At 49.7% G+C, this 71,479-nt stretch overlaps 3 protein-coding genes across 3 annotated transcripts; 2 read left to right on the forward strand and 1 right to left on the reverse strand.

Moving 5' to 3' along the window:
- The first annotated feature begins 17,640 nt into the window (after window positions 1-17,640).
- LOC144158936 (uncharacterized) lies at window positions 17,641-24,251 on the forward strand. Its single transcript, XM_077690173.1, has 2 exons — window positions 17,641-17,995; window positions 23,559-24,251. Exon 2 carries the CDS (start codon window positions 23,568-23,570, stop codon window positions 24,249-24,251), a length of 684 nt encoding a protein of 227 aa, XP_077546299.1. The 5' UTR covers window positions 17,641-17,995; window positions 23,559-23,567.
- LOC144163398 (uncharacterized) lies at window positions 18,776-20,032 on the forward strand. The gene has a single exon (XM_077694379.1). The coding sequence runs from the start codon at window positions 18,875-18,877 to the stop codon at window positions 19,694-19,696; it is 822 nt and encodes a 273-aa protein (XP_077550505.1). The 5' UTR covers window positions 18,776-18,874; the 3' UTR covers window positions 19,697-20,032.
- Window positions 24,252-24,794: 543 nt separating the features above from the next.
- LOC144175615 (uncharacterized) lies at window positions 24,795-29,553 on the reverse strand. The gene is made up of 4 exons (XM_077704671.1): window positions 29,295-29,553; window positions 28,138-28,414; window positions 25,124-25,343; window positions 24,795-24,895 (listed from the first exon to the last, which is right to left on the reverse strand). The coding sequence occupies exons 1-4, from the start codon at window positions 29,384-29,386 to the stop codon at window positions 24,810-24,812; spliced, it is 675 nt and encodes a 224-aa protein (XP_077560797.1). The 5' UTR covers window positions 29,387-29,553; the 3' UTR covers window positions 24,795-24,809.
- Between the last annotated feature and the right edge of the window lie 41,926 nt (window positions 29,554-71,479).

The following is a 71,479-nucleotide window of genomic DNA, read 5'->3' on the forward strand; positions in this document are numbered from 1 at the left end:
GGAAGCGTGCGCGCCGTGAGGCAAAACGAGAGAGTTGGCGCGCTTTTCTTACATCAATAAACTTCTACACAGACACACGTAAAGTATGGACAAGGATACGTAAACTGAAAAGACAAAATACACATAGCCTGCCCCTGGTCAGCACAACAGGGGACACACTAGAAGACCAGGCTAATGCACTTGCACAACACTTCGAACACGTCTCCAGTTCATCACACTACACAGACACTTTCATGAAACACAAAACATCTGCCGAAAAGAACTCTCTACGTGACAAGAACAGATAAACTACGTCTTACAACTCTGAGTTCTCACTTTTTGAGCTGAGGGCCGCTCTCAACACTTGTAAGCCTTCAGCTCCAGGCGCAGACAACATCACATACACAATGATACAACACTTACACCGAGACACTTTAGAAACACTTTTACACCTATACAATAGAATATGGATTTCGGGGCGGTTACCTAGGTCTTGGAGGGAGGCCATAGTAGTGGCCTTCCTCAAGGAGGGGAAGGATCCCACCTCCCCTGCAAGTTATCGTCCCATAGCCCTGACAAGCTGCCTCTGCAAGCTTCTCGAGAAGATGATAAACAAGAGACTTGTATATTTCCTGGAATACAACGGTCTTCTCGAGAGCTGCCAGGCAGGCTTCCGGGCAGGGCGATCTACAAATGATCAACTCGTTGGCTTAGAATCATATATAAAGGATGCATTCGTTCATAAGCAGTACTGCATTACACTGTTCTTTGATCTTGAAAAAGCCTACGACACCGCTTGGCGCTACGGCATCCTCAGCGATCTGAAGTCGTTAGGTTTGTCGGGCAACATGCTAAACACACTTGGCAGTTACATGTCCAAGCGAACCTTTCGTGTGAGAGTTGGGTCTGCACTCTCTAGGGTTCATGTCCAGGAAAATGGCGTGCCTCAGGGTGGAGTTTTGAGCTGCACATTGTTTATAGTGAAGATGAACTCGCTTGGAAAGGCATTGCCACCAAAAATATCCTGTTTTATGTATGTAGATGATGTTCAAATATCTTTTAAATCATGTAACATGTCTATCTGTGAACGGCAAATTCAGCTTGGTGCCAATAAACTAGCTAGCTGGGCAGACCGAAATGGGTTTAAACTTAATCCAGCTAAAAGCACCTGTGTTGTGTTTTCTAAATTGCGCGCGATCCGGCCCGATCCTGAGATCAAGCTGAACGGCCTATCAATTCCTGTTAAAAAGGAACACAAGTTTTTAGGAGTAGTGTTTGACGAAAAACTAACATTTATATCTCACATTAAACAACTTAAACATAAATGCCTAAAAACAATGAACATTTTAAAGGTCCTCTCACACCAAGCATAGGGTTCAGACAAACAACTCCTGCTGCGTGTATTTACCAGCTTAATAGGTTCACGATTGGACTACGGGAGTGTGGTGTATGGGTCAGCAACAAAAACCACTTTGAAAATGCTGGACCCATTGCTGCACTTGGGGCTTCGGCTCGCGTCAGGTGCGTTTCGCACTAGCCCGGTCCAGAGCCTGTACGCTGAGTGTTATAAATGGTGCCTAGAACATCAGCGAATCTACATAGACCTATTATATGCTTTTAAAATTTCATCAATTAGTAACCATCCTTTTAAACCAGTATTTAACGATACTTCCTCATTGCAACTGTTTTTAAATCGTCCATCTGTTTCTGTACCTTTCTCCCTTAGAGCTAGGAAGGAAGCTTCTGACTTTGACTTCTCGTTTTTAGACTTATACAATTCATCGTTTACGGACCTTTTACCACCGTGGCATCTCCGCCCAGTTTCTTGTGATACATCTTTTACACAAATCCAGAAGAACCGGGTTCCACAAAGTGCGATTCTGCAGCACTTTTTGTCCCTACAGCAAAAGTATCAGTGTTTAGAATTTTATAGCGATGCCTCAAAGACTGCTTCCGCTGTGTCCTCTGCGGCACACGGACCAAACTTAAGCATCTCTAAGACTATGAATTTACTTAGTAGTATCTTCACGGCAGAGGCGTATGGCGTGCTCCTCATTCTGAATCACATCCTTCAACATAAAATACCCAAATCCATCGTTTACACAGATTCTTTGAGTGTTGTGCGCGCGCTATCATCTGGAAAGTCGTCTAAAAATTATGTGATCAATCTTCTTTTTAAGACCATTATGTCCGCGTACGCCTCAAATCTCGAAGTGATTGTGTGCTGGGTTCCGGGCCACTGTGGGATACGCGGAAATGAGCTGGCGGATGAAAGTGCCGCCGCTGCTGCACTGACGAACACAGTGGACATAACAACACTACCGTACACAGACCTCAAGCCACACATCAGAGAACAACTTCGTAAAACATGGCAAACACAGTGGAGCGAACTGACAGACCACAAACTACACCTAATAAAACCACACTTGGGACGATACACAACAGACACACACAACAGATTCAATGAAGCTACACTAGCCAGATTACGGATAGGCCACACACATGCTACACACTCCCACCTGCTCACTGGATCCCCAAGACCTCTGTGTAGCAGGTGTGGAGAACACCTATCCGTAATCCACATCCTAATTCAATGTAACGCACTCACCACAACTCGACGCAAACATTTTCCACAACTATACAGACAACACATCCCACTCCACCCCTCACATTTTTTAGCCGACAATGCTACAATTCCTTTTAAGTATGTTTCGAAGTTTTTAAAAGAGATTAATTTTTTACAGCTCATTTCATACTGCATGTAATTACAACCTGGCCCTCTACACCAGCCATCTCATTTGTTTTTAAACAGCTTCTGCTTCACTTTAGTTTACAATTGTAATTTTAATTCTCATCGCTTTTATTAAATCACAATTGTTTCTGGCGCTCTTTGCCCTCGTCGGCCTTGCGCCATAAAAAGACAATCATCATCATCAATCCTTACTGACCTATTTAAACAACTACAGTCAACAGGCCCAATAATATGAGTATGAGCATCACATCTATAGTTGATGACAGGGTAAGAGTGCAGCTCCGCCCACAAGCGTTGTTTGGCCGCTAGCTGACTTTCCGCGGTTAGAAAAAAATAGTTCGTTATATTGCAGCTGTTTATACCCATGATTACTAATATGAGCAGCTGATAGTATAACCATCTGATTATGATGTCGTTTATATATGTTTCATTCGAAGAATTAATGATTTTCACTGGAAAAAGAAAAAGTCATCCTGATTGAAAACGGGCTCAGGAGAAAAAAAAATACTCACTAAAACAAAGGTTATTCTTGATGGAAACTATTCCCGGTGTATTTTATGCTTAAATCAAAGCTATCTGTGATTGTTTTACTGTTAGACAACAGAAATAAACATATAACAACGCGCACACGATTTTTTGGGTCTGAATAGTTCGAATTTCGACCGCTGCACGTCGCTTAGCCGGCGTCTGCTTGGAGAAACGTAATCAACATAATAGTCGTCGTTATATTTTGTCGGGCTCGTCGCAGTTCGACTATTTCTTCACTTCGCGTGTGCAATCATTGTCAAGAAATGTAGTCGGTACAATATCTTCCACAGCCATCATCACCGCTAAATCAAGCGTCGTAAACGCAGAGTGGAAGAAAGGGGCGGTTCGTCGCCGCAATGGCTGGATGCAGTGCACGGACTGTGTAAGCCCAGGGTGAAAAGGAAACCAGCGGCGAAAATTCATCGGTGTCTTTCAGAAATCGGCCGCGATATCAACGGGCCACGCATTGTTCTATGCGACTGTTTCGAACGTAGTGACGCACTGCAAACACCTATCACGGCGACGCACGCAACCGTGGAGGTCGCGATGCCGCATAAGGTGTCCTGCGTTGCGAAATCAGCTGTAGGTGCGAAGAAACAAGCGCTATTTTATTCCGCTTGAACGAGACGACAACACCGTATGGCGCGAGCAGAGAACTGCGGGATGTGAAATGTTACAAGACTAAGCATTTCTACATCACGAGACACGCGAGTGGCAAGACGCTCTACGTCAGTTGGTTAGATTGACAGTATACAGTGTCATGCTTTCAATCCAGGCGACCATTTCGGAGGTGTTTCCCGGCGATGTAATAAAAGAGCTGCCGGCGTTTCTTTAGTGTCATATCACCACCGCGCAGTTTACAGTGGAATGATAACGCAGAGAACCCCAACTGACGGTGAAAATTGATAGAAAAACACCCTTAAGCACTGGCAACGAGCAACTAGCAACGTGCAAACGAGCTTTTATGAAAAAAAAAAAACGAATAGTGACCTACAAACGCATCCGTCCGAAGTTCGTTTACAAGTTGTGCTACATTCAGCTTTCATTGGCTTTACACTGATGCGCAGCAGCCTACCGTGAAGATATTTTTATTGTTGATGAGGCTTTTGAAATAGGATACATAAAGAAAATATTCGGTTCAAAATGTAGTTGCTTTGCAGCCATGTCATGTCAAGCTTTTGTGGAAGCATTTTAATTTCTGATAATCTTCCCGAAGCCAATAATCTTCCCCTATGTACAGTGGGGTCCACTGTTAAAGGGAAACGGCGAGCGCGTGGCCACTGCGCTCCGCGAAGCGCCGGCGCCGAGAAGTGGCGAAAATCGGAGACAGCCGGCACATGCGCACTGGCCGCATGAGGCGGGAGAAGCCGCGGTGTCGTCTGCTACGGCGCTCCACTGAGCCGCTCAGCTTGCGATAGCAGGGGAATTTCGCATTCGAAGGATGTCAGCGGCCGGGCGAAGCGCCGTAGCAGACGACACAGCGGCTTCTCCCGCAACGTGCGGCCAGTGCGCATGTGCCGGCTGTCTCCGATTCTCGCCACTTCTCGGCGCCGGCGCTTCGCGGAGAGCAGTGGTCACGCGCTCACCGTTTCCCTTTAACAGTGGACCCCACTGCACACCAAACAGTGACGCCGAACACTGACTGCCCCATGCGAAACTTGAACGAACAGCTATACAAGTGCACTCAATCCTTACTGCACCTATTTAGACAACCACACTCAACAGGCCCAATGATATGAGTATGAACGTGAGATCTAAGTGAATTATTTAAAAATGTGCCGACATCTCCATGCATGCATTTCCATTTTATTCACTTCTGCAACCAATCAGAGCACCAAACTGGAACAGGGAGAAGAAATATTTAATTCTCACTGCCCCTTGTCAAGGTGTCATGGGCTACTGCGCAAGTATTTTCTATTCTTACCACACTTTCCAGCCAGCAGCAGCAAAGTGGCACCCTGAAAGCCTGACATTGGATCCATTTTGATTTGCTGCATCAGTGTTTTCAATGCCTAATGCAGCTTTAAAGCCAAAAGCAACAGTGTGTACGTGAAAAGCAGTGACTTCACAGCGTGAAGGTGTGGCATGAATTCATTCGAACGTACTACATAAGCATCGTCAACTCTGACCACAACTTTATGGCCAGAAACTACAATGTGTGTGCGAGAGAAGCAGCGATTTCATAGCCTGAAAGTGTGGCATGAATTTATTCTAACGTACTATGTAAGTATCTTCAACCCTCACCACAACTTCATGGCTAGAAGCTACAATGTGTGCATAAAAAGCAGCGACATCACAGCTTGAAGGCCTGGCATAAACACATTCCAACGTATTTTATTAGAGCTTTCACTTCTTAACACAGCTTTCAAGTCAGAAGGAACAGTTTAACCTTGCAAAGGAGTTACATAGCATCTTGAAGAAGTGACGTAAAATTGTTGTGACCTGCTGAGTACGTTTTTCCAATTTTTACTGCGTCTGAACCAGCTGGAAGCAACAGTGCGCACAGAAAGCAGCGACATGACACTCTGGAGGCCTGAAGTTGAACCAATTTGATATGCTGCATCACTGCTTTCTATTATTCTTGCAGCTGTATACCCAGGCAGCACAGGACTGTTCGGCCTAAAACAGGCCGGTGTACTTTGGCCGGTGATTTTCTCTCCGGCCGTTTTCCGACAGCCATGTTCGGCCCGTGTCCAAATGTGGGCCTTTCGGCCGTATACGGCCGTACTCCCATGGCTGTCCAACGGCCAGTGTCCGTCGGCCAGTCGACCGGCTTACGTTCATACGGCCAGATTCCAGCCGTAGCACTCCGGCCATTCCAAAGCCACCTGTGTACGGCCGGAGTACGGCCGCCGGAGCACAGCCGAGATGCGGTCGTCGGACTCCAGCCGGACTAAAGCTGCCGGAAATACGGCCGTGCTACGGGCATTGGAGTTCAGCCACAGTACGTTAACTGTACTGAGGCCGGTCACTGCATGTTGTGCAAGCAGATGACTCATTCGCTCAGTGCAGCAGCAGCACAAACCCAGCATTTTGGGTCGAATGCAGCCACATCAAAGTGAGCTCGCACGCAACCACCAGCCGTCAAGCTTTCAGCACAGCATTGCCTAATTACCAGCCTCAGTTGAGAGCAAAATTCATTTATTAAACAGTGCTCACAAATTGTCGTTCCTTTAATTGCTGTGCCTCTTTTACGGCCGAACACAGAAAATATTCAGTTCTTTGTAGAGCTTGAATAGATGTATTGTCCAGGTCCTGATGTCTTCTGTGGGGCGGCTTACCTGTAATAAACGGGGAAAGAGGTGGGGGGGGGGGGGCGGAGACCGCATACTTTAATGGTTTGATTTTCAGAGAGATAAATTGCGCCACTTTTAGCCAATTTCTTTTAGGGCAATATTCTGGAACACTTTCAAGCTATGACTACATAAACTATTTTTATAACAGTTGCTTGACCAATTTTGATGTATATATATATAAAACCGGCGTGAATGCCTTTACGAAGCGTTTGGGTTCTCAACAAAACACTCAGGAGCATTTATTATAACTCCTTCACAAAAAAGTATGTCCAGTTTTTGCCCATTTTTCTTGCTAAGACATTTTCTACTCGATCAACTTTTTTGATGATCTTTCGCAGGGCTGATCCTAAGAAGGAGCGAACAGGTGCTTTCATTTTCAATCTATTTTAATGTTGTTTTCATGAGTTACGTCCACACCACTTATTAGTCCAAAAGAACTTCATTTTCTTCTAATGTCATACTACGTTCAAAAAGTTCTAGACGCGTTGCGAATGACGCCCTGCTTCAGGTGGCTGCAGTTGTATCCCTCTGTGTTCACGCAAGGAAAGGCGTAAAATTAGGGTTACATAATTTGTTTCAAACCAATAACATAGAAATGGTAGTATGCATACAGGAAACCTTGCATACTGCAACGAATAAGGCAATAAATATTTTATTGGTCAAGGTTGAATGCGTAGGGTTCTCAACCCGTCGGAGAAAAAATTGCGCCTCTGGAAGTTTTTTATTTATTTATTTATTTAATTATTTATTTTTATTCATTTATTTATTCATTGTTTTATTTATTTATTTATTTATTTATTTGATGCCTGCTTGCCTTTGCATGCATTACAAAAGGGAGATACATAACACTAAGCATTAAATATGAGACAAAATAACAAAATAATTCTACAAAGCACGCTGAAAATCGTCAATATAAAGAGTTAATGCAATCATACGTGGAAGATAATTACACTGCAGTATTGATGTAAAATAAAATGAATCGCGCAAGGCGTCACCTTTAACGGAAAGTTAATAATTTGCTTTAAGCTAGCGGTCCGATTTTGCGATACGTAGAATGGCGAATGGACATACTTCTCCCCTTCTACTTCAGTTTTCGAATGGTAGATATTACGAAAAAAGTTCAACCTCTGGTTTCGTCTGTGATCTTTCACGTGCTGCCATTTCAGTCTTTCTCTCATGCTAAGTTGAGCGCGCCAATTACCTAATACGAATCGCACTGACATATTCTGTATGTTTTCGAGCGTATCAACCAGCTCTTTGGTGTAGGGATCCACGAAAACACATGCGTACTCCAAGATTGAGCGCACATGAGTGAAATACGGTTGTTCTTTTCAGTTAGATGGAGGTTCACTGAAATTTCGTCTCAGAAAGCCAAAAACATACGCAGCTGTAACTTTTATGGTGTGAACCTGCCTATTTAACCTCTAACCACTCCCTAAATAAACTCCTAGGTATTTATATAACTCGGCGGTTGTGACAGCAGCATAATTTACGGTATACGTATTCAATTGGAATGAAGGTTTTCTTGTAAAGGTGCCGTTAACACACTGTTTAACATCCAAAAACTTCTGAATCAGCACACCAGGATGTTATTAAATTCGAATAAAGCTGCAGGTATACGGAATCACGTTCATTCGCTATAGTCCGGTAAACTACACAGTACTTTTGAACAAAGCAATAGGGTCAATAGTAATAACAATGCAAAAACCAATTCATTCAGTTCATAGGATGAAATGTACTACGCAGAAGGTGATATGGAACACCATCATTTGCTTTTTTGCAGTCCAAGAATATACAGTCAACCACTTTAAGCTTATCTATTGCAAGAGCCAAATCGTGCGTGAAGTCAACAATCTGCGTTGAGAAAGAAAATCCTGACAAAATCCGGGTATGCTAGGAGGCTGGCGATTATGTTTAACCAAATGAGTCATATCCCAAGAGTAGCTAAGCTCACCTTCAAACATAGGAACTAAATTAACAGCTAGGCTTCGTCAGTGACAAGGCTCTGTTGTTTCGCAAATTTAAATTTTTTTTCTAAATAGGAGAGAGAGAGAGAGATGAAACTTTATTAGGCAGCTCAAGTCCGAGCCGCGGAGTCAACCACTAAATAGGCAATCGTAAAATCCCATGCAGTAACATAGTGCAGGGCATGAAGTTGATCCTACCAATGCATGAGCGAGTCTCTTCTACGTTTATCACCAACAACATAGTGCAACATTGCTTGTCGCAGTTTAATTGTAAGCAGAATAACTTGCGCTTTTGCTCGCACTTGCCTTTCTTTGGTGGGGAGTCCTTGACATGGTGGCGGTTTAGCTCCTGCGTGGTGGCCGCTTGCTCGACGCCCTTGAAGGCCAGTTATTTTGGTGAACAATCTCCATCTCGGATCGGACATCTCTGCCGGGTCGATGTCTCCAGTGCTCTCCATTTCTTGAGGGGGCGAATAGCCTCGAGCTGATGCGTCGACGAAGCCGGCGGCCGAGGCGTGGAAGCGGCGATGACTGGCGCGGCTTAGCTCACCCGTCGGTGTGGTACAGTCTTCTTGTGGCAACAAATGACATTTCGATGGCCTAAAAGGTTCCCTGCTAATGTCCAGTGAGTCCTTGCACCTTGCCCGTTCACCGAGAACACTCATTACTGTTTGACAAACGATGTTCGTTCATTTAAAACGTAGAAACACGGAGCGGATGAAAAACGCGTACCCATCGTTCGGCTCCCTAACGGCTTTTTCTGCCCCCAGGAAAAAACCGGTCGGTCTCCTTCCAAACACGTCTGTGCATGAATTCTCGGCGCCCAGGCGCGTGCCGTTGTTCGGCTGTATGCCGTTTGCCGAAAAAATGACGTATAACCAGATACCTTACGTTGGCCGGTCTCCTCTTGAACACCGGTTGCCAAATATTCTGTTGCCATTCGCTTGCCGTAATTCGGCCGAGGACAGCTAACCGAATGAAAAACGTATATTCTGGGGCCGTACGTCGGCCGGTATCCTTCATAACACTGGTTGCCCGAAGAAAACGAATATTCTACCGCCGGACGCGCGGTCCACCGTTGAAACAACGAATGCACGGCAGCCGCGCTCCGGCCGGTCTCCCTTCGAACACCAACTGCCGCAAGAGTACGCATATTCTGTGGCCGGTCGCTTGCCGTGCTTCGGCCGATTACCGCTTCCCGAAGAAAAAACAGATGCCCTAAGGCCGTACTTCGGCCGTTCTCTTTTTCAGCATCGGCAGCCGTAAGAGAACTGAATATCTGGCAGCCGGTTCGCTGCCGTTGTGCGTCCGGACACGGGCGGACGGAAAAATACCGAAGCGCTGGTTGCCGAATGTTGGCCGTTCAATGCATGATCAGTGGCTGCCAGAACCTGGATGCTGGCCGGACATGCCAGAAAGCGGCCATAGACGGGCCGGTCTTGGGGCACACTTTCTGTGCCGCCTGGGTAACCAGAATCAACAGTGCATGCTTGAAAAGTATGAACATAGCATTCTGAAGGGGTGACATACCTCATTTCTACCTGATACACAAGTGCTAGCATATATTACTGCAGCTCTTCAACCTGAACCACCTTCAGTCACTGTTTGAAGGCTCTCCACAGTTGCTGGAACAATAAAAACATCTAAAAGGGGAAAGCGGTGTTGAATCTAAATTAAAGTATGCTCCATGATAAGACGCTCAAACATGTCTTCCACTCTGTATAATAAGTCCATCATGACAGAGACACTGGAAATCTTAATGTCTGCCAATACACTGTAACCCCTTTGTTGAAACTTAAACTGCACAAGCACCAAAATGCAATCATTAAACTACAGCCATCACTATGAAACACAGCTGCAATAGACAAATTTTTATAACTCATAAAGCCCATAACACAAACTACATGAAAATAAAGGGAAGATAAACTATTGGTTCATTCCTACTAAACGCATTCAGCTATTTCCAAACAACTTTAACAGCTCACGGCACTTATGAGAAATTCCACACTGCACACAAAATACACAGCCTCAGTACATGCATAGTCAGTTTCTCTGATGCCACTTAGTGTAGCGATGGGAACATACACACTATAAGCTTAGCAGGCATAATAAAAAGCTGCGCGCGTGTGTATTTTTGGCAATCTATAAAAAACTACGTGGTCATGTTGCGGGGCCACACATTTCCGGCTTCAATCAACGACGTGGTTCAAAATCCACCAAACATGCAGTTTCGATGTTTATTTAGCCCTCTTATACGTTTCAAAAATGCTACTGATGATTACGACCAATGAAAGACAAGAAACGAAACGCAACCACATTTGATTACCTCAACAATACTCGCACTCGTTCATACTTTTGTATGTTCGATAATGTGCCCATTGGCACAAACAGAACGCCATAGGCACCCGTCTCTCGCAGGAAGGCAGGTTCATACCAATTTTCTTTAAAGCTACCCAACCCAGTCTCGGATAATTGTGCACGAACGTTTACTTCTTCGCGAGTCTCTGCAATAATGGTTTAATCATACCTGTTTACGCCAGGGGGTATAAACGCCACACCGCTGCTCCGTTCGTACCCCGGCAGGCTAAAGCAATGCGCGAATCGGCAAGGAAAGATACCTTACATTGTAAGATTTGGCAATCGTCGTAATAACGTGTTCGGCTGTACGAGCGGCCGTATCCGGCCAAAAAACACGCCGCACACGTTTGCACGATCCGCGTCGGGCCGGACGGACACCACGTAGGCCTGCGCTCAACATCGGGCGCAGCCTACGCTCACAGCAACAAACGAAAACGCTTGCAACTTGTCACCGCTACTGCCGTAGACGAAAGCAAATCGCATTATTTCTTCACAAAGGTTGCGTTACACCGACACAATTTCCACAATCACACCAGCAACAGATGCAGCTTCGACGCTTTGCCGTTCTCAGATCGAGTTCGTTGACGACGTTCCGAGTACGTAAAACACCCCACCAGTGCCGCCACGATTTCCTCACGTACGTACAAACCACGACGCGGCAAGACACACACGGGACAGGGGACGATAAGCGGCTTCTTGATGCACTACAGCACATTCGTACCACAAATCGCCTACAGAGCTGTTGGTTCTTGGCAACCTCGTTGTCGCTCGACAGCGCAGCAGCGGTGGGGAAGCGAGCGCGGCCATATTGGAAGTAGTTCTCCTTTCAAACGTACGTCCATGGTACGTCGCAGGCGTCACACAAACGGCGAGACGCCATTGGTTGCGGATGAACACAAAATCCCTTTGATCTTGAAAAGCCGCTGCAGAGTTAAGCTGTCACCAGTTATAAGTGACCTATTTAAAAATAGGCCGACATCTCCATGCAAGCATTTTCATTTTGCCAACTTCTGCAACCAATCAGAGAACCGAACTGGAACAGGGAGAAAAATATTTAATTCTTACTGCCACTTTTCAAGGTGTCATGGGCTGCTGCACAAGCATTTCCTTATTCTTACCGCACTTTCAGCCAGCAGCAGCAAAGTGGCACCCTGAAAGCCTGACGTTGAATCCATTTTGATTTGCTGCACCAGAGTTTTCAATGCCTAATGCAGCTTTAAAACCAAAAGCAATACTGTGTGCTTGAAAAGCAGTTACTTAACAGCATGATGGTGTGGCATGCCTACATTTTAACGTTCTACATACGCATCTTCAACTCTCACCACAACTTCATGGCCAGAACGTACAATGTGTATATGAGAGAATCAGCGACTTCGTATTCTGAAAGTGTGGCATGAATTTATTCGAACGTATACTATGTAAGTGTCTTCAATTTCGATTTTTTCGTTGAGGCCACTGGTCTCCACTTAGGGGGGGAAATCTTACTGCCGGCCTGCACGTGGCCCCCCCTTGCCGGCGGACTGGGCTGTGTCGGTCGGTTTCGGCTGTCCTGCTTTGGTCCGTCGCAATGGCAGGAGTCAGTGGTGTGCCAGGCCCACTGTATTGGGTATTCAACGCCCATGGGAGCTTAAGCAACTCCCAGGCACTCTGAGGGCAAGTGCCTTCCAAGAACACCGATGCGTGATGCGGACGCAGGCCCGGACAACCTGGGTGGCTACCGAGGTTGGTGCTTGGAATGGTAATTCGAACAAAATTTGCGGTCGCAAATTTCTGTGGATCAACTATGATTCTCTTTGGCCGGGGGCGGTAACGCGCCCCTGTACTCCAGTGTGGTGGAGGCCGGGGGGGTCAATGTTGCGAAGTGCAACTGCACCAAGCGGTACAGTTTGTGTTATAGTGGCGCACGGTTGCTGAAGCAATGTGAGCGCTACTATGAGGCCGGGGGAGTGGCGAGCCCCTGTAACCGCAGCTAGGAAGGGGCCTATAAACACCGACCGATCTGCTCGCCGAGGGAGGTGACGAGCCCTTGTAACCCAAGTCATAGGGGTACATGCGGTACAGTTCGTTTTATCGTGCCATGCTGAAGCATGGGTACACACAATGAGGCCTGGTGTGTAGCGAACCTCTGTAACCGGAGCATGGAAGGGGCCTTTAATGCGAACTGGTCTGCTGACCGAGGGAACTTGATGAGCCCTTGTAACCTTCAGTCTTGGGGGCGAGTGTGCAGAGCCACCGGGAGTTCCTCAGAGGATCCCTTGTATCCCGAAAGATGGTATTTGTGGAGCAACTATGACTCTCTTGGCTAGGGGAAGTAGCGAGCCCCCGTAATCCAGTGTGGGAGGAGGCCAAAGGCTGGGGGTGGTAACGCGCCCATGTAATCCAGCGTGAGAGGAAGCCAGCGGGTAAATGTTGCAACGTAATCACTGCGCTCAAGCGGTACAGTTCGCACGTAGTGTTGGCGTACCATTGCTGAAGCAATGGGTAGACCACTACCGAGCCGGGGGCGTGCACACCCCTGTAACCATAGCTTGGGGCTCGTTCTGTTGAACTTGCGAACTGGTCTGCAGGCCGGGGGTTGTGACAAACCCTTGTAACCTAATGTCATAGGGGCCAGAGCGTGGAAGTACGGTAATTCCACGACACCTCCTCGAGGAATCGGGGAGGCCGCACAATCCCTGCCCTGGGAGCGTGCAAAACGGCCGCCACTGCGGAGGTTCCTGGTACAACTGGAATCAGGTCCTACGCGGAGGTCGGGCGGTCGGGTGTCGACCCGGCACTTGGCGATGCGATTTAAGCAGGAAAGCGTGTCGAGATCGATCAACTATGACTTTCTTTGGCTGGGGGAAGTAACACACCCCTGTAATCCAGCGTGGGATAAGGCCGGCGAGTCAAGTTGCGAAAGTAGCAAGTGCCGCAAGCGTACAGTCGTTGTATTGGGAATACCGATTAAATTCGGGAAACCATTACGGGCCGGGGGACTGGCGACCCTTGTAACCGCAAGCTTTGGCGGGGCCAGTGACCTGATCGCTATAAGTCGGGGGTAGTGACATACCCCTGTAACCAAATGTCATTGGGGCTAGATGTTGTACAGTCCGTATGAGGCCGGGGGGGGGGGGGTCGCGCCCCCCTGTAACCTTGCTGCGATGGCCTATAGACTGATCTTCTCTGGCTGCCACGGGACGTGCTACCACGAGCTACTGGGTGTTCCGCACGGGGAAAACGAGAAAACGTGAGGTTAGTACACTGACCGGGGAAACTCTCCTGGCTTAGTAACGGCTGGTAGGCCCGGACCGATCTCCTCTGCCGAGCCGCCCGACCCAGCGGCAATGCCACAAGACTCTTGTTCCACTGAGCGATAGAGTAGGCACAGAGGAGGACATAAGAAAAGGGCTCGCAGAACAGCTTCCCCTCTGTGGGAGCCTTGCGAACGTGGTTGGCTTGCCAACGTGGATTTCAGTTAACGTTCGCATACAAACTTCCGGTGTCCGGAGACCGTGAAAAGCAGGTGTTGCAAGTACCCGTGTATAGTGGAAAGCTTCACTGGTGATTCATGAGTACCTTGTGCGGGACAGTTGATCGAGGACGTTAGTACGCATCGGCCGCAGAGCTGGGGGTCGGGAAGGACCGTGCCGTCGCCACTAAATAGGGTACTTCCTGTCTCCGACAGTTGGGGCCCTGTTATCGGAGCATATGGGTGAGCGGTAACCCGTGGCAGGGACCGCATATTTGGCAATTGGCACTGTCTGATGCCCTCGCTGAGCAATCAGTCTTGGAAGAGAGTCAGACAAAAGGATCGGAGCAAAATTGCTTCCCTCATTCCCACCCTCATTCCCACCCTTCCCTCATAACCCATCCCGATGTCCAAGTTCCCGTTCCCAACAACCCACCCTATCCGGCTTTTTCCTAGGGGGGACAAGAGGGGTCCCCCCGGGCTCGTCCCCCTGGCGGTGGGTCGCAAGAAAGTCTTTCCCGTTAATTTCTCTCCACCGTCGTGTGGACAAAATTCTCTTTGCCGGTTGGCCCTATTTTTGTTTTGTTGCAATTGGGTATAACCGGTTGTACTTCGTGTGGTACCGGGGAGAACGCTCCATTTACTCATGATCTCCACTTAGTTGCTGGATGGCGCTTCGCTGCTGTCGCAGCCGGGCGCGCGCACGGCCACCCGAAGATCAACGGCTCGTCCCGGAAGTCGGGCGTCTGCTACGCTTATCAACCGCTGATAAGCGTCCCCATTGGCGCATTTTGGCATTTTGTTCTCACTTTATTGCATTTTGGCTATACAGATCGCGTTCAGGTCGCAACCTATGCTCATGCGGCGTTAATAAGAAGCAGAATTTAATTGCGAAGGAGAACGAAAATGTCACCTGGGTCTTGGTTTGAGAGGAGACAACGCAACTCGAACGGTATTTATGGTAGAAATTTATGCTAGAAAGAAAACAACGTGGGCATGGCGTCAGGCTGTACCCGAGTTCGTGCGCCCGTTCTGTCAAAAAAGTTGTCAGTAAAGTGGTCACTGCAGAGCCTGCTGCCTGGGGATGGAGCCCATTTGTCCCTTCTCAATACCCTAGTTACACGGGCACAGTTAAGCACGGTTAAGCGAACGGTGGTTAGAAAAAACCGGAGTTTGGTGCGTTACACGACAGACGAAAGTGCGGTCACGTTGCTAACCATGGTTAACGCAAACTGGGCTTGGCCACCTCACTTCGGTCACGCTACCGCAGTTTCCGCAGCCGCAGTGCTCAAAATCGCACAAGACAGTTCGGACGCAAGTTGCGGCGCATAACAAAAATCACGGGGCGTTGGGAAGAGACGAAGCTTCTCAAATAGCGGGCGCCCCAAAGCTGTCCCCAAAACGCGCTTGCGTTCTTTGCATCGCTCTCGCAGAGCGCGACTGCCCGTCAGCACCGGCTCGTTTCCCGATACGCCCGATCGACTACGACAAAAGCCGTGCTAAATTTGTAAACTCCGCGCGTCGTTCGCCAAAAATGGATATAGCAGGCAATGCTGAAGCGTTTTCAGCACTTGGAAATGATCGGCGCGCGCGTCGGCCGTGCCTGCAAGCACGCCAGCGCACCTTCCCGCACGGCACTGCTAGCGGCCCGAATCGGCGCAGACCACGGTAGCAACAGTTTATTGCCGTTCTTCGAAATCAATCTGATCGCGGAAAAGAACTTCCACTTGCGAGAAAACGGATGTTAGTGCGGTGAAAAAGTGTGCTATGGATTGTAATTCGCAGTTGTAGAGATAGTGACGGTCAAATATCTACCGCGATGCTAAGCCGAAAGTTCCCAACACCGAACAGACCTAAGCAAACCAAGCCGGTTGCGATCTGTTGGGGAAGCCCCTCCTCGCCGCGCGCAAGTGCGTTGCGTCGGGTCAGAAGCGACTGCTTTAACGATATTTTTTGTCTACACTGCTTCTGTTTTGTTTTTTATCCTGAAGTTAAAAGTGTGGTAATTTATTATTGTTACGCTCACAATCAAGTGACCGCGGTCACCAAAGTTGCCATTTCGCGCGTAACAGCCAAAACCGCAGTTTGCGCTAACCGCGGTTAAAGTACAGTAACCACGCTTAAACGTAACTGCGGTTACTTTCGCCATGTAACGTATAATTTGCCACCCAACGCCGGGATAAATCTAGCTTCGAGCGAGGGAATCTGCGTAACAAGAGCCGCAGCTTAAAAACGACACTGATATGACATTTGCGTTTCGCTGAGTATCACGCACTTCGTACATAATATTGTAATACTTCCAAGTGGAACGTCTTCCCAGACGACTTCTCTGGTCTGCTTGTGCAGTTTACGGCGCAACAAGCAGGCCTTTTTGGCGGAATGCGCGCGGAACCAGCCCATACGTAGCATGCGCTGGCATACACTATGCTGGAACGGCGGCCATTTGCCCGACTTCCGGGACGAGCGCTCGAACTTCCGTCGGCCGCGCGTCGGTTAGGGTCATAGAGATAATATACTGACTCTAGAGGGAAAGCGCGCCGCTGAGCCAATGCATTGGAACCGTACGACACACAGAGGCAGACATGATACAACGATTTGAAGGTTGCCAGCTGAACTTTTGCTTACTAAAAACGGCGAAAGCGATGGGTTGTAATCTGGCAACGTGCTACTGTGTCGTTTCCGCGTCCGGCTAGCGAAGCATGCCGGGATTAATTGTAACATGGCGGACCGCTGGCAGGCGGATTTTGTGCAGGTGGCGTCGACAGCATTGCGTAGTTTTATCTCCTGTGGGTAGGTAACCGACGTGTTCTCGGTTCAGCGTGTGACTTATATGTACTGAGACTATTTGAGCAAGATGTGGCAACGCTCACACAACACTTGCGCGCAAGCTCGAATGCGACTGATCGCATGCGCGAGGACGCCAAAGAATCAGCTGATCCGTACTGGGGCAACTGGGGCGCACAGAAAAATGAATCTCCGTCACGATCTCCAAGCATTCTTGCGCTGTGCCGCTTTATTTGTAATTGTGTGACATTTTGCGCGTCGCTCAAAGCTTTTCAAATGAATTAAAGTGAACTGTGACTTTAGCTGAATGGGGAGCCTTTATTGACACCAAGAAAAAAAAAAACGTTATCGCATGGGCCAATGCTGATATTGCCGTTGAGTCGCGGCCCTTTGAAGCACAGGAACGAAAGAGCACGGTCGATCGCAGGCCAACGGAGTGGCAGAATGCATGCCAAAGGAGTATGCGAAATACAGTCAGCGGCGTGTCACGTTTTCCTTTCTGTCTGTGTTCGTCAAGTTTGTGGGGAGCGCACTCGCGCCCTGCCCCCTCTCCCCACTTCGAGCGCACGCCGGCGGCTATGGCCAAGCCGGCTGACGCGGCCGGCACGGGGGCAACCTTCTCGCAGCAATGCGCTGCGCGGTACATTGCCAACCACCCCGGTAACAACCCGTTTCGGGTCTCGGTTCCCGTTTCCTCCGCGACGCCTCGGAGGGCGCGCTCGTAGCTCTGGGAGGAGGTTGGGGAAGAACCGGTCCTCGGCAAGAGCCGAGGTCGGAGGTTGCGAGCGAGGGCCTGCTCTCTTTCGACTCATCGACCTCTGGGAGGAAGGACCTCCCTGCCCCGACCTCGGAGACCACCCGCCCCCGCGACCTTCACTGGGTAAGCCAAACCCTTTGTCTTCCCTTGCGAGAACGCTGCAGTAGGACAGGACTATCCTCCCTGCTGTGGCTGCTGGTCTGTTTGCACGCGCAACGATATTAGCTATAATAAACCTGTTGATTGTTTGTTGCGAGTCCGTGGTGTCCTTTTTCGCCCGAACCCTGAGCCACGCGCGACTTTGCGCACGGCGGGTTGGGAGTCGCGTGAGAGCCGCCAAGTTATACGGCGGGACGATTGCGTAAACGCTAGCAGGTGAAGTTCGCTTCACAGGTTAGCCTTACGTAGGCGACCCCACATCTTGGCGCCCAACGTGGGGCGAAATCGGAAATCCGGACTTTGACTTTTGGCGGGGAACGACTGTCGGGACCCGAACAAAGGATGGCAGACGGCGAGTCGTGTGAGGCTCTACGCGTCTTGTCAGAACTAGCAGCAGAGCGTCGGGAGTTTATGGCCGGGGTCGCAAATTTGCGACATTCAGCTGCTGACGCCGGCGGTTTGCATCCTCCCATTTCCGTTCCGAGTCAGGGTATGCCCGCCGCCAACGCGACGGCGGAGAACGGGCCCGACGCGGGGAGCGCTGACCGCAGCGCTATACCAGAATTAGCGGTATCCACGGGGTCACCGCTGCCCCCGAACGGACCAGCGACAGCTGCACCTCCGGTTTCGGCTAACGCTAGTCGGCCGACGAGCGAGGCGCTTTTGCAGGATGCGATGCGCCTCATTCAGAGTATGGCGGTCGTGATGCAGACAACACTGCAGGCACCCCCCGCGCGAGCGGAGAGACCGCGCGTGAAGGTAGACGTTCCTACCTACACAGGCTACCACGATCGCGTCAGCGCGAACGAGTATCTCGACCGCCTGCAGCAGTATCAGCAGGCGATGGGATTAGGGGACGCCGAAATACTCGAGCGCATTGTTCCCGTGTCGCTGACGGACAAAGCGGCGCGGTGGTTCCGGTTGGTGGGAGAGCGCTCGCGCTCTATGGAGGATTTCCGCGCGAAATTCCGCGACGAATTCCTCCCCGCTAACTATGAGTACCGCCTGCGGCGAGAGTTGGAGCAACGCACCCAGCATCCGGACGAATCGCTGCTGGAGTACGTAAGGGCCATGGACGAACTTTATCGTCTCGCGGAACCACTCGCCACGAACGCGGAGAAGGTAGAGCGCGTCACGCGACAAGCTCACCCGACTTTCGCGGCTTACCTGAGAGGCGGCGGTTTCAGAAATTTGGATGAACTTGCCTCCGAAGCTAAGCGTATCCAGGGGGACATCCTCGCTGCGCGAGCTTATCGGCCACCACCGCCCGCGGCTCACTCACTCGAGCCTCGTTGTGCGTGGACAGGCGCGCATTCGGCGCGGTCGAACAGGACAGACGGGTCGGTAGCGGTCGTGGATGAACAATTTCGAGACAACTGGGAATTGTCAGATCGCGCCCTAGACCCCTACTCGTACGCGTTACGGTCAGCACATGCTACCGCGGAGCGCAACCAGCCGCGCCGAGGCCAGCACGCGGATCCGAGGCCGAGCGTGCAACCTCCGCTCGCCCCCGAGCGCGATGCTCCGCGTGATCGGGGCAACCAGCGGCAAGGCCGTAGCAACCGCTGCTACCGCTGCGATGAGCCTGGTCATTTTGTCCGCGACTGTAGGCACCCGCCGCCCCGAGACCACGGGCGTTCGGGAAACGGAAGGGGCCGCCGGTAAATCACATTGGGCAGCCGGCGGTCGTCACGAGTATGAATGCTTCACTCGCGCCGTTGGCTTGTCGTGTTGGAAGTTCCGCCGACGGGCCGGCGCCGTACATAGAGTTAACCATAGCTCGCAAGAAGTTCGCCGCTTTGTTAGACACTGGGGCAAGTGCTTCTTTGTTCGGTGACGAAGTGTTAGCGCATCTCCAAGAGAACAAAGTTCATCTCCGAGCGTGCGGCACAACATTTCGGCTTGCGAGCGGCACAGCACAATCGAGCGGTGCCGCGAGGCTTGTTGTTCGGTGGGAGAGACGTGTAAGGCGACAACGCCTAGTTCATCTTCCCGGCCTGACGGTGCCCATTATTTTGGGTCGAGACTTTTTGACCAAAACGGGCATCGTACTGGATATTGCTAACGGAGGGTACCGGGAGCGAGCCACCGGTGCGCTCAAAGCTTTTGTTAGGCCGCCAGCAGACTCGGAGGCACCGCGCCCCGCGAAAATGACTCAGGCAGGCGACGAGCACGACAGGCCACTAAGCCGCAAAGAGCCCCCAGCGACTGCAGCCGCGCGGACAATGGGTGCGGCTGCTGCTGAGACGGGGCAGGCAGTTCAACGCACTGACGCGGGGGAGACCTGCGCTGCAGCGAGCCAAGAGGGGACGCACCCGCTTTTATCTGCAGCGACTAGCCTAACAAAGAGGGAGCATGCGCGCCTGTCGTCGTTGTTGTATGAGTACGACGCGATGTTTACCGATCGTCCTGGCTGCACCAAGCTGGTCAAGCATAGGATAGATACGGGGGATGCACAGCCCTGGAAATGTAATCCACGGCCAATCAGCCAGACTAAGCGGAGAGGTCTAGACAGTGCCCTAGACGAACTCCTGCAGACAGGTGTTGTTCGGCGATCTGACAGCCCATGGGGTTTTCCGGTAGTGCTTGTTGAAAAGAAAGACGGAACTTTCCGCCTTTGTGTCGACTACCGACGGTTGAATGAGTTTACGCGCAAGGATGCGTATCCTCTACCGGACATTTCCTCCCTAGTTTCCAACCTCGGCGGAGCGAAGTACTTTACGACGCTCGATGCCAGCCGCGGGTACTTTCAGGTGGAAATGGACGAGCGGGACATGGAAAAGACAGCCTTTACTTGTCACCGAGGGCTTTTTGAGTTCACCCGCATGTCGTTCGGCTTGGTGGGAGCGCCCGCAACCTATCAGCGCCTGATGGACCGCGTTCTGGGGGACGCAAAGTGGCAGCATGCCCTAGCGTACCTGGACGACGTTGTGGTGTACTCGAAAACGTTCGAGGAGCATTTGGAGCATTTGAGGGACATCCTTGAGAGGCTCAGGTCGGCGGGTATCACTCTGAACCCGGCCAAGGCGCAGATCGCAAAAACCCGAATAGAGTTATTAGGGTTTACAATCGACCGCGGCCGCATTTTGCCAAGCGCGGATAAGCTCCGGGTACTTCTGGAGTTCCCGTCGCCGACAGATGTGAGCGGCCTGCGACGCTTTCTGGGAATGGCGAACTTTTATCGCCAGTTCATTCCAGATTGCGCCGCGCTACAAGCCCCTTTAACGAAGTTGTTAAAGAAAGGGGAACCTTGGAGTTGGGGTCCGGAGCAGGAGTCTGCACTTCGCAAACTCGTCAGAGTGCTCGCGGTCACGGCCGAGCTACAGCTGCCTGACTTAAACAGGGAGTTCGTAATCCAAACGGATGCATGCGACTTGGGCTTGGGAGCAGTTTTGCTTCAGGAACACGAGGGCGCGCTTCGTCCCGTAGCGTTCGCAAGTCGTTCGTTAACGCCGGCAGAGAGGAACTATTCGGTGACAGAGAAAGAGTGTCTTGCGATAGTTTTTGCTCTGCGGAAGTTCGACTATTATGTCGACGGAGTGCCTTTTGTGATCGAAACGGATCACATGGCGCTCACTTGGCTGCGGCGCCTGAACGAGCCAAGTGGCCGTTTAGCGCGTTGGGCGTTGTTGTTGCAGCGTTATGACTTCACCGTGCGCTACCGAAAGGGAAAGAACAACGTCGTGGCTGACGCTCTTTCGCGAGCGCCCATTCAAAGCGAGGCGGGCACACACGCCCGCTCCGCGAAACCAAGCAGCCAGGCCGAGAGCGGTAACGAACTTCGTGCCGTAGGCGATGAAAGGAAGGCGGACTCTCCGTCGATTCCAGGCGACAGCGTTAACCACGTAGACTTCGTCAGTCCCGTTGGTATCGCGTTCAGCAGAAGGGAGCTGTTAGAAGCTCAGCAGAGGGATTCTTTTTGTCGAAAGGTGTTCGACGGGCTCCGGGAGCCGGGCGGCCGGGCCGCCGCGCACAAGGGGGCAGCTGGTATTGCTGTCAGTGCGGAGCGCTGTGATACAGCTAGTAATGCTGTAGGCGCGTTAGATTCCTATCTGCTGGATTCAGACGGCGTCCTGCTGAGGTACATTCCATCAGAGAGCGACACAAGCGAGTCGTTCAAGGTGGTAATCCCGAGCACGTTGCAAGGAGCGCTGCTGCGCTACTTTCACGACACGTGCATCTCTGGTCACGCGAGCGGCCCCAAGACTTATCTCAAATTGTGCCGCTTTGCTACCTGGATTGGCATGAAACGGGACGCGATCCGTTACGCCCGTACATGCCATGTGTGCCAAAGCGTGAAGCCCCGGGGTGGTCGAGCACCCGGCCTCATGCAGCCAATCGGTAGCCAGACGCCCTGGCGAATCGTGGCATGTGACATAATGGGGCCCTACCCCATTACGCCAAGCAGGAACAAATTCTTGCTGGTCGTCACGGATCACTTCAGCAAGTGGGTTGAACTTTTCCCCCTTAGGAAGCTGACGGCACAGGTGGTCATGGGGAAACTAATGGAGGTGTTTACCAGGTTTGGTTTTCCCGAGCAGCTGATAACGGACAATGCGTCCTACTTCACTGCGAAAGTGTTCGTAGACTCCTGTGCTGCACTCGGAATTAAGCACAGGAAGACGACCACTTATCATGCCCAGTCGAATCCCACGGAGAGGGTCAATCGCAACGTCAAGCACATGCTCGTTGCGTTCGCCGAGGAACACAGGGACTGGGATGCTCACATCTCTGAGCTGGGGTTCGCCTTGCGTACCACGGTGAACCGCTCGACCGGGTACGCGCCCGCTTCGCTCAACCTGGGGAGGGAACTGCTGAATCCGATGGACCGCATTCTAACGGACCGCAGCGGAGCGCCGGTTGTTTCCTCAGCACCCGCTGAGTACGCGACAAAGCTGCGCGCCAGGTTGACGGAGGCCCTGCTCAACGCCCGTCACAATCTCTCCACCGCTAGAGCGCAGCAGAAAGCGCAGTACGACCGTTCGCACCGCGATGTTCGCTACGAGGTGGGTGATTTGGTGCTGCGGCGCAATCACGTGCTCAGTGACGCGAGCAAGCAATTTGCTGCTTCGCTGGCAAAAAAGTGGACAGGGCCATACCGAGTTCGAGAAAAGGTTTCCTCCCTTGTGTACAGGCTCGTGGACATGAAGGGGAAACCGACAGGTGGGCCCGTACATGTGTGCGAGCTCAAGCGCTACTCAGCGCGAGGAAGCGAGTGGGGGGAGAATGAGCTCCTCCGCCGACCGCCAGCACAGCGCCGAAACGGGGGCCGACCAACGAGCCCGGTAGAGCGCTACGACTTGCGCAACAGGCGGAAACCCTAACCGTTCTTGCGCGAGTGCACGCCTTACTGAATGTTTTCTGTGCACGTGCATGCGAATACTTTGCTCGTAAGGCGGCGTTTATGTGAACGTAGGACTTCTTGCGTTGATCCCTGATCGATTTCGCTCGGGATACATGCACGACGAGGCAGCACGTGCTGCCAGAGCAGCGTCATGAATGTTTCTTTTTGGGGGGGTGTTTGCAGTATAGAATCATGGCCCCCAGCAACCCCCCTCAGCGGCCGCCCACTTCTCCCCGTCGCCGGCAAGAGAATTCGCCCCGCCGGCCCGCTCGCTCTCCGGCCCGGCAGCGCGGCTCGCCGCGATCGACTGGCCCGGCGCCTCAGCCGCCTCAGCGGCCTGCGTCGTCCGACGTGGCGACCTGGACGCATCAGGCCGGCACTGAGGCGCCGGTGGCGTACGCCTCTTGGAGGCCGTGGCGGCGCCAGGAGCGGGCCCGGGTCGGGATGGCGCCGGAGCGCCTGTTCCGGCCGTTCCAGGGGCGGACGGTGGCGGACGCGGACCGGGCTGCGGAGGGGGCTTCCTTGCCCCTTCCACTGGGCACCCGGCTGTGTGGATGCGGCGCGGTAATGCTGCATCCCTGTCACCGTACGGGGCCCCTTCACCGGGCCCGGACGCAGGCGGCGGGCGCCTCCTCTTCGGCCGCCGCACCACCACCACCACCACCACCCCAGGGGCTCGGCGGAACCGCGGCGGAGTTGATGGTTCGGAGGGCGGCCCAGGAGCCGGAGTTTGCGCTCTGGCTCCTGCAGGTGGCAACTGTCCACGCCTCTGCCCAGGGGCCCCCGCCGGCCCCAGCTACGGGCCCGCGGCCTCTCGCCGCTGCCCCGGCCCTACCACCCGTGGCCGCCGCCCCGGATGTACCCTTACAAAAATGATTGTTGAGTTTCATAAGAAATTTTGTTGAATTCACTCAACAAACATTGTTGAGTATCCAAAGAATTTCTGTTGAGATTGTGTTGAGGATTTGTTGAGTTTTTCAGGAAAAGTGGCCACCGTGGTTTCATTGATTTTCCGTTGAATTTCTTACGTCGAATTCCCATTGAGTTTCTGTTGCCTTTCCGTTGAGTCTCCACTGAATTTCGTATTGATATTTTGTCGAGGTTTTTATGAGTGCCCAATGTGTTTCTGTTGATATTTTGTTGAGATTTTTACGAGTGCCGCATGCGTTTCTGTTGATATTTTGTTGAGATTTTTACGAGTGCCCCATGCGTTTCTGTTGATATGTTGTTGAGTTTTACACGAATGCTCAATGTGTTTCTGCTGCGATTTCTTTCAAAGGTTTTTGCGATCATTGTAGGTTGAACAAGAATCTGCATTTTATCGCACCACCAATACACGAGTTTATGGTGTGGCAGTAGTGCATGTCATGTGACTAAAAATTCTGCCTCATGCAGACATGCAAAAAGAAAAACAAGGTGTTCAGCGTGCACTTTTTACTTTATTTCCCGATTCAAAAGCGATGATAGGTTATTTTTTATGTAACCGGCGCTCACACCTGGAAACTTCTGGCCCGTGTAGCCTGCAAGAGATAGAATGAATTTATGATTTACTATAAAAAATGAAAACGTGTTCAGCAAGTTCTCAGAATTAGTAATAAAAGTGTGCAAAAATAGACACTTTCCCAAAAAGCATAAAAGGGATGCACTGATCTCACTGTGCACATGAAGAAAAACGGGTGATTAGCTACAAGTTGACAAAGATGACAGCTTTGTTCTTGGCACTCTAAATGCAAATCATGTGCACTCACCGACCACAGCCTTCACCCGCACGGGGTCCAACCCTGGCGTTGTAGGAGTGTCGCCCTGGGCTTTGCCTTTCCCTCCAAAGAGAGTTTTCCCCTTGAGCTCCTCCGGAGTGAAGACATGGCGCAAAAGAGCCCTGGCAAATTTGCCAGGGCCACTCGCACACGCATGCACCAGCTGATCCAGGTACCCCTTCTCAATTAGCACACCGCCCCCAATGTCAACCTGCGAGCAGAAAATAAAACCGAAACAGTTGAACCAACATGAACTCCAGGATCGAGACAATGAAGAGTTTGAGTACCCATGAACAATTTCTCAGAATATTACGGTAATTCATTTACAGATTTTGGCATTGATCCACTAAAAATTCTTTTCGAATAGATTTAATTTAAATGTATATTTTTAGTTTTTATGGGTGAACATGCATACCTCAACATGCTTTCGGCTTGTTTAAACAAGCGTCTCAAGAATTCATTAAAGTGTTTGCCAAGTGCCCACTGCAGTACACCGTGGGTGTATTGCTTTGTGGTAGAAAGGCCAAAAAAACCATTTGGGCGCTGTTAGGTCAATCTGGATGAAAGGTTATGTGGCTAAAATAGTCAGATGGCTGTAATGCACACAAAGTAGGCAGTACGATGCCTCGCCCTGACTCATGCAACTATCCATAAAAAACTGACCTTTTTTTAGCACCCGATTCAGCAAAATAAAATGAGCAGACTGTTATTGATTTTTTAAATTATTTAAATTGAAAAGAGTGAACCCTAGTTACAACTAGGCCAATTTGCTCCTTCATTTTTTCATTGGCTAGCAGTGCACGAGGGTCATACGCGAAATGTGGTTTGCGGCGTGGTGCTAGCAGGAACTTTTTGTGTGGCTGGTGTTCTTTCTGCAGGATTGTGGGTTTGCGAATGCCTTGTCGTAAGGGATACCCAGCATTGTTTTTGGTTCGAAATTCCACACTGCGCTGTTCACGCCTCCTACAACCACAGACACGAAGCAGGCTGCACGATGAATGCTAGCACAGCGTGACAATTGGACAGGTGCGGACAGCGGCTCAGATAAGGTAATTTTGCACTGTCTGTGTCATCTCCGCGCGCTGATTGCCTTATTTTTTTTTCATTGCTTCAAATGACTGTGGCTCGAATAAGGAAAATTTATGCACTTAAAGCTGCAACGATATTTCATGTGGTGGTGGCGTGTGATAAGAGGCACTGTTTTTACTGTGCCCCCCCAGGCATGCTGCGCACTTCTTGAGGAGTACGAGAGTTTGAGAGGTGCTCTAGTGACAGTGTTCTGGTATGTTGAGCGCATGACCATCCTCCGCCTGAGCTTCCAATGCTGAGCGATTATGCACAGGATCTGGGTGGAAACGACTGCGAGGTAAGAGTGCAATAAAATTACATACAGTGGCGGTGACAGAGATTCTACTTGGGGGACAAAGATTTTCAAGTGTTTTCTTTTCAATGTAGATGAAGCATAAATTATAATTGATTGATTCTCGGGTTTAATGCACCAACGCTACACAGACTGTGAGGTGAGCCATAGTAGAGGGCTCCGTATTAATTTTGACAACCTGCGCATCTTTACATGCGCCGAAATCTCTACCACATGGGCATATTTTATAGCAGACATGATAGACAACAATTTCCATTCTGCACTGGGCGCCACCAATTCTTTCGGACTGCAGGGCGAGCAGACGACGCTGAGTCCCACGCTGTTGCTCCGTGCCATGCGTGAATATCAGACGCACCGAACGGCATCGAAAATCGGTGTCATTTATTTGGCATTTCAGCAGCAACAAGTTTAGCAGTGCCTAAGGAGAACGTTTAATTCTTCCAAGAGGTGTCCCGTTCGCCCATCAATTCTGTTCCTAACCCACTAAGGTGGCGGGCCAGTCCACACCACTTTGTCCTGACAGGCATTGCCTGTGAGGCCACGTTTCGTCCTGCCAGCAGGACGCCTGACCTTTTTATCCTCAATTGATGTTTATTTTCGGAATTCTGGGAAAATTGCCATCATTGCCTTTTACTTGGCGATGTTCAGAAGCTACTTGTCCGGGCAGGCGTGATTACGTCGTTACTGGCTGCACCAACAATCAGCGTAAGCACAAAGTGCTCATGCAAGAACCGTGCGAAGTGCACCATGACAAAACAAGTGTCTGCATGTGCGGAGTCTATTGGCTGCACAAATTTCCTGCGTCGCTTGAGTGTCACCGTAAATGGGTCGTTGCGCTAAATCGCAGACTTAGAGCCTGGCAAATTTGCCAGAATGAGCCCGGTGGTACGCTGCTTTTGGAAGCGCCGTTTAATCACCCTCATGCTCAATCCTTATCGCACGTTTCTGTTCTTTGGAGGTATGTTTGGTCCGTTTCATCGACGGGAAGCCATCGAAAATCAATCAGACACTTATGCTGCAGCTTGGGTACGCGAAAAATTCTCAAGTAACCCTTGTGAAAACCGTGCTGATATTCGAATGTGATATTATAAATAATTAGCAACTTGAGAGTGGATGAAATGTTCCCTGCGTATGGTGCTTGTTAGGAAAATTTAATGGTGAAGTACCGTCCCTGATTTAAAGACTGGTGCTACCTCGGCTATCCTCCAATCACTGAGAATAGTGCCTGTCATGAGATACTGCGAAAAAAGTGCCGAATAAATCTACAGACTGCGGTATGTACTTTTCGGTATAGTGTGATTAATAACAGTATGATCTGAAGTAGATAATATTGTAAGCTTAAAATGGAAAGTAGCTCCACACCAGTCTGTATTGCAAATTCAAAACCATATCGAAAATCCTAAATGTTTGCTTGGCTTGATTACATACGGATACTTGCTTCAAAGTCAGTTCAATTTCTATTCTTGCACTTTAGCCATTGGCCCCAGATTCGCTTCAATATCCCTGCTAAGCAATGACACACTCAAAATGCACAACACTGCTTCATGAAACTTTCAAATAACCAGGGGCTAGAGCACTGCTAACAGGTATACATTATGACAGGTTCCAACATGAAATAACTAACCTGAAAGTACATAATCAGTGGGTGCACTGATGTGGCAGCGGTGCCTGGACCGATGCGTTGAGCAAATGCGCTGGCTTCTGAACGGGTGGTCCAAGCGGCCAGATGATGGATGAAGGATTGACTATTCCTGGCGGCAAAGCGTACCCAGCACCAAGGAAAGGCCAGGCAGTACTTGGGTACAGCAGGTGCAGTGTCAGTTGGCCACGGAGGGCCCTGGCAAAGCCTTTGAAACTGGACTGAAAGCCAGCCCGCCAACCCGGACAGCCAGCAGCAGCACCTGAAAGTGCATAATCTGTGAGTGTGGTGGCACTTGATGAAATACAAGAAAAGCACACACAAACCACGAATGCTTACATTAAGCAGATTATTAATCGTTAATGAGTAACCTCCAAGGCCCTAATAAGAACATTCCCGCAACACCCAAACTGAAATTTAGGTCAGAGTAATGTATTTATTAGGCACGCAGGTTCTGTGAGTGGGGTATGCCTGATATATGCAAAGCTCACTGCTATGCTAATTTGCATGGAACGCTTGCTAGCAGCCCATATGCATCCCTAGCTTTCAATCGGAACTGGTGTGTACTAGTTGAGGCTCCTCCATTTCAATGCCTAGCTTGCCTTTGCAAGTTCGATTCTCCAATATAAATAGAGTTGAGTGGGCAGGCGCCCCTGCGAGACCACGCGCGCGCATTTCACCTTCAATTTCCACGTATGTGAATGTGAGCTTCACGAGTACGGCACGCATACCACGACGCATATCGCGGCCCGAAGACCACGAGACGGGTCGCGACGGCGGCAGCCGGTCTCGCGAGCGTAATAGCTGCGAAGCGCACTGCACGGAATTAACAGTCGCCGCAAAGCCACTTTTTGACATACACATAACAAACAAACGCCCCGGTGTTTAAGAGCCTTGCATGATGTCAAATAATTAGCTGCCGCGTTCTACAGCGCGAGCATCGCAACAAAGGTCTAGCTTCAGCGTAAATTGATGCTGACGGCTGCGGAAACGGTAGACTGGTAAATCCAAGGCGCCAAACAAGTATGCTATATCGCATAGGCTCTGAGAGCAAATGAGATGGGGGTCTACCGAATAACTGACCCATAAGCACCAGAACTCGTTCCGAACAAGAACAGAAAAACAAAAAAATGCGTACTCACCCCAGCAGAAACGACGTTTCCCGCCTAAAATCCTTCTTCACGCTCGTCTTGCCCTTCAAGGACACCGACACTTTGTTCGGACGCAATGTCATCCACCTTTGACGCGCGATGATCGTTGAGGCGATGATCGTCACCCTATAAAGCTTTTATAACTATGATTTAAGCTTGAAATAGATAAAACTGAACAAATCGCCCCAGCTACCACTCCGCACAAAACCAACTCCATAAACAAACACACAAAAAGGGAGTGATAGTTGCCAGACTGCAATACCAGCATTTCTGTGTTTGACGAAAATTGTGTTATTGGTAATTAACTTCCTGCTTTTAAAGTATTAACAGTGTTTATAACTTGAATTTGAGGTTTTTAAACGCAAAAGCGAATAACAGTAAACTAACTGACATATATACTTAAATTGTAAAGGTTTTAAAGTTAGTTTTGGTTTTGTTTTCACGGCGGGTTTCTCTACAGAGGAGGTGCGAGAAAACGAACTACTTTGGGTTTAGGAAGAGGGTGGCAAACGTCGGTGTGATTGAAAGCAAGGAACAGGCGCTTACTATGGTTTTAAAAAAGAAGAGGTAATAAAACCTTCACAAAGAAAAAGAAAAAAAACATCCGACGAGGATTCGAACTACGGACGCTACGGACCCTCAAACGGACCCTCAAAACAGTAATCGATGAAGTAACCACTCGGCCATACACGGGGGACTTCAGCCAATGTCTAAAGTGATTGTATAACTACGTAAGCCGGCAATGAAAATTGTCGTTTGTGTCTAGTCAATGCTGCATTTTTGGAATTCTGGCAGTTCTAACGCTTGTTTCTCACGCACCGATCTTGCAGACGAGGTCACATTGTTAGTACTCCGAGCGATTGAGCCGGAGCTCCCTTATTTGACTCAAGCAAAGCTATCGCAGGTCACCCGCGATCTTTTCTTCGCAAGCCACGGTAGCCACGAAGGAAATGGCATGCGCCGTTGGAATTGTGGCCGTTGTGGCGTTGGTAATGCTTGTTTGTCACGCACCGATCTTGCAGACAAGCAACAGCGCGCTAAAACTACAAGCGATGTCACTCCTGGCATGTCAGGCGCATACAGCAGCGAAAACCTCTGAGTTTGTAACAAGTTGGGGATAATGCAAGGCAATATTAAAGAGACCGAAGCATGTGGTGGCGGCGACGTAATAAGTGCAGCAAACAGGTACTGTGGGCGGCAGCGACGAGCGAAAAAGATGTAACATGGGCCGCCCCCGCCGGCCTGCGCAGAAATGGAAACACGCAATCGAAAAAAACTGTCCGGCCGATTCAGTTTGTTGTTGACGAAGAGCAACCGAGGCTTCAGCAACAAACGATTGTGCTTGCCGTGGTATGAGTCAAAGCATATCTTGACATCGTTGTCGTTATGCTATCGTCCGTCTAGAAGGGAAAAATCAGAACGCAAACGTTTTCGTCTAGCGTCTATACCAGATATAGACGCTGCTGTTTAATGATATCTGGAGACAAATTTTTAGCTAATGGTGAAGCAGCGGATATTTTGTAGTATGGACAAGTGAATTTTATGGGTTAACTGAATGGCTGAAATTGAAATATGCACTCTAGAAACATTGATAAAACAACAGTATAAACAAGAATTTGAATTTTGTTCGATCACACTGAAAGTGCAAGTTATCAGAGTTTGTACTGTACTTTACCTTGTGCTGTATCTTGTACTTTGTATGCTTCCAATGCTGACAAGGCAGAACATATATTGTCTGCGAGATGTCACACAAAGCATCAGACATGACGCGCTGATTTGTGCGATATGTGACATGTTGTAAGAATACCTTGAAGACATGTTGTAGAACGTCTAGGACTCATCGTTGAAATCTTTATATCATGAACATGTTGTTGATCTTCGACATGTTGTTTGACTCTTTACGATATCAGACCTTTATAATCTTGCAGTATATCGACATCTAGTAGAAGTCCTTATCATTAAAGACATGTCGTTATACTTATTCGACAAGTCGTTGAAATCTTTGCGATATTGGACCTTCATGATGTTGAGGACAACGAAATGTCGTTGAATTCATAAGGTGTCGACAACATGCCGTAAAAGTTATGTGATTTTCGTTGAAATCTTTGTGATATTGAAGACATCTCGAAATCGTTATGATATCATGCATGTCGTATGGATATGTTGCCATATGTACAAGAAAGCGCTGAGAGTTGCATTGTGAAAGCTGGCTAGCTGTACAAAATGCAACTTCCTTGAAAAATGCAACTTATTTAATACACTCACACTGCACAAAAATATGCTAAGATGCTGCCTAATTAGGCTCATACATCCAGGACAGTGGGTATTAAAGTTTTAGTGCACGTGGCTGTCCATGTCGAAGAAGCATGCAGATAGTATTTGGCATCAGTTGCTGATGACTTGCCCACAAATAATCACCATGAGTCACTGAAAATACAACAAAAAGTCAACAAGAACTCCACAATAGAAAAATCATTGTGCGGACCACAACGAAAATTCCGTTGTGTTCTCAATGTGTAAACTCAATGAACATTGAGTTTCACAAATAATCACCATGAGTCACTGAAAATACAACAAAAAGTCAACAAGAACTCCACAATAGAAAAATCATTGTGCGGACCACAACGAAAATTCCGTTGTGTTCTCAATGTGTAAACTCAATGAACATTGAGTTTCACAAATAATCACCATGAGTCACTGAAAATACAACAAAAAGTCAACAAGAACTCCACAATAGAAAAATCATTGTGCGGACCACAACGAAAATTCCGTTGTGTTCTCAATGTGTAAACTCAATGAACATTGAGTTTCTGTTGATTTTCCGTTGAATCAATGAGAACTCAATGAAACGTCAACAGAAATTCAGAACCCATTTTTGTAAGGGTACCGCCCGGAGCCGCCGCCCCCGTCCTGCCGCCTGCTGCCGCTGCCCCGAACGGGCTCCCGGACCCGCCGGCTGCGAGCCTGCAGCCGCAGCTCCCCGCCCCGGACCTGCCGCCCATGGAGGCCGCCGGAGTCGGGCCTGCTGGAGCCCTGGCCCAGGCGCCCCCGGGCCCCGGGCTGCCGGCGGGCCCCTGGGAGCCGGCCGGCCGCGAGGTCGGCCTGATTGAAGGGCTGTCGGCCAGCGAGGTCGATATGCTGGAGGCAATGCTGGAAAGCTAGTCAAAAAAAAAAAAAAAAAGAGTAGATTTGTTTTTTAATGAATAAACGTTCCTGCGGAGTCGCTACGGGTGGAGAGGATTCTTAAGGAGGGGGGGATGTGGGGAGCGCACTCGCGCCCTGCCCCCTCTCCCCACTTCGAGCGCACGCCGGCGGCTATGGCCAAGCCGGCTGACGCGGCCGGCACGGGGGCAACCTTCTCGCAGCAATGCGCTGCGCGGTACATTGCCAACCACCCCGGTAACAACCCGTTTCGGGTCTCGGTTCCCGTTTCCTCCGCGACGCCTCGGAGGGCGCGCTCGTAGCTCTGGGAGGAGGTTGGGGAAGAACCGGTCCTCGGCAAGAGCCGAGGTCGGAGGTTGCGAGCGAGGGCCTGCTCTCTTTCGACTCATCGACCTCTGGGAGGAAGGACCTCCCTGCCCCGACCTCGGAGACCACCCGCCCCCGCGACCTTCACTGGGTAAGCCAAACCCTTTGTCTTCCCTTGCGAGAACGCTGCAGTAGGACAGGACTATCCTCCCTGCTGTGGCTGCTGGTCTGTTTGCACGCGCAACGATATTAGCTATAATAAACCTGTTGATTGTTTGTTGCGAGTCCGTGGTGTCCTTTTTCGCCCGAACCCTGAGCCACGCGCGACTTTGCGCACGGCGGGTTGGGAGTCGCGTGAGAGCCGCCAAGTTATACGGCGGGACGATTGCGTAAACGCTAGCAGGTGAAGTTCGCTTCACAGGTTAGCCTTACGTAGGCGACCCCACAAGTTCTAGCTGCTTTCCACCACTTCAAAGGAAAAGCTTGCTGGACTGAATGGGCCGTAATTTGCTGCACAGAGCGCGCGGGGAGAGAACATTGACTTGTCTTATTGTGACTGATTTAAAAAAAAAACCGCATTTCGTTACCTATTTTTTCGTTCTACCTTCACGAACGTTTGCGCAAAAGATCGAAGCACGGAGAGCTGTAAGAAGTTCCATGAATAAAACATCTGGAACGGAATGATTATAAAAGATCTTTTTATTTCTCTTCCAACGGGAACGATCGCTGCCACTCCGTAGCCTGTAGTGAACTTGCGGTAGTCAAGGTCAGATCGGAATCGCTGTTCCGGCGTCAGTGCAGGGGCAATAGATAGGGTGCTTAACGTGAAGAAACGAATGACAGCCTCGCGAGCGCCCGGGAAGGCACTTGCTCACCGCGTGCATCCGAGTTGTACCAGTTGTACACGTTTTGCACGCACGCAGATCTCAGCTGGAGACTGCACACACACACTTCGCAAGTCAGGCGCAAGGGCCTCGCCCCTTCCTAGCAAACTTAACAAAAATCGAAACCAAAACTGAACTACGCACTTACTCTTTGTTCGCTAATTAAAGCTTAATTACAGTAAAAGTTCTTTTATAGAGCTAGTTTAATTACTGAGGTAATTATTTGTAACTATTTTGCTTCAGTTCTTTGTTTTAGTTAAACAATTACGGAACAACTGTTTAGAAGACTGAATAAAATTGATCTGGCAACCATGAGAATTGTATCATGTCAGCGCCCACGATTTGTACGGTCTCGGAGCTTGCTTTACCCCCCTGGTTAGGGTGCCTTGATGCTCGCGCGCTCTAGCGTCGGAGACTGGTCGGAGAGCTCGATGCGCCATCCAGCAACTCTAGTGGAGATCAGTGGTTGAGGCTGTCGCCGGTGGCATCGCAATAGTTCCCTCCCGAAAAAAAAAATAAACATGGCGTCCTTGCCGACGGCTTTCGGCTGCTCGCCACTTCGTTCTCCGCATAAGATTTTGAAGCAACTTCGATGTAAATACAAACGAAACGAGTGGTTTGCAAATTGTACACCCAAGTGCGACTGATGAAACCGGGGCTCTCCGCCGTTACCGCATTCCGTTCGGGTAGCCACTTTGCCGGCGAAAGCGAACATGAACGTAAGCATGTGTACACACTGCTCTTTCCGTGTACCGCGCCTGCGCTATGTAAGTACCCTACACATGTCGGTGATGCTGCCACGTTTTGAGCTCCAGAAGAGTTCACAAATCAGCGCGTGCCGATGGAACTGCAGCACTGACAACATTCTTTTCACTTCTGAGCGGTACAGAGTTGGTCCGATCGAGTTCTCATGTGAAAGCGTTGGCTCGTGTTCACCAACAAATGAAGCGTGGGGAAGGAGACGCCAATATGCCTGCATGCTTCGTGATCGTAGTTCAGCGCAGTCACCACGAAGCTTATGTGAAGAAATGAACTGTATCAAGTGCCTATCTGTCACGTCGAAACTGAAACCGAAACAAGTTAATTGACAACTACATTGGTGCACTAACACAGAGCAGTTAGCTCCCCTTACCCCTCCCCAGATAACTTTCGCTCCATTGCCACAGAAAGTTGTCCGCGTACTCCCTTACTCCATCAGGAAAAAGGCGGACCCTCGCACTGTAAAAGAACCATTTGAAACGAGCAAACCCGGAAGAAGAAAAGTGGCGCGTTCAAAGGGAAACCTTGCTGCGGCACGGAAGATGAGCGGCTTGCTGCGGCAGGGTAGACGAGCGGCTAACTCATCAAGCGGAGTCATGGAGGAAAGAAAAGCATGAGCGGAGCTCTCTTTTGGTTTTCATTTTTTCATTTTTCATTGTTTTACTTCTAGTGTTCAACAGATGGCGCAACTTGCGTAAACGACGTCCACAGGTACTTGCAAAATGGAAGGTTTTATTTAAGGAAAAGTTTTTATTGATTTCCATTTTAGGTTTTGCAAATTAACCTGACTTGCAAACTTTCCTGTTTGCGTAGCTTTTGTTTTATTTAGATGTTTTGTTTGTTGTGACGTCACCGGAACTTCCTGGCTTCCGTCCACAGCGAGACGGAATCACGCGTGCCGGAGTGCCCGCACAAGCGCTTATTGGTGGAGGCAGTTTCGCGGACGCAGAAACAATCGAAACCTAAAAACTGGAGTTGAGAGATAGCATTGAATAACTTATGAAGGCCCGAAAATAAATATTTATTCACTTTAAAACACAATTTAAGGTTAAATTTTCAGTTTGAATATTTAGCTTGTTTCTTGGATAGTTTGTGCGGCGGCCACAGTGGCGCCACCGTACGCACGATCCAAAGCAGGGGGGTCCAGGTGCGGGCCGTTTTTTTAGGCGGAGTTTCGCAACTGCCTACATCGAAGAGCTCTGGTTGTGGTCCGGTGGTGGTGGTGGTGGTAAAAACGTGTCATCCAAAGCTGTATAGAAAGAGGCGCCGGTTGGGAGCACCGGCATACTAGTTCCCCAGTCGACGACCAGAAGCCCGTGGGCCCTAGCGACGAGTTCGGCCAGCTGGATTACACACTTGAACTTGTGGGTCGGAGCTGAGCAGCGTAGGCTCCCATTGCTCTAGCGTGGTTCCTGTTCCTGTTAGTTCCTGTTCGCGCTGCTGACAGCCCCTAGTCGTCAGTGCATTCGTGCGGCCGAAGATACATAAGGCGTGGATTCCTTTATAGCGTTGTAGAAGGTGTGACTACCATTGGGCTTTCCACTGACCGCGAAGCGAAGGTATGAAAATCTAGGTGGAAATCAATATTAAACGGCTATACGACCAGTACTGCAAGATGGTCGTCCCAAATAAATATGCCGTCAAAGATGTAGACGTGCTAACGGCGTGCTCTTGTCGTTTGAAAAGAAGCTAAAGCTGGAGCTCATCTCTTGTACCTCCAACGCTGTCACACCGATGGGTCTATAAGGGGGAAACGGACACATCTTTTGCCAAGAATGCGTCGCTGTTCATACGGACAAAATGAACTAGTTCACATTCTCCTTGCGTGGGTGTCAAGCCGACATTAAAGACATGACTGGGAATGATGAAGAATGGGAAATCCTGAAGCAGATAAAAGCTCCTTGCCTGAATGACAAGACGTGTCCATTCACAGGGTCCCTTTAAGATGTCCTGCGATATTACAAGACATGTAGGTGTCAAAGAAAGGTGAAATGTCCTTTGTGCGAGAGCCTGCAAGGCAGCAAGACATCTGATCACATCAGAGACAAGTGCCCCCGAAGGCCCATGAGCTGCGTCTTCTGAAACGCAGACGCCGAGGCGTGTAACAAGCTGAAACACGAAAGATGCTGTCGTCAGCGCCCAGGCACGTGCGAGCATTGCGGGAGTGATTTCAAAACTTTCGTTGAGCTCGAGGATCAGCACATACCAATACGCCCAAAGGTGCCTGTACACTGCTTCTTCAAGACACTTGGCTGTACCTTCTACGGAGCCCGTCGAGCGGTGACCGCTCATGAGGCTAGTGGCGAGCACAATCATTGATTGATTGATTGTAGGGTTTTAACGCGCCGACGCAACGCAGGCGATGAGGCTCGCCGTAGTGGAGGGCTCCGGATTAATTTTGATCACCTGGGGATCTTTAACGTGCGCCGAAATCTCGTACACACGGGCGTTTTCGCTTTTCGCCTCCATCAGAAAAGGCGAGCACAATCAGTTACTCGTTCATGAAGTGTGTCTCGTAAAGGAGGAAAACAAGAGGCTTCAATATTGCTCGCAGAAAAAAGAAAAAAATTCACAGCATATCCACGGGGTGAATGATGATGAGTGGGCGAAGCTCCGGAGGGGAAATCATCGGTAAAACCGTGACTCTTCAGTGAAAGTTCGACCACTACATCTGTGTCCGAACGTAACGTCTAGAAAGTCTCGCTTAAACCACGCGTCGGCACCTTGGGGCTGAGCTCGCCTGATGCGTTTTGCAGACGCCTCACGAGCTCTCACTGCATCGGGGTCTGCCTGCCGATATGCGCGCTTTCTCGCCGCTTCCCGTTCTCTGACGTTTTGGAGATCCTCTTCGCGCCGCAGCCTTGCCGCTTCGCGTACGGCAGGGTCCTCGCGCCGTTGCCGTGACGCTTGGGCCTCTCGTTCTCGAACGCTGGGATCTTGGCAGCGTCGTCGCGCAGCCAGACGACACGCTTCGGCCTCCCGCTCTCGTACGGCAGGATCTTGGCGGCGGCGTCGCGCAGCTTCACGGAGCGCTTCTGCCTCGCGGGCTCGCACATCTGCAGCCTTATCCATCGGGCGACTCCGAGCGCGTGCCAACAGCGAACGGATTTTATTACAACGCTCCCCGCCATCTAGTAAACAATCCAAGAACACAACTAGAGGTAGCCACGCCATCTAGTAAACAATCCAAGCGCATCTTTTCATCATATACAAGTACCGCCATCTAGTAAACAATCCAAGAACTAAACTAGGGGTAGCCACACCATCTAGTAAACAATCCAAGAACTAAACTAGAGGTGGCTACATACATACGTCGAGGATGGACAGACCCACGCCTTAAGGAGCTTCGCCCCTAAAACAGTACGAAGAGCGGTTAAGAGCTATTATGGACGTTGTGGCTAGATTTGAAGGAGAGGTGGAACGTTTGAAGCAGCAGAATATTCAGATGAACAAAAAAACGTAAGCCACAGGAGCAGCAGCTGAAGGCCCAGAGTGACAAGCATGCCGAAGACAACCGTGCGGTCAAAAATTCATGGCGAGCACAGAGGAAGCCGTTGGCTTCTTAAAACGTGAGTTATTCCTGGGCCTTCAACAGTCGGTGTTTAAGCACGTTTGGAAACTTTATCCCTACTCGGACCTCAAGAGATCCACCATCATGCCCAAACACGGCTCGCTATCATCAGGCGTACTGTCCGTCAACAAGGGAGGATACAGCATTGAGCTGGCGGTGGCCATGAGCCGGGTAGGGAGAGAGTTGGATGGAGGGGGGTTTGGAGGGGCACGCGCCTACCATGTGGTGAAGGGAAGCGAAAGGCGCGCCGCACCATGTGTACGTGTGGCAGTATCGGGTGGGGAAGTGGAGGTGGCACAATGCAGGATACGGTAAAGTGTTCGTCTGGAGTCGACTCCCCTGAAGGGACTGCGGGGCCAGGGTAGGGCATCCGACTAAGGCGGTAGTGGTGTGTTATGTCCCGATACGTAATCTGGCGATCCCTCCCTCCGGCCCGAGGTGGAGAGGCAGCATCCGAGGCATCACGGCAGCAGAAATCTCGGGCTACCTGGTTAGCCAGCTCGTTCCCCGGAAGGGGCGAATGGGCCGGTGTCCGTATCAGGCGCGGGCAATGTGCAGGCGGAGTTGGCGCTGTCTGCAGGATCCGTGCAGTGATGGGGTATACACGACCCGTACGTCGCATAGTTCCGAAGAGCTGTATGCGAGTCGGAGATTATTGTGGTGGCCGGGGCAGCTGTAAGGGCCAGGGCAATGGCGAATTCTTCACCAACTTCAGTGTGAGGCGTGGACACCGAGCACGAAGCAACAGACTCTCCTCGGGAGTTGACCACTATGGCGACGCAGGCTGCACGGTCGGAATATTCCTCTGCGTCGACGTACAGGGTAGTGGGGTGCGAAGCGTGGGCCTTGTGTAAGGCCTTGGCCCGGCCCGGCGTTCTTGGTGGAAGGTAGGGTTCATGTTCCGTGGGATGGGGGCCACACTGTAGAGGGATCGAAGAGGGTCACTCAAGCTCACCTAAACCCCGTGCTGCTAGCAAACGAGACGCCCAGTTTCGTTAAGATGGACCGACCCGCCGGAGTAGAGGCCAGACGGTGGAATTGGCTGACACGCTGGGCTTTAACCAGCTCTTCGAAAGTATTGTATATCCCGGTGTTGAGAAGCTTTCCAGTAGAGGTGTGACGGGGGAGACCCATGGCCAGCTCTACCTTGCGGATGATGCATTGCAGACGTCCAATTTCGGTCTGGTAAATTTTAGGAAGGGGGTGGCATATGTGATGCGACTGGTAATGAATGCTTGCACCAACCGAAGTAGGTTAGCTTCTTTAAAACCATGGCTGCGGTTTGCTATGCGGTTGATAAGTCTGCCAATCTGGTCGGCCGTGTTTTCGATGGAGCGACTAATTACGGTGTTAGGCCCATTTTCTTGAATTCGGAGTCCGAGAATGCGAATGGAGGGCACGTGCTGAATAAGGTTGCCTTGTAGCGTGACCTGAATATCAAGGGCACATGCATCACGATGGCTACGCTTTTTCGAGCGGTAGAAGAAGAGCTCAGACTTCTGCAGTGAGAAGCTGAGCCCAGGTTTGCGAGCGAAAGTGGCGATGATGTTGGTAGCTTGGTGAAGGCGGTCCTGAATGTCACCATCGCTGCCCCCAGCTGTACAAACGGTGATGTCATCAATGTAGATGCTGTGGTGCAGGCCCGGGATGCATTCCAAGAGGGGAGGGAGCTGGAGCATAACCACGTTGGATAGAAAAGTAGAAATGACTGACCCCTGAGTTGTGCCTTTACTACCCAAGGGCATGGGGTCTGGTTTAAGGCCTTGGACGGAGAGGGATGCAGTGCGACCAGTGAGAAAGTTGACGATGTACTGGTAGGAGCGCGGTCCCACGTGAAGTCTGTTAAGCCCGGTCAGTATACTTTGATAAGTGACATTATCAAATGCCTTAGTCAAATCGATGCCATGATGACTTTAGTGTCTTGCCGGGAGAAAAGGAGATTATCAAAAATTGGATGCTGAAGCTGCAGCATAACGTCCTGGGCAGACAGTTTAGGACGAAAGCCCAGCATGGCATGAGGGAACACACCCTTATAATCCATATAGGCTTGGAGGCGGGCCAGGATGACATGTTCAAGTAACTTGCCCAGACAAGAGGATAGGGAAATGGGCCTGAGATGAGCTATAGCCAATTTCTTGCCTGGTTTGGGTATAAGCGAGACCTTCGCTGTTTTCCAGGAGGCGGGAAAATGCCCGACGTCTGCACTGTGTTCATGTTGTCGGTGAGTGCCTGTTCTGCGGCTACAGTAAGGTTCCGAAGAAGCTTGTTGGTGATTCTGTCAGGACCCGGGGCTGATTGAACGTTGACACGAGTAAGGGAAGCCCTTACTTCGGCAACCGTGATGGGGTGATCTAAGGTCTCGTTGGGGTCGCCGGTGTAATCCGGGGGAGGAATGGAGGCAGCAGACGGAATAGAGCTCTTGAATTGATTGATTGTAGGGTTTAACGCGCCGACGCAACGCTGGCGATGAGGCGCGCCGTAGTGGAGGGCTCCAGATTAATTTTGACCACCTGGGGATCTTTAACGTGCGCCGAAATCTCGAATACACGGGCGTTTTTGCTTTTCGCCTCCATCAGAAAAGCGACCGCCACGGCCGGGAATCGAACCCGCGACCCCGTGCTCAGCAGCGCAACGCCTTAGCCACTGAGCCACCGCGGCGGGTTAGAGCTCCTGAAGCTGTCGAAGAAGCTCCTGCTCGGAACCCGATGACTTGTGGAGGAGGGTGATCATGTCATTCTTGGTGTGCTGTCTTGTTTTCTCCGGATTTCGGAGGCCGCGGAGAATATTCCAGGTCTGCGGAACATTCATATTTCACTCCATGCGGTCACAAAGGGCATTCCAATGCTGGTTGGTCAGGTTTGTTGCATGCTTGCTAATATCCTGGTTGAGCTTAGCCAAGCGGGGACGGAGAGGGCGGTTGTGCTTCTGCCTCTGCAGTCGACGCACTAGGCCCTCCTTGGCTTCCCATAAGTGGAGGAGACGAGAATCAACCACATCAAGGTGAGCTTGTTCAAGGACAGTTTTGGTTGCACCATCACGTTGTTCGAGAGAGTTTGGCGGTCCAGTCATCCAAATCATCAAAGTGTTCAGGTAAGTTGGCATCCCAGAGGGATCGACAAATATCCCAGTCAACCAGATTGTGGGAGCGGGTGCTCGACAGCGGGGGTCCGTGTTGAATGAGGGTTTCAACAACATAGTGGTCACTGCCCAAATCATGACCAGGGTTGCGCCATACTGAGTTGGCGATGTTATGTGTGATGGTCAGATCGGGAGTGGTGACTCTCTGAACGCTGTTGCCTTGCCGAGTAGGGTGTGTCGGGTCCGTGAGGAGGCGCATCTGATGGGAGAGGATCGTAGAGAGCACCCCATGGCCTTTGTGTGACACATGCAGATACCCCCATTCAGGGTTCGGACCGTTGAAATCGCCCACAATAAGCAGTGGCTTGCCCTGGGCGTAGGACTAGGGCTTTTGCAGAAGTAACGTGAGATTCTGCGACTGCTTGACGGCGCTATAAATGTTCAGTATGTGGAGGCATTGTTGCTTTTTTTTATTGGGGACAGGTAAGATTTTGACAAAAACATATTCCGTTCCCATAGCGATGAGGTTTTCTTGGCATGCCGGATTGTTACGTCGCACCAGGGTAGTCACACCTCTCCATGCAGGGGCATCTGTTTCTGTAAGTTGACAATGAAAAGCTCAATAACCGGGTAACTTTGCAGGGACCTCTGTCTCTTGCAGGGCAATCACGTCAGGGGTTGGAAGGGAGCGGTGGCGCAGGTGATTAATATACTGTTGGAGATTGCCGCACTTCGACCGAAAACCACGACAATTCCACTGCCAGACCCTAAACGGGCTTGGAGGGCGAGGGGGTAGTGGGGACGATGAGACTACAGAAGAGGAGTCGCCATTAATAACGGAAACATCGACTAAGGAGGTGACTGGAATGCGGGTGTACGGAGTGTGACGCGCAGTGTCTAGGGCTGCATTTTGCTGCGGACAGGTGCGTCTTTGGCAAGGACATTGGCTAACTGTGTGTTCAGGGTGGCAATCATAATTTGGGTGGTGGCAACGGATGCTTTAATGTCCGCGAATTGACTGGCGAGCGCAGTAAGCTCCTTACAACGGGTACCATTTGCAGCGTCGAATTTTTCCTCGAGAGCTCGAAGACCGGCCACCGTTGAGTAGGTTTCAGTGGGGGTGTCACCAGATCGACGTTTAGGGAGAGGCGGCAGGGTAGGCTGAGATGCACTCATTACAAGGGCAGCAGTGAGTTGAGAGGAGACATGGGAGGTGGGAGGAGTATGGATGGCCTGCTGCAGTTGTTTTATGTCGGCCTGAAGCTGACGCTGAGTGGCGACCACCCTCTCAAGCAAAGTGCGAAGGTAGGCAAGTTGCGAGCTAGGAGGGGGTGGTGGAGAGGCTGGGTTGAACGAGGTCTGGCGGACGGGCAAAGCAGGGGAACGGGAAGGCTGCTCATGGTTAGGGGAGGCTACTGCTGCCCAGCTCACCTGAGGCAATGGTGGCTGGTCACTGGGTATATTCTTAGCCGGAGGGGGGGGGGCTGGGAGCCACGGCGCTTCGACTTCGACCGGGATCGACGCTGCTGCACAGTCGATGGGGTGGCCGGCTTGCTGTGATGCGCAGAGGAGTCACTTGGGAGCCCTGGGAAGGAGCCAGTCCGATCAAGGTTGCGCTGGGGGGCTCGTCCTTGTGCTTTCGGTTTCGGCTGCGGGCCTTCCGTAGCAGTCGCTATCGGAGAACGAAGGGGGTGCGGTATCTCTATTGGCAAACTGCAACTCCAGTTGGATGAGCTAGGCCGCAGAGTGCACACTTGATGATGCACTGGTGGTTGTCGTTGGAGTTAGCCAGGCCGCGGGCGACACAGGAGGCTTGGTCAGGGTACGGACACACATCGGCTCGATGGTCCAGCGTGCCACAGGCGGAGCAAATTTCGTGCTTGCGCTTGTGAATGTAGCACCGAGTGATGATGCTATGGTAGTCGATGTAGTGAGGTACCTTGCTGCCCGAAAAAAAAACGAGCACCGTGTTGGTCTGCCCATTCAACGTGCGTGTAGAGCGGTGGGGTTGAAGTTCTGCACCACTGCATCGTGGATGTCTGCAGCGGAGTGGTCAGGCGGGATCCCGTGAATGCCTCCCTTGACCTTGTTGTCTGGGCAAGCGATGTATCTACGAGCGGAGAGCACCGCGCCTTCCAAAGTGATGGAGGTGATGCGAGCGTACTTTTCCGCTCTGTCAGGGTCTGGAGAACTCAGGACGAGAAGGTTCTGCACTGTGTTCACGCTGAGGTGGTCTCCCTGCGTCTCCTGAAGCGCAAGACCAGGGTAGTCCACGTATAGCTGGCGACGTTGAGCCCATCTCGAGGGCGGATGACGATTTTTATGTCACCCTTGGGAAGTGGGGCCGGTAGATATTTCGGCATACTTCTTTGAGGAGGTGAAGTCGCGGAACTTGTTGCAAAGAGGGGACGCATGGTGGAAAGCGAGGATGATGCCGTACCTTGGGGTGGGGCACTGGTAGCGGGGAGGGTGGCACCTTGCCTTTGCTGGGCGCGGCCGAAGGCTCGGCGTTAGTAGGGCAGCCATCCCGTCAAGTCGGCATGTTCGTGAGGAGAGGTGGCTTCGCCTTCAAGTACGGTGACCAACTTCACCGTTGCACCGAACCGTTGAGTGGAAACGCCGGCCGCGTGGTTCTCTGGGGAAAAGGTGACGGTAGCCACGGTGCCAGCTGCACCAGCAGCCTCAGCACCCAGCTGCTTCTCCATCGGCGTCGGCGCTGCCTCGCTTAGGCTTAGCGAGCCGGCTCCTGGGTGGTCACCAGAAGAAGGTGATATCTCGAAGTCCGATGGGCGCAAGGTCCACAGGCTGGTCCCAAAATGTGCAAAACACGTTCACAGCACGAACGAGCAAAGAACAAGTGTCATTCGCAAATAAAGCGGCCACTAGGCCATAAAAAACTACGGATCCATGGTGAGTACGGCCTGAGGTCCCTAAAATTTCTAAGGTAGCGGCAACTGCTCCCTTCTTCTCCGCTGCCCTCCTCTTTTTTCTTTCCCCTCACCTGCGGCGCCACGGTCCCTTTAAATCTGCGGCGGTGCCGCCATTTTTGTTGGCTGCTTCAGAGCAGACGCCCTCGCAACGCTTCGAGCCGCTCGCCGCAGTTTTTCGTGCAGTTTGCGCTTGTTTTCGCGCCGCAATCGCTTTTTGGTAGCAATTATAGGGTTTCTAGAGCTCCGTTTTACCAACACGCACTGAGTGAGGGTGTTTTGTTTTATATTTTTGTCTAGAAGGGGATATTTGTGGGGTGGATACCGCTGGCATATACGAACAGCGCGGTTTTTGTTTACGTTGCGGCTTGCTGTAACATCTCAGGATAGCTCGTGAAAGCGAAAGGATTGAGCGTTGACATTTCAAACTGCTCTGTTACAGTAGTTCCGTTCTTGCATTCACGTGACTGTGGTCGTGCAATCACTGCACAGAGGGCTTGCGCACGGTTCGCGGAAGTATACAGAGTGCTTCATTCGCAAATGCCGTCGTTCGAGTGCTGCGCTGGCGTCCTTGCATTCGCCTTTCTTGCGATGGTTGTGAATCATTATAGCGGCGTTCACTCTGCGCCCGCTTTTACTACGTACATCCTACCTTAATTCCGCGCAGTTTAGAGTGCTTTGCCGTTTTTGTACAAATGTTTCTTTCCCCTTCATGTCGTTATAGGCTGCTGTGAATATATTAAAAAAATATACACATGCTGTTGTGCGTGTGTGCACGTACAGCGACGTGAAAAGTCCCTGCTTCCCCGACTTCGCAGCCGGATACACTAAACTGCACTTGCGGCCGTACGTTCATGTGCGAACCGAGTGAAAAACGCAGGCTTGTAATTCTGCGAATAGGCGCCAGAGAAGACTGCGATCATTCAATCGGGTAAACTGAAATTACAGATTTGTGGCCTCTTATTTTTCGTACGAACCAGTGATCGAGTCCCTCTAGGTACAAATTATGTAAATAATTACTACAGTTAATTATTCATGCAATGAGTTTTAAAGCAAAGCTTTTTACCTCTACCCCCCAAGGGTTCTTTCGCGACCGTTGGTGTCACCAGAAAACTCCAGCGAACAAATAAAAGAACTTACAGGCACCGCCGGGAATCGAACCTGGAACTAATAGACTAACAAATCGAGAGCCCGTTGTCTTACCGATTTAGCTACGAGCCCACGCGAAGACGGGGAAGACAGGTGGTGTACTCACCAAGCACATCTACGGGTTTACCCCCTGCGTTCTCGCTGAATGCCACGTGAAAGCGTCACGCGACCACTCACGCCCGTCTAGGGGCCCTGTGCGCACCTTGCTGATGGGCCAAGAGTTACAAAAATTAGAGGAAGCTCACACCAATGCATGCCATCTCACTTCTAGTACGCCAATGTGCTAAAGCCTGTGGCCTCCAGTATTCACGTAAAAAATCACAGCTCCTTGTCGTCCGCCCTCACGCCAAATCAAGGAATACATTCAAATACTTCTTGATGGCCAGCCATCACTCCAAGCCCCCGCATCAAGATCCTGGGCCTACCTCTCGAGGCTAGCACCAAGAGTGACGTCTCCTTGCAGCGCCTCAAAAACAGCTATAATGAAATCATATACATGATCAGGTGAATTGCCACCAAGAAGCGAGGTAGTGCAGGGTTCGACGCAATTCCGTCTGGTCAAGTCGTAAGTTAAATAACAAGAAGCGAGGTCTAAAGGAATCCGGTACCTTTCAATTAATTAAAGCTTTTGTCCTCTCGAGCGTCACTTACGTCAACCCCTTGTCTTCTTCTCGACAAGGAAGACATAGAGATGCTTTATATAATGATTAGAAAGGCGGTCGAGCAGGCCATTGCTCTTCTAATGAGTGCGTCCACACAGAGGCTGGTTAGCGCGGGGCTCCACAACACGGTGGAAGAGCTGATAGAAGGCCGTCTTTCTAACCTGAAGGTCCGACTCAGAACTGCGGTGGGTAACCGCATGCTTCACCAGATTGGCTGGGCAGCCCAGAATGTCACTCCGCTTGACGTACTCCCAGACTCTTGGCGACTAAAACTAAAGATAATCCCATTGCTTAGAAATATGAACCCGGCACATGACGAGGGTCACCGGAAAGCACGGGCTCAAGCGCTAAACACCACCCTCGGCGGGGTACATGCAGTTATCTACACAGACGCCTCCAAACATCGAGGGTAGCAATACGCCATCATCGTGGCTACCATCAAAACCACCCTCATTGCGTGTGCCTCACTCAAGCCCCAAGACATGATGGCAGCAGAAGAGGCAGCCATCACCTTGGCTCTCACTCAATCAAGGGTTCGGAGGGTAGTCACCGATTCCCAGCAAGCCTACTGGAATTACCAGGCGGGTTGAGTGTCCTGACCTGCACTGCGCGTGTTAAAAAACCACTCCTCAAACGGTTCCATTCAGCTCATCTGGACACCTCCTCACACTTGAATGGAGGGCAACGAATACGCCCACCCAACAAGCCTGCGCTATTACGTCCCGTGCTATCCAGCTGGACGAGGAGAGTCACCCGCTTGTCACGTTCAGGGAGATAACCCAGCATTATCGCCTTCTGAGACAGACCGTACCTTCGCCTTACCCTAACCTTTCCAGAGAACAACAAACTGCCCCACAGCCTACGCGTGTTCACTTAATGCATCCGTATCGCTACGACGCTGAATGTAAATTTTGCACAGAAGTAGGAACACTCCGCCCAGTAATCGGGGTGTGCGACATTAGCCCTGAGCACCCTCCTCCCTTTCGTTCAACAACCCAACAAGAGCAATGGGAGATGCTGCTGTCCAGGCCCTCTCTACCTACCCAGCTTCAGCGGGTGGACAGAACACAGGCCGCGCGGAACGCATATGGGCCCCACAGAAGAAGGAATAACTCCCCAGGGCTGCACTCTGGGCCGTTCAGAAATTTGAAGAGAAGTATATCTTCCTCCTGCTCCTCCTTCTCTGCAACAAATCTCGTCGCCTCCGTCCGCGGCGCAGAGACGGAGAAGTCAGATCGTCGAACACCGGGTTGGAGCTTACTTTAATTTTATCAAAAAAGTTTCCACTCTTGTGCTACACCAATACAACTCAACCAAACACCGTTCATGCATCATGCATTGATTTAACCTTACCAAAAATATCTCTTTGAAGTAATAAATGGTGTGGTTAAGTGCATTTCACTTCTCTCTGGTTTTACTATTTGTAGAGCGATGTGAGTGAATTTAAGCGACGTCGCAAGGGTAATCGATATGGGTGTCGTTTACAGCTTTGCTTTCCAACCACATTCACGGGGTGGATTGGCGCGATTTTTTTTAACCGGTCGTTTACAGCCGTGATTAATGGAGTCGCCTGGACAGAATTGTTGTGTGCTGGGATATATTCTGGCATATTTGTACACTGCACGAACAGAGGAATACACCAGAAAGAAATTCGAAAGAGAACCAATGTCACGATGATTATCAAGAGAAAACAAGAAAGTATATCAGAAAAATGAATTGGTGCCACCAAATAGATATTTTATTCGAACAAACGTCGGTAATGACGTCGAGCAGGTGGCTTGTGCTGCTGACGTGGCTTCCTGTGAGAAAAAAATGCTAGGAGGGGCATTTGGATTGTTTTTTAACGCCAAGCTTCTGCAATATCCGTTGCTCAAATTGATCCTTGAATTAATCCCATTGAAAAGGGAAAAAATGTCACCACTGAGTTTGAAATGCGCCACAAACACTCCGCAAATATAGGCAATACTGCATTGCAGAAGAGAGTTAGTGACCGTTCTACCGTAGCATGGTCAAATTCGTGTTCGCGCATCTGCTCAGTGCCGCGTCCACGCTCAACTCGTTTACACAAAACCCGTTTAACAAACGCTTTGCTGGACAAAAATAGGTCAGCTGAAAATAATACAGTCGCCCAGTGTGTTTCGGTTCAAATCGCAATGACTGGATACGCTGCGCCGTTGACTACTAAGATGAAGTAAGCCCGCACACGGCAAATGTACGACATCACGTGTAATGCAAACGTACGATTTAATTAGCGGTCCTCTGTGCCTACACGGTAGAAAGGGCGTACAGCTGTTGCGGTAAGAATATGCATTTCAAGTGCCCATTCAAACGAGCGCGAATTTAACGAAGCGATAACAGAAATTGCGAATCCAACGTACAGTCATGGACAAATCAAATACGACCCGTGGAGCACACGGCCGAAGATACCGGTGCCGTTACCTGGCAGCGGCCGTGGAAAACGCAGGGACATGCGCAGTTGAGATGTCGGGAGCGAGGCTGCGTGTCCCACTGCGATATGTTGCCCTCTGCTCGCTCGCATGCTTGCCGTGTCGCCATGCCGCAAGAGCACTGAAAAGAATTGTTAGCGATTCGGCGCGAGATAGTATCTGGGGCCTCTGTGTGCTCGGCTCACACAGGCGCCTGCTCCCCGTGTGTGCCACCGTCACATTGCGACATAACTTCGCGTACGGGGTGCAGTAACGTGAGCAAAAAGCCATGGACACCTTGGGCACGCCCAAACCATACTCAGTGCTGCCCGCTCCGCAGATTTCTACAAGCGCTGAGGTGCTTCCCAAAGAAAAAAAGACTAAGAAATCGGGCCTCCAAAATTGTTGTGCTAGGGCAACTGTCCCTAAAATGGTTGTACCTGCGTATCTTCTTAATTCTTGTTAATATTACAATTCAGCTGCCAGTAATTTTCCCAGAACACACAATGCTTGTAGTTAATGTATATTGTTGGAGACAAATTCTGATGGCATATCTATCGTTTGCTACAAGCACCGAACCCGCGAAATGACTCAGCCATGACTCCGTTAAACAAAGGCGCATTCTTGGCGGCCAGCTGATTGTTCAACTCCCGAGCCACTGCACCACGAACGAAAAACATTACAGTGCCATCAAAAGTTAGCCGGCATGCATTTATTTGTGTCTCCATTTCTGCGCGCTGGATTTCTTCAAGATAGCATGATGAGCTCAACAGCATGCCTTACGAGAGAGAGAGAGAGAGAAAAAAAATCGCGCCAATCCACCCCGTGAATGTGGTTGGAAAGCAAAGCTGTAAACGACACCCATATCGATTACCCTTGCGACGTCGCTTAAATTCACTCACATCGCTCTACAAATAGTAAAACCAGAGAGAAGTGAAATGCACTTAACCACACCATTTATTACTTCAAAGAGATATTTTTGGTAAGGTTAAATCAATGCATGATGCATGAACGGTGTTTGGTTGAGTTGTATTGGTGTAGCACAAGAGTGGAAACTTTTTTGATAAAATTAAAGTAAGCTCCAACCCGGTGTTCGACGATCTGACTTCTCCGTCTCTGCGCCGCGGACGGAGGCGACGAGATTTGTTGCAGAGAAGGAGGAGCAGGAGGAAGATATACTTCTCTTCAAATTTCTGAACGGCCCAGAGTGCAGCCCTGGGGAGTTATTCCTTCTTCTGTGGGGCCCATATGCGTTCCGCGCGGCCTGTGTTCTGTCCACCCGCTGAAGCTGGGTAGGTAGAGAGGGCCTGGACAGCAGCATCTCCCATTGCTCTTGTTGGGTTGTTGAACGAAAGGGAGGAGGGTGCTCAGGGCTAATGTCGCACACCCCGATTACTGGGCGGAGTGTTCCTACTTCTGTGCAAAATTTACATTCAGCGTCGTAGCGATACGGATGCATTAAGTGAACACGCGTAGGCTGTGGGGCAGTTTGTTGTTCTCTGGAAAGGTTAGGGTAAGGCGAAGGTACGGTCTGTCTCAGAAGGCGATAATGCTGGGTTATCTCCCTGAACGTGACAAGCGGGTGACTCTCCTCGTCCAGCTGGATAGCACGGGACGTAATAGCGCAGGCTTGTTGGGTGGGCGTATTCGTTGCCCTCCATTCAAGTGTGAGGAGGTGTCCAGATGAGCTGAATGGAACCGTTTGAGGAGTGGTTTTTTAACACGCGCAGTGCAGGTCAGGACACTCAACCCGCCTGGTAATTCCAGTAGGCTTGCTGGGAATCGGTGACTACCCTCCGAACCCTTGATTGAGTGAGAGCCAAGGTGATGGCTGCCTCTTCTGCTGCCATCATGTCTTGGGGCTTGAGTGAGGCACACGCAATGAGGGTGGTTTTGATGGTAGCCACGATGATGGCGTATTGCTACCCTCGATGTTTGGAGGCGTCTGTGTAGATAACTGCATGTACCCCGCCGAGGGTGGTGTTTAGCGCTTGAGCCCGTGCTTTCCGGTGACCCTCGTCATGTGCCGGGTTCATATTTCTAAGCAATGGGATTATCTTTAGTTTTAGTCGCCAAGAGTCTGGGAGTACGTCAAGCGGAGTGACATTCTGGGCTGCCCAGCCAATCTGGTGAAGCATGCGGTTACCCACCGCAGTTCTGAGTCGGACCTTCAGGTTAGAAAGACGGCCTTCTATCAGCTCTTCCACCGTGTTGTGGAGCCCCGCGCTAACCAGCCTCTGTGTGGACGCACTCATTAGAAGAGCAATGGCCTGCTCGACCGCCTTTCTAATCATTATATAAAGCATCTCTATGTCTTCCTTGTCGAGAAGAAGACAAGGGGTTGACGTAAGTGACGCTCGAGAGGACAAAAGCTTTAATTAATTGAAAGGTACCGGATTCCTTTAGACCTCGCTTCTTGTTATTTAACTTACGACTTGACCAGACGGAATTGCGTCGAACCCTGCACTACCTCGCTTCTTGGTGGCAATTCACCTGATCATGTATATGATTTCATTATAGCTGTTTTTGAGGCGCTGCAAGGAGACGTCACTCTTGGTGCTAGCCTCGAGAGGTAGGCCCAGGATCTTGATGCGGGGGCTTGGAGTGATGGCTGGCCATCAAGAAGTATTTGAATGTATTCCTTGATTTGGCGTGAGGGCGGACGACAAGGAGCTGTGATTTTTTACGTGAATACTGGAGGCCACAGGCTTTAGCACATTGGCGTACTAGAAGTGAGATGGCATGCATTGGTGTGAGCTTCCTCTAATTTTTGTAACTCTTGGCCCATCAGCAAGGTGCGCACAGGGCCCCTAGACGGGCGTGAGTGGTCGCGTGACGCTTTCACGTGGCATTCAGCGAGAACGCAGGGGGTAAACCCGTAGATGTGCTTGGTGAGTACACCACCTGTCTTCCCCGTCTTCGCGTGGGCTCGTAGCTAAATCGGTAAGACAACGGGCTCTCGATTTGTTAGTCTATTAGTTCCAGGTTCGATTCCCGGCGGTGCCTGTAAGTTCTTTTATTTGTTCGCTGGAGTTTTCTGGTGACACCAACGGTCGCGAAAGAACCCTTGGGGGGTAGAGGTAAAAAGCTTTGCTTTAAAAGCTTTGCTTTAAAACAACATTTTTATTGGCCTGCGTTCAAGCCCCCGTTGTAGGGGCAAACCTACTGCCTATTACCTCGCACCCCCCTCGCGGGAGATGGAGGCGTCGGTTTCGGCCGCTGGCTTTCGATGGCCGCGAGCGCGAGCTGGATAGCCATCTTCTGTAACCCACAGTCCGCACTCATGATCGCGCACTCAATGCGCGGTGGAAGCACGGTCACTTCGTCCGTATTAGTAGTCTCTTGCCTTGGTTGTTGTCCGAAACCCCACAGCATGTGCTGCATGGTGGACCTCTCACCCCCGCACAACACACACGCGTCCGATTGGTAGAGTTCGGGGCACTCGTGCTTAGCGAGCACCGGTGTCCAGATGCCTGCACGCGTTTCCCACGCAAGCACTGGCCGCAGCTAGAGATGCGTCGCTCAGGAGTGATCCGGTTCTTTTGAGCCGCTCTTTTTGAAGAACTCGTGAGCCGTGGCTCAGTAAAAGTGAGCGGCGGTTCTTTTGGAGAGAGGGAGACCCTTCTCGCCCGCTCAGTGATCCGTGTCGAACGGGGCGAGCCACAGCCATAGAGGTAATACTACTGCCACAGCACTGCAAACTATGGAGAAAGAGCCAACGGAGCATAAAAGCCGGGTCAACGCTCTCTGCGCCAGCTATTGCCGGCGCGAGAAAGCTAATCCACTACCGGGCCAGCTCGGGCTAATTTGATGATGATGATGATGATTATGGGGCTTCTCCCTTTGGAACGGGCGGACATGAAATGCCCTAGCCTAATGCATACATCAAGCGTACCAGCACTCAAAATAGAACACAAAATAGAACACAGAACACAACATAAAACAAGGTACATAAGGAGAGTGAAGGAACAACATAGATAAAATGTCCTATGCGCATAGTGATACATATATATATATATACATACTTACACACATGCATGTGTTACATACCCCTCTACAAATGCACACTTCTCAATAACTATTAAATCGAAAACCACAAAAGTCGAAGGGCGCACGAGCAGCCAGTACGCTGTAGTCACCCATCACTCAACACGACTGCACGACAGTCAACGGCACAACACGCACACTCTCGAAGGTAGTCTCACCGGCGGGTCTCCTTGAACCAGCGCAGTCAACGGCACACCACTCACAATCCCGACGCCATGTCAGTCTCGCCGGCGGGTCTCCTTAAACCACCGCTGGAGCCTTTCCTTTGTCACCTGCAGCGCAGCGTTGCGACCGGCGGCGGCACCTGCAGCGACGAACTCCAGCGCCTCTGGCAGACTCACGGCATCTGGGTGCTTCGGCTGCAGCGAGTCACATAGGAGCACGATGTGTTCAATTGACTCCTCTGGTTCACCACACACTCTGCACCTCGCGGCTTGAACGTCAGGGGATGACTCGTAGCGGCGCCGATACGTTAATGTCCGCAGCGCGCCCGCTCGGGCCTCGAAGAGCAACCCGCCGTCCGTGCTGTCGTGGAACATAGCCTCCCTGCATATCACCGTCTTGTTGTCGCGGTACAACTGCAGGGTGCTTTTTTCGCCCATAGCCAGTCTCCATTCGGCGGTCTCTGACTCCCGTACCCGCTTCTGAACTGCCCTGGGTTCCTGGGTAGGACGCTCGAAGAAGCCGAATTTCCGCCGAAGCACGTGGAGGCGGGCGCCCCATTGCGTGCGGATTCCTTCAAACTGCAGTGTTGTGCTCCTGTGCTCTTTTCGTGTTGTGATTTTCATGTATTTTGGTGCTTTTTTTTTAATCGACTGTTTGTGTTTTTCTGAAATTTACATTTTGGACACTTGCCCCTGCTCATTAAAATCTAATTGGCTGTAAACCAGGCATAGTTTTGCTAATGCTGGTTTTGGTCCCCACTTTTTTCTTGTTTTCGTTTGGGGATGGGTGGGGAAAGGGAAAGGAAAAGGATATGAGTTGGCTTGCAGGCATTGGCTGTCATGAGGCAGTACGATGTGTTCTGTTAACCTCTGATAGAAACTGTCATCATGCTTTGGCTCTCTAATGCGTCTGTTCTTCCCATTTTTTTCGCTGTTGCAGACTTTGATAAATGGCGATTAGGTGAGGAGAGAGGCCAGCGCTGTCGCTTCGTTAAACAGCATGGTGCCTCAAGCGTTGCCGGTGGCAAGTTGCGGACCTACTATCGCTGCCACAGGTCAGGAACGGCTGCGCCCAGGCGAGGCAAAGGAGTGCGTTTGATGAAAAGTCAAGGATCCTGTAAGTCTGGCAAGATCTGTCTAGCCTCTATAACTGCTACCACAAATGCTGACGGCACTCCTGGAGCTTCTGTTGAAGTGTCGTATCAAAAGCACCACTATGGCCACGACAGAGATGTTACTCACTTGATGATGACCCCTGCTGAAAGAGCGAAAATAGCAGCAGAGCTTAAAACAGGTGTGGCCATGAGCACAATTATGGATAGGATCAGCGCAAGCATCGGTGGAGCTGATTTAACACCTTTACAGGCAACAGGGCGCATACAGCTCCACAACATTCGTCGTCAATTCAACCTTTTTGCTCCAGAACGGTGCCATCCTGACGATGCAACAAGCGTGAACATGTGGGTGGAAGCCATGAAGGCCCAATATGAGCCAGTTGTCCGGCTGTATAAGCAGCAGGGAGAGCAGTGGAAAGACAACACTTTCAGCAAGGAAGATTTTGCTCTAGCATAAATGACAGAGCTACAGGAAGAGATGCTAAACGAATATGGGTCTGGCATTGTGTGCGTTGATTCCACTCATGAAACGAACAGTTATGACTTCCAGCTAACCACGCTTCCAGTTTTAGATGAGTATAAGAAAGGTGTAGCCGTAGCTCATTTGATAAGCAACAGAACAAATGGGAAAACGCTGAAGGCCTTTTTTGAAAGTCTGAAGCTAGCCACAGGAGCGATCACATCTGACGTCTTCATGTCCGACGATGCCATAGAATATTACGACGAAATCTGTGATGGGACAGCCAGTACACAGGCTTCTTTGCACTTGGCATGTGGACAAGAACTGGAGGGAGAAGATCCACAGCCTTGTACCAGGTAATGAGCTTCAAGCAGTTGTTTACAAAGCCGTTCGTGTTCTCATAACGTGCACTGATCAAGATGAGTTCCAGAGCCTCCTGCAGGGTTTCATAGAGTTGGAAGAAAATGAGCCTACCTTGGAAGATTTCATGGAGTACTTTAGTAGGAACTACGCAGCTCCAGGTCCCCTGCTACTCTGGCCTTATTGCTATAGACTTCGGATTGGTGTGAACACCAACATGCACCTCGAGAGGATGCATAGAACTTTGAAGCACGATGTGATGAAAGGCGAAAAGAACCATCGTGTAGACAGGCTAATTTCTGCTCTGATGACAATGACGTATAGGAATATCAGAACAGGACCATTGCCATCCTAAAGGGTCGGAGGACACGGAAAATGAGCAAAATCCTGAACAGCCACGAAGCTGCAAAGAAGTTCACTAGCAGTGTACAACCAAATGAGGATGGAACATGGAGCGTGCCTTCCCAGGTGAACCCAGATGTCTTCTACACTGTTTCGAAAGTAGCTGATGAAGTCTGCTGTCCCCTCAAATGTGACGAATGCAACGTCTGTGTGGACATGTATGCTTGCAGTTGTGATGAACACCCCATCCACTTCACTGTCTGCAAGCACATTCATGCTGTGCTAATGGCAAGTAATGCTGCAAGAACAGATGACGAGAACGTGCAGGAGCTTCCTGACAGTGTATCCAAGGAACATGAGGCAAAGCGTGTGCTTGACAGCATAACAAAAACAAAGGCATCTACCAGTGTAGAACGCGCCGTTGCATTTAAAATAAAGCTGGAAACATTGGCAACATGCTATGCATCTTCATCTGCAGAAACCCAAGACAAGATGAGCAAGCTTCTGGACCATGTATTGGAAATGTGGGAAAAGGACCGTAATGTTTCCAAGGTTTCAGATCTGCCAAAAGAACCAGCGAACAAAAAGATTATGCAGCAGCCTAGGTTTTACTCCACAAAAAAGCGCAGGCTGGCAGCCCCATCTAGTAGCCTTTCGAAGCCAACTGAGCATCAGAAAGAAATACTGAAGAAGCAAATTATGTATGGCGACTTGGCCAGTGATGTGATAAGCACATAATCAGGGCATGAATACTGTTGAGACTGGCGTTTGTGCAAAAGGGCGAGAGTGGCAACGTTTCGGTGGCAGCTTTTAATAGGTCCTTTGCTGGTCATGTTCTCCTACCCAAGCAGATGCCGAGTCTCTACGTCTAACTTAAGGCATGCAGCCGCGTGGCCATGGCTTGAATGGTACATGTGTTAGAGCACCAGAGGTGCCTCCGAGCGTGGTCATGTGGGCTGCTGGTAAGTATTCTAACTTAAGGTATGGAGCCGCGTGGCCATGGCTTGGATGGTACATGTGTTAGAGCACCAGAGGCGCCTCCGAGCGTGGCCATGAGGGCTGCTGGTAAGTATTTGTATATAGTGTAAATAAGGATGAGGCTGACGCGTGGTAAGCCACTGCATGGGCTCGGATGTACACAAGAGGTACCTTCTTCTTGCCGAGGGCTGCTAGTGAGCATCTGTATATAGTGTAAATATGTATATAGTGTAAATATGTATATAATGTAAATATGCGTGCATTTTCTCTATGTATTCAGCCCGCAGAATGTATTTTGCATCTACCGTATCAATTCACATGTGCCACCTCTTTACACCCCCTTCTCCCCCCTCCCACCACACCTTCGGGTCTTCCCATGGTGAGGCTGCAGTGTTATGCTGCATCTGGCAGTGAGCCAGAACATTTTTCTCTCAGCAGAGCCTGCCTACTAGAGAGCGCGTTTCCCAGGTGGCGGATAGGGAGGCTCCTACCAAGGAGGCGGGCTAGTATTAGCAGATTTCAACCAGCACAACATATACTTCATTTAAAAAACTCAGCCTGCACATTCCTGTTTGGTAAAAGATGGCAGTATCATTAAGAATAAATGTGTTGTGATTATGGTATGCACTACAGTTGCATCCAAATTGCATGTCATCCCGCGCTGGTAATCTTTGGACTGAAAACTGGACTGGATGATTCATCTAGGTTGGCCCAAGCATGTTGCAACTCAAGCCCATGCCTCTGCTCGGTAGGAGTGGTGCTTGCACTCGCGGACCAACAGGTGACGCGACAATGAAAGCTAGTGCCCTGTGTTCTGCCACAGAAATGGATCTTCTATATCATGCTTATGTGTGTGCATGCCGTCTACTTAGCCTGTTTCGGAGCTGAGCTAAAGTGTTGCTCTGGACTGCCTGTATGTTTTCTTTCACCCCTTATCCAGTGCCCGTTTCCACCTCCCCGAAAATTTTCCGGCCCGCGCCATGCTGCCTGTTATGCTTAAAGCCCTATAAATACAGGGGCTTTAGTTATGCCTAGTACGTCGCCGGTGAACAAAGGCGCACAACCTTCGGACTTGCCACTATTGAAAGCATTCACGACTCAATACCTGTCCTAACGCATTGGTGCTTACACAAACGAAGCGCCCGCGTCAGGATAATTGCGGAGGGGTGCAGCTCCAAAAGCGATGGCGCCTTCGGGTAAGCTCAGCCCACGGGACGCTAAAGGCGTGCGTTGTGTCCCTTTGTGTGAGGCATGTCGAGCACAAAGAATAATTGGCCGGCTGAGTGGTTCTCAGCAGAGGAGATTGACTCATCACGGTATGGCCGGGGAAGCAAGGAAACTGGAAGCGTAGAAAAAGGAAGACCACCAGCCATTGATGGTTGAAGGCGGGTAAGGGAAAATATCTTTGTGTGTGTAAGCAGAACCACGTGCAAGCGGCGGTGGCAGACAGTCAATACTCCTGCAAGTTAACTGAAGAAAGCGATGGGTCAAGGTATTGGGCGAAATGTGTGCTTTAGCTGGATGCGGCAAAGTATGCCTTCTTCCGTGCGTCCTCCCTTCCTTCTTTCGTTTTCACGTTTCTGTAGAGCCAGGGAGGGTGTTGACATGGGATAATTCCTTGGTCTCAGCTTGCGCGCACTGCGTGTCCCCTTCTGAAAGCGGTGCCGAGGCACGCTGCGGCTCGCCGCCCGAGTTCCCGACTTAATCCTAAACGTGAAGGCCCGACGGTCACCAGCCCTGCAGACGGCGGTCGCGACAGTAACAAATACCCGATGGCCATGTTCGACCTCGGTCACAACTAAAGCCGCTCCATTGCGTCCTGCGTCCACGGTCGCTTTTTCCCTGGGCGGCGGCTGCCCAGGGCAGTGCATATTCAGGGGCCGGAGTCACAACGGCGATATGACAGAACGGCGCAATGACAGCAGCGCCCTGGCTTTACGAAGTGCCAACGCACAACAGAGACCCCAGTTGTAAGTCATTTTCTTCCCCTGACCATTGATTTATCCTTGCGTTATCCCTGCAGTCCTTTAAGATTTAAATAATCGCTTCCTAATATTTACACGATGTCACAGTACCTTTATGTCTGCGAGCCAAAAAATTTGTATCTCGTTTTATTTCAAATGCAATATTTGCGTTTGAATTGGTTGTTGAAAGGAGCGCCCGCGATGAAGCGGATAGGTAACTGAACGAGGGAAAACATAAATTCAACTCGTATCCGCCTGAATATCCATGATGCACAAAGTTGGCGAGGGTTACTCAGGGACAGCTTTACGTACTTGAAGAGTTACCGCTGTCCATGAAGTACACGAAGAGTTAAAGTACATGAAGAGTTAAAATACATATTTGTTCTCGCTGCAGTTCTAGTAGTTTGCTTCATTTACAGGCATGCGACTCCATGTAACGTAGCCGCTGTTGAATGGTGTGCCCGTCATCGCGACTTTTGTTGCCCCGTTACATACCGACGCGTGCATCCACTGCTACACCCAATTTTAAAATCATCATAGCAGTGTGCGCAAGTGAAGGGCCTTCGTACTGGTGGCGAAGAAACGAACGTGCCTTTCTAGAAGAATTTTCCTTGCCCTCTTTCTGGCCTTTCTTTGAAGTTTTGTGGGCTCAAGAGTATCGTTATTTCAATGCTCAATCGATTTGGCATGACGGACGGCTGTATAGGGTGTATTCATGAGCGGCATCGACAGCGACATGCAGGCAAGTCTCGCTGTGCGCTCTGGGTAATCCGCCATTTTGAAGCAATAACTTGCAAGTGAACCAGCGTAGCGGCGTGTGCGGCCGGTCGGGCCGGTCGATAGTTGCAATGGTTTACTGCGCAGTTGTAGGCTGCAAGAGCCGTACCTACACTAAAGCTGAGAAGGAGAAGGCTAAACAAAACAACCAGAGCCTCAGCAACGCGCGATTTTTTAAAATACCTAAGTTGCGCGTTCATGAATGCGGCAAGACAAAACAGCTGTCAGAACGCCGGCGGCGCGAGTGGATCGCCCGCCTCAGCAGGAAGGGTGTCTCCGAAAACCCGGACAAGTACAAAGTGTGTTGCCGACACTTTTTATCAGGTATGCAAGTCTCGCACCTATGTTACTATTTTAAAACGGTGCCCGTTCCAGACATTGTAATAGTTATTTGGGCATTGCGGACATATGCCGGCCCTGATTTCGGCCGAGCGTTGAATGTTGTACTCTGTCTCGCAGGGCCACAGTCCGTTTTAACGAACGGAGCATGCGGTGAATTGTATGCTTTAAAACCTGTTTCAGGTCATCCGTCGAGCCTATTTGACGACTGCAATCCGGACTGGGCCCCATCAAAGCATTTAGGCTACGATGCCAAAAAGACAAACGGAGAGCGCTACAGCCGCCGAAAGGCACGTTCGCAACGTCAGCTTTTCACCGCTGGTAAGGGCCAAACCCCTAAACCATCCGCTGTTTATTTGGTTTGTTTTATCACGTCTGAAAATGCTTACTCTGTGCCATGTTCCTTTAAAACAGGGACCAGCGCTGCTCCTCTTGTGGCAGTGACTAGCCCTTCTCCCCCCGTGCCTGCGACCAGTGCTGCTCTTGCTGCAGCGACTAGTGCGGCACCATCGGTGGCAGCTAGTCCTCCTCCTGCAGCAACCAGTCCTGCACATTCTACACCAGAGAAAGAACTGCAGGCGACCGTTGGTACGTAAAATATTGAGGTTAAACTGGGTGCAATTAGTGTAAAAAATTTGTCCTTCCAGAGATGTGGTTACATGTGCATTTAACAGGGATTTAGTTCTCTTTTTACCGGTCAGTGTTTTTAGTGACATTTTAGGGAAACAACTCCCATCACTTCCCTCCTCTAATCTGTTTTTCTGTTCTGTTATAGATGCTGTCTGCCAGACGGACATGTCCAAAGAGGACATAAGTGAACTTGAGGAGATTATCGCACAACTCCGGTTGCAACTCAGCGCATGTCAGAGTGCTGTTCATTCTGCAACTTTCACGAAAGACAGCCTGCAGGATGATGACAGAAAAGTAGCCTTTTATACTGGTCTTCCAACATACTTGACATTACTTTCTGTGTTTGAACTGTTGAAAGGTCACATTTCCCATTCAGCGAAGCATTCCCTCACGCAGTTCCAAGAGATGATTCTCTTTTTGATGAGATTAAGGCTGGGATGTCAGTTACAAAACATGGCTTACCGTTTCTGTGTGTCGCAGCCAACAGCATCACGCATTTGTGAAAGGTGGCTGATTGTGTTTTTCAACCGCATTGGCCCATTAGTACGCTGGCCAGACAAAGAGCAAGTAATGAAGACGATGCCAGTAGCTTTTGTCGACAACTTTGGTTTGAAGGTTTGGGTGATTCTTGACTGTTTCGAGATCAGCATCGACAGGCCGAGCTCCTACCTTCCTCGAGCAGAGGCATGGTCTCAGTATAAACATCATAACACGGTGAAATTTTTGTTGGGGATTAGTCCTCAGGGGGCAGTTACTTTTCTTTCAGATGCGTATGGAGGCCGTGCCAGTGACAAGGCAATAACAGAACATTGTGGGGTCTTAGATCTTTTAGAGTATGGTGATGTTGTGTTGGCAGACAGGGGATTTTTAATAGCAGAAAGTGTGGGCATGTGCCATGCTACACTTGTTGCACCTGCTTTCACGAAAGGGAGAAGGCAGCTGAATAGTGATGAAGTCGAGCGAACAAGGGAGATAGCCAATGTGCGAATACACGTTGAACGAGTCATAGGCATGGTCAGGGGCGAGTACACCATCCTCAAGGGCAGCTTGCCTGTTGAAGTCCTTAGGCCTGACGAGCATGGCAGGCCTCAGATTGACAAAATTGCACGTGTTTGTTGTGCGCTCACTAACCTCAGCAATTCTGTCGTGCCATTTGATTGAGGGGGTGCAGGTTTGCCAAGCAAATCAAGGGGAGGTCACCGTGACTCAACAGCAAATACCTCACTAAACTGCAGTAGATGCTGTATCTGTTTCAAGATTAACCATGAGGTTTAACGTGCCGAAACTACTCTGGTTGAGGCACGCCGTAGTGGAGGGTTCCGGATTAATTTTTACCATCTGAGGATCTTTATCGTGTGCCGAAATCTGAACAGACGGGCATTTTTGCTTTTTGCCTTCATCAGAAAAGTGGCCGCCGCGGCCAGAAATCGCACCCGCGACGTTGTGTTCACCAGCAGAATGTCTTAGCCACTGAGCCACCACGGCTATTAACCACGTGCTTGTTACTACCCAGCTATGTACTGTCACTTTATTTGAAACCTGTTGTTTTCCCACTTGTCATACCATCACACCGTCTCCATTTAATGTTTTCACTTGGTAATGCTTGTCTGCTGTTTTATCAGTGTTCTTCCGTTGTTGTTCGCCTTTTGCTTGTTACCCAGCTATGTACCGTCACGTTTTTTTCCCACTTATACCATTGCCCAGTCTCCATTAATGTTTTCACTTGGTAATGCCTATATGCTGTTTTATCAGTGTTGTTCTTCTATTGTTAGCCTTTTCTCTCTAGTGTTTGTGGTGACTTGAACATTGACTTGAGCAACAGACCTGCTTGCTTATGAGGAGGGTTGTTGAGGCACCTTGAATATCAACTCTACATTATCACCCTCGCTGTGTCCAATTAGCCAACTGTTGTTCGCCTTTTGCTTGTTACCCAGCTATGTACTGTCACGTTTTTTTCCCACTCATACCATTGCCCAGTCTCCATTAATGTTTTCACTTGGTAATGCCTATATGCTGCTTTATCAGTGTTGTTCTTCCATTGTTAGCCTTTTCTCTCTAGTGTTTGTAGTGACTTGAACATTTGAGGAGGGTTGTTGAGGCACCTTGAATATCAACTCTACATTATCACCCTCGCTGTGTCCAATTAGCCGGGCCTTGTGCCAACTGTACCTACCTTATTACCTTAAAGGGGCTTGCAACAGTTGGAATTTGTAGTCATGAAAAGGAAATGTTTTCGAACTGTTTTATTCACAAGTTTTTCCACACTTCAAAATGTTTGCAATCACAGCATGACATAATTTCCTATGATTTTTAGGCCCCACATTGCTGTTGGGTCTGAGACTAGCATAGTGAAAAATTGAATGTGCTACGTGCATGAAGCAGAGGTGTTCCTGCCAGTTCAGGATTTGGAGTAGCAAAAGAGTGTTTGGCATCACTTGCAGCAGTAAAACAGTGCTTCCAACATTTTAGTGCATGTTCTAATTAATGCGCAAGCAAGACTTGCTGCTTTAATGTAAACAGGTGACAGGACCAACAATTAAGAGAGCAGCCATCAATCACAAACACACCACACTAAATGTCATGCTGGCTTCACAGCAACATATGCGGTGAAGCATTAACGACACGGCCAGCATCGCGAAGCGTTTTTTTTTTTTTTTGAGAGATCATTCAAGACAAAAAAATCAACCTAAGAGAACCGCCGCAAACCCACTAATAGAAAAAAAAACGAAACAAAACCTGACTGCTCGAACAGACATGGCATTTTACAGAAAAGCACGAGAGCTAAGGTCACGATTGCACATAAAATAATTATCACAATGTGGATGCATGTTCTCGGTATTCTTGCCTTGATTGCACAGATGACTTCTTGCAGGATTCACAAAACCACGTTACACTTGTAGATGCACGTTAACACCGTTCTTGCCTTATGATTGCACAGATGACTTCTTGCAGGATTCACAAAACCACGTTACACTTTTTGGCGCTTTTTTTAGGCCAACACATTTGAAATGAAACCATGTTATGGCACAGCTGGGAGCATCACAGGCAATCATTTTGCCTTGTTCTGGACCTTTACAGATGCAGTACTTCATATCAGTGGTGTCTGCACAGCTTGTGATGATGTTGGTGCACTGGCCTGCTTGTTGCAACACGTTCAATGGCGACACTGTGACACTTTGGTTACCAACTGGAGGCTGATTGCTACTCAAGTGGCTTATGGCATTTGAGGTACTCTGACCTGCTTGTAGAAGTGTGCTCACAATTGATGCTGCAGCATTTGAAGTTAGAGGCTGATTCTCCTTATTTCTACTGTACCAGCGGCCGACAAGTTCAGGCATCAGAACTCTGCAGAAAAAGGTCTTGGCAACTTGTATTAAAGGGTCCAAGAACTTCTTATCTGCGCTTACTCGCTCAACGTGAATTTCATTGTGGTTCCAGAGCACAAAGTCGCAGTATTCCCGCTGCCAGATAAACAGCTGCAGCTGTATTTGATAGTAGTAGCGGTGCGTGGTTTTCAGTTGAAAGTCACCATTGCACTCAGTTAGGCAACTATCAGGTTTGTGCAGTAGGTCAGCCAGGCTTCCATCTTTTACTGTCCATGGGCACTTCACTTCCACAAGTCCTTTTCCACAGCAGTCGCATTCCACAAGCATATCAGGTGTCGCACCCAAAAAAATGTACTGCTGTGAAATCAGTAGCCCTGCTTCCTGAAACTGTGCACCACAGTGAAACTCTGCTGCTACCTGCTTATATTTGTTGAGTGCATTCGGCTCATTCTGCCTACCGTGCTTTATGGCAGCTGAAGTAGCCTTGCTGTCATGCGGATAGCAGATTCGCTTAACGAGGCTTACTGAAGGTGCATCAACTCTAGTATGGCAAACGTCATACAGTGTTGAAGCTGTCACTCTGCCAGCTCGATATGTAAACCACTGAGTAGTCATATGCTGGCTCCTTGTCCTCGATTCAATGCTGCAGACTGCTTCCTCATTTATGTCAAGCCTGTCGTAGATCTCGCGGCTTTCGTCCAAAAGCTCATGATAGCTTAACCTCTGAGCCGAATGGCTGTACAAGCGTCTAAGGTCAGCTCCTTTGCAGCGTCTCACTGCTGGCACATACAAGTCGCTGAAAGCTGGATCTGTGCTTGCCACAGCTGGCCGGTGACCTGATTCAACCAAGGTTGCGAAAAAACGCGTCCACTCGTCTTCAGTTGGCGCTGCTGGCTCTGCAAGAGCTTTCGGCTCAGAATTAGCACTGGCATCAGCACCTAAACGTCGTTTTTTCATAGTCGATGACGCGAAATCCATGGCAGAGATGGGCCTCACATCCACTTTCTTGATGTGCGTCGGCAGCCACGAGTTGGCGCCGTCTGTGCAAGAACGCTCTTGCCGCACGCGCACGCCGTACTCAATGTAAAAAAGCAGCGCCGCGACATGGGAGCATGCCTCGCCGTTCCCAGCCATGCAGGTACAGTGCGCGGCAACACCTTCACCGTCACTCTTGCATAGGACCCATGAATCGACAGGTAGCTTGTTGAGGCTCTGTGAGTGGTTGACCTGGGCAAAAAGCTAACATTACATTCTGTTAGAAGAATAAAACACCGTAACGTACCTTTGTCTTGAGAACCACGGAGTCCGATGAAACTTCCTTTACCCATGGCTCGCGCACCCAACCGCTGGTCACGAAATTGTGGCCATCTAATGCCTTTCGTGCCTTCAGTTGCTGGCGGGTGATGAAGCTGGTCCTCAAGACAAGGAACTCGCTGATGTCTGCGGCATCGACTCGCGGCCACAGGTTGACGTCTCTTACGCAGTCGCTTTCACTGAGCTCAAACGGGTCCACACCGCACAGGACAACTTTTTCACTGTAGCGCGCCTGGTCTTTCAGGCACAGCGTCGCTGCATAAACCGTTTCATTTTGTGCCATTTTGCAGCAAAACAATGCTGCATTCTTGCACACGGACGCCAAACTGCATGCACGCGGATCAACTGGCTATGCTTTCCTTGTGAACGTTGTCTGCTTGTTATTGCTTCAAAATGGCGGATTACCCAGAGTGCACAGCGAGACTTGCCTGCATGTCGCTGTCGATGCCGCTCATGAATACACCCTATAGTTATTTAAAACAAGCTCTCTCACGGGTATTCACGGTAAGAAAGATTCCCAGTGCTTCGCCCACTCGTCATGATTTTCACTTCGTGGAGATGCGTGATTTTTTTAGCTCTCTTCGAACTTAGCTTCTTCAATGCTTTCATTTTACGCATCATTGAGGTGCAGTGCGGTGTGACAGTGCGCTTTTTTCAAGACGCAGAAAGCAGAAAGCTGAGAAAGAAAGAACGCTCATAGAAAGAACCGAGATATCAAGTAAGAAATACGGGTGCGGCGATCTTTCGGGTCAGGTGGGAAAAACTAGAAAAAGAAAAAGAAATGGCGCCAGTGAACTCATTATATTATCAAGATGTGTTAAAAAAGACATCCCCCTCGCGAGGGGCACGATCAAATGCACAGCATTTCCGAGGGGGTGCGCCGGCAAGTCGTATCTCTCGATCGCGGGACCCGTGTCGCCATCTTTCGGAGGCGCGGGACAACTTGTGGCGCTTTCGAAACAAACCAGAAATAAGTGAAGGATATAAGGCGCGTTCGGTGCATCGAAATCTGTGTCAGTTTCGTGGCTCGGTCGGTAGTGCGCCGGGCACCTTGCGTTCCGCCCGCGGCGTCATGGGTTCGAAACCGGGCGCCGGAAGCTGTTATTTCTTTTATAAAGTAGTGGCCTGGCTGTGGACTACGACAAGGCACGCCAACGCCGCGTGACATTGTGAGTTACTAAAATGCTATGCATTTAAAAAAAATCGCGCCAATCCACCCCGTGAATGTGGTTGGAAAGCAAAGCTGTAAACGGCACCCATAACGATTACTCATGCGACGTCACTTAAAATCACTCACATCGCTCTACAAATAGTAAAACCAGAGAGAAGTGAAATGCACTTAACCACACCATTTATTACTTCAAATAGATATTCTTGGTAAGGTTAAATCAATGCATGATGCATGAACGGTGTTTGGTTGAGTTGTATTGGTGTAGCAAGGGTGGAAACTTTTTTTTTGTAAAATCAAAGTAAGCTCCAACCCGGTGTTAGACGATCTGACTTCTCCATCTCTAACTACTTCTTAAGCGCCAAAAAATACAGGGACATAGAATGAGACAGGGACACGGGATAGCGCGTGACCCTGTCTCATTCTATGTATCTGTATTTTTTGGCGCTTAAGAAGTAGTTATGGAACACCAACTAGCCCGAACACAAGCCCTTATTCTCCGTCTCTGCGCCGCGGACGGAGGCGACGAGATTTGCGGCTGAGAAGGAGGAGGAAGAACTACTTCTGTTCAGATTTCTGAACGGCCCAGAGTGCAGCCTTGGGGAGTGGTTCCTTCTTCTGTGGGGCCCATATGCAGTCCGAGCAGCCTGTGTTCTGTCCACCCGCTGAAGCTGGGTAGGTAAAGAGGGCCTGGACAGCAGCATCTCCCATTGCTCTTGTTGGGTAGATGACGGAAAGAGAGGAGGGTGCTCACTGCTAAAGTCGCACACCCCGATTACGGGGCGGAGTATTCCTACTTCTGAGAAAAATTTACATTCAGCGTCGTAGCGATTCGGATGCATTACGTGAAGACACGTAGGCTGTGGGAAGGAGCCCGGATTGTATGAGCCGTTGGGTACTTTGTTGTTCTGTGGAAAGGTCAGGGTAAGGTGAAGGTACAGTCTGTCTCAGAAGTCGATAATGCTGGATTATCTCCCTGGACGTAACAAGCGGGTGACTGTCCTCGTGCAGTTCCATAGCACGGGAGGTAAAAGCGCAGGCTTGTTGGGTGGGCGTATTTGTTGCCCTCCATTGAAGCGTGAGGCGGTGTCCAGACGAGCTGAATGGAACCGTTTGGGGAGTGGTTTTTTAGCACGCACAGTGCAGGTCAGGACACCCAACCCGACTGGTAATTCCAGTAGGCTTGTTGGGAATCGGTGACTACCCTCCGAACCCCTGGTTGAGTGAGAGCCAAGGTGATGGCTGCCTCTTCTGCTGCCGTCATTTGTTGGGTCCTAAGCGAGGTACACGCAAGGAGGTTGGCTCTGGAGGTAGCCACGATGATGGCGTGTTGCTGCCCTCGATGTTAGGAGAAGTCTGTGTAGATAACTGCATGAGCCCCACCGAGGGTGGTGTTTAGCGCTTGAGCCCATGCTTTTCGGTGACTCTCGTCATGTGAGGGGTTCATATTTCTAAGCAAAGGGAGCATCTTTAGTTTTAGTCGCCAAGAATCTGAAAGTACGTCAATCGGAGTGGCATTCTGGGCTGCCCAGCCAATCTGGTGAAGCATGCGGTTACCCACCGCAGTTCTGAGTCGGACCTTCTGGTTAGAAAGATGGCCTTCTATCAGCTCTTCCACCGTGTTGTGGAGCCCGTGCTAAGCCGCCTCAGTGTGGACGCACTCATGAGAAGACCAGTGGCCTGCTCAACCGCCTTTCTAATCATTATATAAAGCATCTCTATGTCTACCTCGTCGAGAAGAAGATAGGGGTTTGTCGTAAGTAACTCTCGAGAGAACTTACGCTTCAATTAATCGAAAGGTACCGGATTCTTTTAGGCCTCGCTTCTTGGTGGCAACTCGCCTGATCATGTGTATGATTAGATTAATGCTGTTTTTCAGGCGCTGCAAGGAGACGTGACTCTTGGTGTTAGTCTGGAGACGTAGGCCCAGGATCTTGATACTGGGGCTTGGAGAGATGGCCTGACAATCAAGGAGTATTTTAATGTATTTCTTGATTTGGCGTAAGGGCGGACGACAAGGAGCTGTGATTTTTTACGTGAACACTGTAGGCCACAGGCTTTAGCACATTGGCGTACTAAAAGTGAGATGCCATGGATTGGTGCGAGCTTCCTTTAATTTTTGTAACTATTAGCACATGAGCAAGGTGCGCACAGGGCCGCTAGACGGGCGTGAGTGGTCGTGTGACGCTTTCGCGTGGCATTCAGCGAGAAGGCAGGGGTTAAACCCGTAGATGTGCTTGGTGAGTACACCATATGTCGTCCCGTGTTCACGTGGGCTCGTAGCTGAATCGGTAAGACAACGGGCTCTCGGTTTGTTAGTCTATTAGTTCCAGGTTCGATTCCCGGCGGTTCCGGTAAATTCTTTCATTTGTTCGCTGGAGTTTTCTGGTGACACCAACGGTCGCGAAAGAACCCTTGGGGGTAGAGGTAGAAAGCTTTGCTTTAAAACAGGCTACAGACCACAAGAACACCCGCAAACTTCCGCGCTCCCCCCCCCCTTCCCCCCCCATACGGGTGCGCGCTGATGTGATTCTGCCTGGATTTTGAGCAACAGTCAGCATTACTTAAGTAACCAAAATGACCGAGGAATCATCACCGTAAACAGGAATTATCTCCGCAAACTTTGCAATTTTTTTGCCAATATATTATGCCGTAGCCTGAAACCATGCTTCAGTTTGAACATCACGGTCGCTGTCAACCAAGCGATCGAGTGCCTAACGCTAATATTACGGTCCGTTTCGGGCTGAAACACGGTAGTCTGTAGCATTTATGTACGCGGGGCCATGCCCTTACGCATGTTTTCTTGGTGCACTGCAGGCAACAAAATAATAACTTGTTTCGAGCATCGACCCACGCCCGAAGGTCATGCTGGCTCTGTACAACATGCTCCGTTTTCTGGCGGACCAAGGAGCTTCCCAACATAGTTTCCATTTCCCGTGTCGCTAACGAAAACTACAAAATTCCTATGCACCCTATACATTCCCACCCATGCTGTTTTATCGTTTAGCTTTAGAACCGACAGTGTGTACTCGGATGAACAAAGCAGCGCACGCATCCTCTAAAAAGTATGTTCTTTCATTCATGTTTCAAACCAGAATGGTAGGACCTCATTATAATTCTTTCCTCAGATCTCACAACGAAATTTCACACGCAGCAAGATCTTGCTCAACTTGCGTAGAACATGACCAACGGCAACACTATGTTCAGACAACGCCGCCTTTGCATTAATATTTGTTCTTGCTAAATTTAAAGTTCTATATAGCATTGAATAGTGAAATTTCCCGGGACTTGCTCTGCCTTATCCAGGAGTGGTACCTACAACTAAAGGGGATGGCCGCCGCAGAAAAGTTGCTGGATAGCAACCGCCTTCAGGAAGACTATAGGGCATTTATGCACGAAGCATTGAAAACTTGACAGAGAATAATGCAAGCATTTTAAAACACCAAGGGGGAGCTCATTACAGCAGATGCTACAGTTGGGCTGTACGGAAATGTTAACCAGATTGATGTTTTACAAAGCACCAGATTCTCATGTCCGCGCAGCGTCTCTGGAAGCTACGAGGTGGACTGCGTCACAGAATCGAAACAGAAGCGAAAATTTCAACTGACAAGGCTTGACAATACCGATGGCTGAATTATTCCGCTTTGCGTGAGGGCTTAGTCCTACCATGTTCGTGCAATCAGACCAGCGCTACACATAACGTAAGTGCATAGATTCGATGTGGGCTGCACAAAATGAGCTCCATTGGCCTTACACTGAAAGCTTCAGTAAGGGCGTAAAATGCTCATATATATATATATATATATATATATATATATATATATATATATAAATCTAGAGAAAGATAAACTCACAAAGCGCGCAGAAATAGTATAAGTAAAGAGTCGGATACACAGCAAGAACAATAACAAACAATGTTTACTTACGTAGCGGCAATGGGACTTGCCTTCATCAGAGTAAAGTTACATGATTATGGTGTCGCAAACATTGAACACATTTCTTATATAGGTTTGCATAAAACTGTAAGAAGGAATGGAAAATGTTTCGCAAATGGAGAGTGTGCATACAGTCAGGCTACGCCTACGTTACAACATCAACCAACAAACAAACAAAAAAAAAAAAAGGGGGGGGGAGCAAGAGAGAGAAAAAGGGGTCGTGTTAACAATGCAGCGTTCAAGGTTGCACCATGACGGGTCAACGTATGCCGCGCGGGTTGCAAGTTCAGACAATGGGGGAAAATGGTCAACCGCGGTTTGTAAAGAGAGGGAAGAGTATACAGCAAGGTATTCAGTGGCTGGGGAGACTGGTTCTAGGGAAAGCGAAGATGGGTGTGCCCCCCGCGGATGAAGAGAATAGATAGGGTGCACAAAAGAGCATTTCACAGAAGCTAGCAATCGAACAGGAAATTGGTAGGGTCACAAAAGGTTAAACATGAATAGATCACAAAGAGTTAAACATTCTTAAGTGGTGGTGGGAACGAGGCCTCCTTCTCCCGGACAAATGGCATTGTTGAGCCGCATTAAGCTAACAAAGCTGCTGTATTAGGAGAGTTTCTGCGAATTCTGATGGCAAACTCGAGGGTAGGAATAATGAACATAGTTATCAAAATTATGAAGCCGCTAAGTTTATTCGAGGGATAAGCACGTTAATTTTCCGTAACTTTCATTAATTCCAAGTGTGGCTGACCCAAACTTATAAATGAGATAAGATTCCCGAACCTCGCGGTCGTGGTGCGTTTTGAAGGCGGATTCTAAAATCGTTGCTTTAAGATGATCAAATGCATGCCCGGGACTGTTCACATGTCTTGACAGGGGCAAATAAGGGCAGCTTTTTGCATGAGAGCGGTGATTATTGAACCGTATTCGGAAGGGCGTTTCAGTTTGGCCGATATATTGTTGCCTACAAACAGTGCACTCTAGAAGATATACGACATTAGCGGAGTCACAGTTAAAGTTACCTTTTATATTTACGTAGTAGTCTGAAGCCGTGCTGGTGGCGCGCTGTGTAGTGGTCATGTGTGGGCATACTTTACATCGGGGTTTATTGCAGGGCATGCAGCCAGTAGTTGCCGGTCGGTTGATACGAGAGTTAGTAAGAAAGTCCTCTAAATTCTTATTACGCCGGTAGACAACGCGTGGTGGTTCGGAGAATATGCTTTTTAAGCGGTCACTTTGCATTAGGATATTGTGATGTTTTTTTAGCACGGTTGACACTCTTGGAGCGGAGGATGAGTGGGTTAAAACTAAGTTAGTTTGCGGGTTCCCGTTCGGGGCTTTTCTCTTACAGATTTCGTTACGGTCTAATTGGTTGGCTCGCACAATAGCGTCGTCGATAACTTTTTCCGGGTATTTTTTATTCAGGAGGGAGGTCTTGAGTTCTCGACAGTTTGAGTCAAAGTCGGCTTGGTTTGAGCAAATTCTCCTAAATCGGTGGGCTTGGCTGTAAGGTATTGCTGTCTTGCAGTGTCTGACATGGCTACTTCGGAAGTGCAAATACTGCCGCGTGTCTGTCGGTTTTCTATACAGTTTAGTTTGAAGCCGACCTTGGAAGGTAGTAACGGTGACGTCCAGAAAGTTTACACTGTGTTCCGAATAGGAATGAGCAAGGGAAATACTAGGATGGGCTAGATTAAATGCCTCAATGAAGGTGAGGAGTTCCGCCTCACCGTGTTGCCAAATCATGAATATGTCATCAATATACCTTTTATAGTACATTGGCTTTAAATTTTTTGTATATATATATATATATATATATATATATATATATATATATATATATATATATATATATATATATATATATATATATATACAAAAAATTTTCTTCCGCATTTTGGACAACAGCAGCTAAAAAAAACTCAGCCGTTTTATACCACACACTTTGATATAAAGCATTGATTGATTGATTGTGGGGTTTAACGCGCCGACGCAACGCAGGCGATGAGGCGCGCCGTAGTGAGGGCTCCGGATAAATTTTGACCACCTGGGGATCTTTATCGTGCGCCGAAATCTCGTACACACGGACGTTTTCGCTTTTCGCCTCCATCAGAAAAGCGGCCGCCGCGGCCGGGAATCGAACCCGCGACCTTGTGCTCAGCAGCGCAACGCCTTAGCCACTGAGCCACCGCGGCGGGTCTTTGATATAAAGCAAGTAATCACATGAAACTATGGTCATTCAATGCAATATGTCTGCACAAGGTGCCCGTGCGTGCAGTATACGTCCCGTATCACTGGCGCAGATTTGCACCACGTGGTCTGCGGATTTTTTC

The sequence above is a fragment of the Haemaphysalis longicornis genome, unplaced genomic scaffold (assembly GCF_048455015.1).
Source record: "Haemaphysalis longicornis isolate Haplotype H1 unplaced genomic scaffold, Haemaphysalis longicornis Haplotype H1 scaffold_1, whole genome shotgun sequence".
NCBI lineage: Eukaryota > Metazoa > Arthropoda > Arachnida > Ixodida > Ixodidae > Haemaphysalis > Haemaphysalis longicornis.

Bases quoted from the DNA above. Each gene is read 5' to 3' on its own strand.
- LOC144163398 (XM_077694379.1), top strand. From the start codon at position 18,875: ATGGGATTAGGGGACGCCGAAATACTCGAGCGCATTGTTCCCGTGTCG.
- LOC144158936 (XM_077690173.1), top strand. From the start codon at position 23,568: ATGGCCCCCAGCAACCCCCCTCAGCGGCCGCCCACTTCTCCCCGTCGC.
- LOC144175615 (XM_077704671.1), bottom strand. From the start codon at position 29,386: ATGACATTGCGTCCGAACAAAGTGTCGGTGTCCTTGAAGGGCAAGACG. The intron at 28,415-29,294 runs GTGAGTACGCAT...ATGCACTTTCAG, and splicing joins GAAACGTCGTTTCTGCTGGG to GTGCTGCTGCTGGCTGTCCG. The intron at 25,344-28,137 runs GTTAGTTATTTC...TTCTGCTCGCAG, and splicing joins CACTGATTATGTACTTTCAG to GTTGACATTGGGGGCGGTGT.